The sequence below is a fragment of the Cynocephalus volans genome, chromosome X, assembly GCF_027409185.1.
Source record: "Cynocephalus volans isolate mCynVol1 chromosome X, mCynVol1.pri, whole genome shotgun sequence".
Classification (NCBI taxonomy): domain Eukaryota; kingdom Metazoa; phylum Chordata; class Mammalia; order Dermoptera; family Cynocephalidae; genus Cynocephalus; species Cynocephalus volans.
Window position 1 is genome coordinate 77759574 of NC_084478.1, and position 70951 is coordinate 77830524.

A 70951-nucleotide genomic window follows, 5' to 3' on the forward strand; every position below is an offset into this window, starting at 1 on the left:
ATGATAATTTGACCTTCCCATAGAGTCGTGGTGATTAAAACACATACAGAAAATGCTTAGAATGTTGGCTCACATGATAAGCACTCCATAAACTTTAGCTATTCTCAGTGACTAAGCGCCTACCTTGTGCTGGGTGTCTGGCACCCCTGGGGTTCAAAGCATTGGCTTGGAGGCATATGAATCCACAGGATCAATGTGACCCATTGTAGTGGACTGAATTATGTCCCCCCAAAACTCACTGGAATTTGAATTGTGTCCCCCCAAGTTTTATGTATTAGAAACTTGCCTCCCACCGTGACTGTTAAGAGTGTGGGAAATCCTATTATGGTATTTGATAGGTGCAGCCTTGAAGAGGTGATTGGATTGTAGGACCATGCTGTAGTGAATGGATTAAAAATGGTGGTCAGGGGCATGGTCCTGAGGGCTTTAAAAGAAGAGGAGAGTCTGTCTTGCTTTCTCCCTGCTCTCTCTGCTTCCACCATCTTGCAATGTGAGACCCCTGGGTCCCTGTCGCCACCACCAGATGGACTTTGGACTTCCCAGCCTCAGACACAGTAAGCAATAAATTTAATTTTCTTTGTAAATCCCCCAGTTCAAAGTATTTTGTTATATATACAGAAATGGACTAATACACCCATCTTCCTGAAGTGTTAACTTTGCTCAAAGACTTAAAGAAGAAAAACACCAGTTTTTATATGAAAACAACAGGGATATATACTGAAGTTAACTGAAAAATTCAAGTAGATGTTTAAGATAAGAGCAAGCACTTCAAAGACATTCCCTGCTTGGAGCCAAAGCTTCAGGTTACATTGTCAGTCCCCCACGGTTTCTTCACATTACTCCCCCTCAGCCCTTAGGGGTACTTGAGTACAAAAGTTTCACCAACATAGAGACATATGAGCTCATGGAACCCTCACCCTCTTTCTTTTTTAACTTTTGGGAATTTGTTTTTATTGGGGTATAGAACATGCGTTGAGAAACGTAACTGGGGGTGTGCCCTCCCCCCAGGCAATGTCCACTGTAATCTTCCTGGGATGGTTTTTGGAGCTCTTTCTTTTTCTTGGAGCTGCTCTTGCCGCCTGCAGCCTCTTCAGGTCCACTGCTGACTGGCTCCTCCTTGGAAGAGAAATTCCTCTTTTTCTTGGGACACTCCTGCTGCCTGCCTCTTTCGGATCACTAACTGTTTCCTCCTTGGTGAAGGTCCTTTCCTCTTGGGAACACTTGTGCTGTCAGCTGTCTCTTCAAGATCACTACTAACCAGCTCCTTCTCGGAAAAAAATTTCTTTTTCTTGGGTTTGGAGAAAGGGATAGGTGGGTCTTCCATTCCATTCTCCTGAGGAGCCTCCTGGAGAGACCATCCTCTGGGGTAAGGATGATCATCACCATTCTATGGGTGAAAATGGAGGTTCAGGGCTCAAATTCTGCCATTGCCACTTAGGAAATGTGTGAACTTAGCAAGTTACATTACCTTTGTCATCCCTCAGTTTCTTCCTCTGTAAAATGGGGGTGGTGATGATGACAATGATATACCTACTTCAGAGGGCTGTGGTAAGAGTTAAGTAAGTTAATACCCGAAAAGCACTTAGAACAATGCTGGGCATGTAGCTAGTGCCCAATGCACATTAGCTTTTATTAAGTCCCCTCTTGTATCTCCTCCCACAGCAACACTGTCAGCTAGGTGTCATCCTGTCCATTTTATGGAGGAGGAACTTGAAGCTGTGAGAGGTTAGGTAAGATGCCCCCCTCTTTGCTAACAGGAGGTGCTCCTGCAGCAGGGCGACGGTAGGAATAAATGACCTGTAAAGTCCTTTCCAGCTCCAAGGTTCTGTGATTCAAGTTAATATTTGGAGTCCTTTCTGGCTGGGGCAAGCAGCAGAACACAGGAAATAGGAGAGGGACTAGCCAGGGAGAGAGATGCCTTAGCAGGGTAGGAAATGGCTGCCGCCGCCCTTCCTTCTAGGCTGCTGCTGCTGAGGGGCTGTGTCCTGTACTCCCACCCAACCAGACAGCAAAAGGGAAACTCCTGTGTTCAGAGGAAGCTCACTGGGGCCGCCATTTCCTCAGGGGGGACCTTGCCCTTGTGGCAGGGCAGTGTCAAAGGGTTGGCAGCACCAAGTTGGCAAGGAGAGGGCCATCCCAAAGGCTGTTTGTCCTGGCTGGAATAGTCCAGGATGGGTGTTGGGAGAGAGGAATGGGCTCCCCACTGATTTATGATCATTTGAGAGAAAAACAAAAAGAATTCCATGAAGTAGAATGGCTAGAGGAAGGAGAGAGGCAGATCTGACTCACTGTGTGACCTTGGGCAAGTCCTCTTCCCCATATGAAGAATACATTAATTCAGTCAATAAATATTTTGTCAACACTTACTATCTGCCAGCACTGCCCTGGGGAAAAGGGGTGAAAGGTATGGTGATCAACACGTTACCCTTTAATTCCCTTCCAGCTGTGACACTGAGTCTATGAAAAGTGGGTACAAATCTCATGCAAATTTAAGCACACATCAACGGCAAACTCCTCTTCCTTTTCCTAGCCTATCCCTCACAAATGGGGTTGCTTAGCCCTAGATTCAAGGCACAAGGTGTAGAGTTGGTAGAGGAGAGAGGCTGTGACCTTGACCTGTGTACCCCCTTATTGCTTATAAAATATGTTCATTATCCCCTTTGTGTCATAGGATTATTATTCTCATTTTACAGATGAGGAAACTGAGGCTCAGAGAAGCTAAACAGGCCCAGGTTATGCCACAGTTAGTGTAGAGCCAGTATAGAATCTTGGTCCCTTTTCTGGCCACCAACAGTAGTGGAGTGGAAATGACTGGGTCTGAGAGCTGGCAACTTTGGGCCTTCCCTCCATTGTAAACAAACCTAGCCAGGACCCCCCACCATCCCCAAATCAGGTAATGCAAGTTTGCTTGCTACAGGTGGGGGTTAAGGGTAAGAGAAAAGGTTATGTACCTTAGAGTCCTAGGTCCACACATTTTTGGTGGTAGATCCCCAGTGCTGAGCTCTTTAAGAACAAAAGCTAATCTTTCTTTATGGAGCCTGTCCTCTGTGCTGGGTACTACATTCAGCCCTTCAGATCCTCACAAGAGTCCTGCAACATAGACATAATTGTCCCAGCTTAGATGATGGCCAAGTTCTTTGCATCCTTGGGCCTCAGCTTTCCATCTTTAACGTAAGAAAACCTACAAGAACTGCTCCCACTCCAGGAGATTCTTGGTACTAGAAGGAGATTAAGGTGTCCTCGTTGGAACTCTGCTGGTCCTTTTGCTCTGGCCAGCCAGTTGGAAAATGGGGAGGGGGGTGGAGTGAAAAGCAGCAGGGTGGAGAAGGCTGAGCGGTGGATGAGTCAGTCTGCCAAGATGGCGAGAGCCACTGTTCCCCTCTCAGTCTGGCTATTGCACGAGGTCTTCCTCTTCGTCATGTGGTTGGTGAGATCTGGGTCAGACAGGAGGAGGAGGTGCTCACCTGGTGACTAAGAAGACACCCCACTGTCTCGCATTGGGGTATGAGAGCAGAAAGGAGGAGGATCAGTGGTGAGACACCTCTCAAATAGGGGGGCCGGGTGGAAACAGCGAGAGGCTGACTTCAACCCTGGAGAGGAGGCCCAATGGCGATGGGGAGGAAGACAGAAGTTGACGACTTGAGGCCAGTGTAGCTAGAGAAACGGGGGTTCCTGCCCAAGGTGGGGGCGTGGAACTTTCTAGTAGCTACTGAGGGGGCGGGGCAACCACGGCCGTCCTTCGCCCGGCCCCTCCCTCCTTCCCTGTCCGCTTCCCTGGCGGGCGCGCTCAGTCCCGGTGCAACCACCCGAGGCGCCAGCGCTCTGGCTCGGCTGGCTGGTTTGTGGGCTCGGCAGCCGCCAGACGCGGCGCGGCGCCACCGACTCATGGCCGAGGCGCGGGGCTGGGGGCCGGCCTTGCGGCTCCCGAAGCCCAGGACGTGGACGCCGTGGGGTATGAAGGGCGCCCGGTGGGATCCGCCGCGCTGGAAACCAGGTGAACAGAGCAGGCAGACCCAGGCGGGGAGGGCAGGGCTGGGCTGCACTTCGCCGACAGCCTCCCGCGCCCGCCTTCCCCGCGCCGGCTCCGCGACGCTCCCGAACCCCTCGCCTCCTCGTCTTTGGTTCCAGTCCCGTTTTCATCGATTAGTCCTATGTCCGTTTGTCTAAAACTCCACCCCTGGCTGGCAGACCGCCGTTTTCAGGCCTTCCACCCCGCATGCCTGCTTGCTTCTAATTCTTAGCCAGCTCTTGCTCTGTCCCATAGGTGCCCCGTCCTCTTATCGCAGCTGTCCATCTGGCTTGGTCCCTACCCACTTCTGCCTTCATCCTTCGCTCAAAAAAGAACACCACTTTGGTTAGTAAACAGTATATCCCTTACCCCCTATTTCTCCAGCACCTTCTTTGTCTCTGCCTCTGGTATCTACATGTCCATACTCCTGTCATGTCTTCCTGTCCCACTATTTGTCTGACCCTCGGCACAGATTTTCCCCTCGACATTCCCTTGCCTGTCTGCCCTTCTATCCCCTTTTTTGGTCTCCGCCTCGTTGGGTCTTATCACTTAGAGGGTAGCTCCATGTGTACTGCTCTCCCTCCAAGGGTCCCTTACCCCCTCATTGTGTACCAGTTGTAAAACACAGCCCAGCCATCCCGGCAGCACCTTTTTAGTCAGCTGTCATTGTCTGAAAGCTCCCTCCCTAGGCCTTTTTGGACTCCAAGGGATCTCTCAAAGTGCTTCGCATTTTGCTTTTTAAAAGTTGAAAAAATATTGCTTTCGGCACTTAATTTCCAGGCTCTGTCTGCCACTTTTCCCAGTAATTCTCTTCTGATTTCACCCAAATGGCAGGGAGGAAATAGCAAACCAGGTCGGGGTTCTCACCATAGATTTGTCCTGGAACTTGACAGACAGGGCCCTTGAAGATCCTTGGATCAGACGCTGTACATGTGAGGACACTGAGTCCCAGAGAGGACAAGACTCTCATCCAGGTCACAAGTTCCTCCATGACAGAAGCAGGGTAGAAGCCTGAGCTATATAGCCTCCTGGGCCCTGACCCAGGAGTCTTGGTAGAGATGGGGCACGGGATCTACTTGTGTGGCACACACAAGTTCTGGGTACCCATGTTATGTGACTAGTTGATTCGTGTATGTGGGGAAGTCCCAGCCCTGGCTGAGGGTCAGATCAGAACTCTTACTTAGTGAGAACGTGTATGTATGGGGCTGGGGGCTATGCTTCAGGAAGGTACCACTGAGAGGGAGCAGGGCATCCAAGGTCAAGCAGACCTCAGGCCACTTTGGTGAGTGGCTCTCGACCCTCACCATACATCCCATGCCCTCTCTCTCTGATGTCATCGTGGAGTTTTTGAGGGCTGCCCTTTGGGGACAGGGAATGGTTGGCCAGGGGACAGGCTCAGTCGACCTGAATTGAGATTGCCAAACCCTAGAGACCCACAGTCATGAGGGTCGGATGAGCCAGACTCAGGGCAGGGCCTGTCAAAATTACATCCTGTCCCCAAGCTGCCCTCTGACTCTCTGGGCCTCCCGGGGTCAGGCTGTGGTGGCTGACGGTAGAGCCTGGGGGGTGGGGAGGGTAGGAAGAGCACCTCATTCTTCCTCCTCCTCCTCCTCCCAGGTTTTGTCTTGGGAGCTGCAGCCCAGAGGGACACAGAGAAGGATCCCAGGCCAAGGGGCAGGATCCAGAGGTCTGTTCAGGGACTTTGGGTGCCTGTGACCCAGGGTGAGCTGGATGCAATGCCAGGGGCACAGACCAGATCTCCAGCCTTCTGGGCCGGCTTGGCCTCGGCCCCCTCCCTGTCCCTGCCTTTCCCTCAGCCCCCACCTTTTCTTTTTCTCACTTTCCTCTGCTCTTTCTGGCCCAGCCCCTAGCTAGGACCCATGCTCAGGGAACTCTCACACCACCCCCAATCCTTTCCTTTGCAGGAGCCCCATGGATGTTGGGCTTCTAGGAGCACCCCCCACCCCACCCCGAGAACACACAGAGAAGCTCATAGAAGCAGAGAATGTTCTGGAAAGAAGGGACTCTAGAAACCAGGGCCTAGCCCCTATTTTTTCAGATGAGGAAACTGGGCCTAGCCAGGGAGGAGCAAGCTCAAGGGCTGAGACTAAATCAGGCAGAGAGGAGGATTGGGGGAGGACACAAGGAAGGCCCCTCTGGCCTCAGCGGCTGGTGTGTGGCTGGGGGGAGGAGTGCGGGGCAAGGTGGGGGCTGTGTTAGTAGTGGGCTTGCTTTGCTCATCCCCACCCCCACTGCAGGGTGACCTTGCTCTGAAGAGCAGGGATGGGGTGGGGTGGCAGAGGTGGACATCCTGCCTGGAAGTCTGTGCCATGGTCACCAAGTGCTGTGTCCAGGGTGACCCCACCTATTTGGGCCGGATAGGCAGCCCTCCCTGAGGGAATGGAGGGGGTGTGTGCTCTATCCGCCTGCAGCAGAAAACCTCTGGTGCCTTTGAGACCATCAGTGAAGCCAGGCCAAGAGCCCATTTTGGGTGTGCAATGGGGCCTGTTGCACTGTATGGCCTGGTGGGTCTGCTGTGTGGATGCTGGGGTCTGGCCTTCCATCCCACTGACACCTTGCCTAGTGTTTGCTGGGAGGAGATGACAGGCCCTTGGGTGTCTGGGAAAGAGCCAGGGCCAGCTGCCCAGTCCAGGTGCCTGGAGGCAGGCATGAGCAGGTAGGAGATGGTGAGCACCTTGTACCCTAGCTTAGGGAGAGGGAGCGCAGAGAGGTTAAGTGACCCCTGGCCTGGGCCTGGCGTGTTCAGCGCCCCAGCTCCCCTCACTGCCAGCCCAGGGCTCTTAGCTCAGCATGGAGTCCTCGTTCCAGAGTGCTCTGGGGTGGCAGGTGGGTGCAGCCATGGCATCCCCCTGAGCTGTGGGCTGAGAGGGGGTCTTTGTGCCACTGTCAGGATATAGCTGTCTGTCCCCCCTCCCCACTTGGCATCACACAGTGAGGTGCCTGTGTGCTCCTCACTGTGCAAGCCCTTCCCCCCACCGCATCCCTCTCCCCATAGCTGCCTCTGCTCTGGCTGCCCCTCGTAGTGCAAATTCCTCTGCCATGGCCATGGCTCCTCAGGAATATATATATTTTATGAGCCATGACTATCCTCCCATGCTGTGGGAACCTGATCAGTAGTCCCTTTTCTTGAGGCTGGGTGGGGCCCAAGCCACCCAGGTGCAGGCCTTTACCCTCCCATGCCTGCTTGGTGGGCTTCGCTGAGGCATGCAGGAATGTGTGTACAAGTGTGAAAGCCTGCATGTGAGGGCACCCTTGTCATGTGCTGGGTGGGGCAGGTCTGAGTGTAATTCTTTTTCTCCTCACAGCTGCTACTCCCCTTTTTCAAACTTCCCAGCTGAGTTCCCCGGCATGATTTGCTGCTGCTAGTGGAAAGGTCTGTTTGATTTCCTCAGCCATTACAGAGTGGGGCTATGGATCTGAATGCAGTAACTTGAGGAACTTCCATTCCCAGGCAGGGAGGGGTGTAGGGACTGTTGTGAGTGCTCAGATGGGCCCTTATGGGGACCCACAGGTCTCTGGGTGAGTGAGGCTCAGGGTAATTGTATATGGAGTTCTCTGCTGCAGCCAGAAAGAAAAGAGCTGATTGACCCTGCAATACGGCTTAGCTCTACAGCACCTTCAGTGCCATCCTACTACCTGCCCAGCCTTTACAGCACACTCTCACATCCGTGGTTTCCACTTTGCCCACTGGCTCTTATGCTCTACTCCCATTTTATAAGTGAAAAAACTGATGGTTGCGTGGCACAATGACTTGTCCTGAGAGATGTAGACAGAAACTAGTAGAATTAGGACTAGTACCCAACTCTCCTACTTCCTAATCCAGGGCTTTTCCACCATTGCACAGCACTTCTGTCACCATATCTGACATTTACGAGTACTTACTATGTGCCAGCTACCATTCTGAGTGTTTATTTAGCCCAGTGGATCTGCTCAACAGCCATGTAAGGTCAGTACTGTGATTATCCTTTGCACTTTACGGATGAGGAAACTGAGACAGAAACAGTCACACAGCTAGTAAGTAGCAGAGTTGGGATTTGTACCTAGGCTGTCTGGCTCCAGGGTCCATTATACTCCCTCGTGTATGACACAACTGGCCTGTGGTGGTGGCAGAATGAGGGAATATGTCTTGGGTGTAGAAACACACACACAGAGGCTATTTTTACTGGCCCTCAGCATGCTTCACACACTCTACATTTTCCTGCCTGATGACTGAGCTGGTATCTAGAGTAGCAGCAGTGGTGGCACTATAGGACACACAGGTAAGAGTGGGGGCTTGTGGAAAAAGAGAAGCCAAGGACCTAAAAGCTCCAGTTATCTCCAGAACCACTCAGGCTACAGACCAGAAAGGAGCCTGTGGAAAGGTACCATTTCCTCATCCTTTCCAGACACTATTACTGAATATTTTTTCCCGGACTCTGGCTTAGACTGGGAGCAGGGAGGAGGGGCTGGCAGTGGTATTGAAGGGGATGAGCTATCTTTGCCCTTCTGAACAGGCTGAGTTCTCTTTGCCTTTCTGAAGCTTATGGGATAAGGGCGGGGGATCAAAAAAGACCCAAAGAAATAGCCCTGACATTGCATGGGCTATTTCAAAATGTCACAATGTGCATGGCAAATATTATCTTTCCCTGACTATTGTGTTCAGTCATTCAACAAAAGTTTTTATTGAGTACCTACTCTGTGCCAGGCACTGTGAAGCTCTCTTTCTAGTTATTTATAGCAATTGCCTTTTTTTTTGTAGTTTTTGTACTTTCAGTACTTTTCCCTTTTGTAGTTTTTGTTTTAAAACTTGTGTGTCAGAACCCATTGTATCTGATTCAGTTAAATGTGTCTACTAAAAGGTAAGTTGGATTTGCTTATTATTCATATGATTGTAATTTCTTCATGGTTGTCTCTTGAATGCCTTTCAAAATTCATTTACCCATTAGCAAACATTACTGAGAAACTACAATAGGCACTGTGCTTGGTACCATATGGTGGATGGAATCGGTTATGACATGGTTTCTTGCCCTTAGGGAAGTGATAGTATTATTGCAGGACCCCCGCTTTTATGTCCTTTCTAGCACTGTGCACAAGTAAGAGACATTTGGCTTTAACTCAGAGCCTTGGGGATGCTGACAATTATTACAGCCCAGCCTCAGAAAGGAGGTCATATTCCTTCCCTCACATAATAAGGATTCCTGAGTCTGGGTAGGATTTTTTTTTGTAAGAGTGAGTTCTGATGTGCAGTCCTCATTCAGGTCCAAGACCCACAGGCATATGGCTCACCTTGAACAAATTGCCAGAGAATACCAGCTGCAGACCTGCCATTGAAAGGAAAGGAGGCGTACACACTTGTGGTAACCTTGCGTCATAGTCGGTCCTCTGATTCTCATCAGGGCCAGCAGGAAAGGAAGGTGGGAGAATTTCAGTTTGGCTAAGTAGACTGAAGAGAAGACAGGAGGTAGGCAACTGGGACTAGGCTAGGTCTGGCTCTGTCTTTGCCTCAGTGACCTTGAGAAAGTTGCTGTCCTAAGAAACATATTTTTGCTCTCATCTGTGTTGAATACTCTAGCAAGAAGGTTAGATGTAAGCAGTTCCTGCCTTCTAGGAACCTCAGCTTCATTTCTCCCATCTGTTAGGTATGTGGAAAATAACCATTGTGCATGTGTTGTCCCTGCCATGGGTTTGCTGGATAGCCTTGAATGAGTCACCTCTCCTTGGTTTCTGAATTTGGAAATATGGGGGATAGTGGTTGGACTGCATGAGGTCTTCGATACTCCCAGCCTTGGCTAATAGGAGTCTTCAATTCAGCCATGAAATCAAGGTTGTGAACTTGTGTGGCATTCTTGCTAGAAAAGGCAAGAGAGAAATCAAATTCTAATACTCTTTTACTGACTTTAAACGGGCTTTTTGGTGGTACTTGCTGTCAGAACTCCTGGAAGCCCTCTCTTGCCATGATTAATGCTGGCACCCCAAGTTTTCCATGCATTTCTCTGTGGGGGTAGAGTTTGAATTTGGGGGATACTGGGGAAGAGGGCTAGGGATACTAGGGAAGTTACAGAATGCTGGGCCTGAGTAAAGTGGAGATGTCACTTTCCTGCTCAAATATTGAATTATCCAGTTCTCTTGGTTCTCTCTTGGAGATCTTCGGGGTCTTCGGGACTCCCTGTAAATTATTTTGAGCAAGTCACTGAACCCTTCTGTGCACATGGCATATGTACTTCAACCCCCACACGGTACCTGACACATGCAGAACTCAATACATTTTAGTCTATGTGCCTGGCCAACTCGCTCCTTCACCCTCGGTGGTTGGCTCTGGGCTGGCGCCTCCTCCCTCCCAGCTGTGTGACTTGAGGGAAAGGCAGTGGCGCGGGGATTGGAGAGCCAGCAGGCAGAGCCTCGCCCACCCGGATTTGGGAGACTTTCTGGGGAGGCCAGTGGGCCGGACTGCGTCCTCATTGGCCGAGGGTCCTGTAGGTGGGCGGGACCTCCCTACAGGCCGACTCGCCCCTGCTCCCTCCCCACCTGCGCGGTGAGTGGACTCGGGTTGACAACGCTAAGCATCGGTGCCTGCTTCTCCGCTGGCTGGCACCGTTACTCCCGGCCCGACCCCAGGCTCCCCGGACGGAGCAGTCGCGCCTGCGCTCGCCTCCCGCCCGCTCGCTGTTGTCTAGGGGCTGGAACCCAAAGGGGTGAACGCGGCCTCCAGGTAGGAGTTGGGGCGACGGCAGGGCGAGATCCAGACGGACGGTGGCGCGCGGCTCTCTCGCCCCGCCTGGACTCTCCGGTGCGCTCCGGCCCGGCCCCTCTCCTAGCGATTCCGCTGGGCGGCGTACGCAGGAGACGGGGAGGAAGCAAGCCCAGCCACTTGCATTCCTGGGATTTGGGGTCGTAGTCGCCGAAATTGGGGGACCCCTGGGCGTGCCAGATGCGCTTCTTCTAGCGAAGACCCGCAAGTGGGGCAGTGGAAGGCGGCTGTCCTCCCGTTACTCCCGGGCCTGGCTGGATCCCAGAGCCGTCGCTGGAGCTAAAGAGAGGGGTTACAGCGGGGCGGGGATGGCAGGGCTTCGGGCTCTGTGGCCGGGACACGCCGCTTCTCCTACCTTCTCCTCTTTTCTCTGCGTTCGAGGGCATTTCCAGGAAGCCCCCATCGGGCTCTTTGGGCTTTCCCGTCGGTAACTGCCTCACTGCCTTCCTTTCTGAGTAACGCCTGGGACTTCCCGGTTTTAAGGCAGCTGCGGGGACCAAGCGAAAACCTTTGGATAAGTCGCATCTTTGTAGGGCTCACTTTCCCCGTGAAGTCCAAGATGGGTTTGGATAAGAGAACCTCTGAGAAAAAGCCTTTTAGTGGAAGTTTCGGGGATTTCCAAATTAGGTAGTCTCGGGTTCTCTCCATGTGTCTTTTCCCACCACTTCTTGTAGATGAACACGGAATTAGGACTCAGAAAACCACATTAGGCGAGTCATACCACTTCTGTGGGCCACAGCGTTTTCAGCTGCACCTCGGGGGTGGCTTCACTTCGATATCTAAAGGGCCCAGTCTTTTCAGCCTTGACATCTGGTTATTTGGTGATCAGGGCCAGGCTTCTAACTGGCGGGTAAAGAGTTGTCTGTCTCTGAGACCCTTGGGGCCACAGGAGCTATGCAGTTGGACAGCTTTGTGGTGATTATGCAGTTAAGCCAGACAGAAAACTAGTGTGTGTGTGTGGGGGGGGGGGAGGTTGGGAGGGGGGGAGACAGGAGTCAGACTGAAGGTGGGGAGTTGTGGGAGTTTTCTTCTAGAGCCCAGGGCCCAAGAAGTTGGACACCCCGAAGATTGGGCTGGCCTGGAACCTATGCTCTCCCCAAGTCCCGGGACCTTGGCTTGTCTGGGTCCCACTCCAAGCACCCGGTGCTGACGGGGAAGAAAGGATGATGAATCACACCCCAGACTATTTTCAAACCCTGACTCCTCCTATGGGATCTACTCCTGCCCCCTGCCCCCACTTCAGTAGTTGCCTTGCTCCCTTCCCCAAACCAGATCCTTGCTCTCTGAGTTTCCCCCTCACTTTCATCTTCCTGCAATGAAGGAGGGGCAAATCTTGTCTGGGGCAGAGAAGAAGGCTGCAGGTGTTTTCTGGGTGGCTGGTGGGGTGGGAAGAGTGTGATGTGAAGGGTGGTGTTTGGCTGTGGCAGAGGGAGTAAAATTCTTTCGTACTAAAGTTACAGCTGCCATATAGATGAACATTCTGGGCTGTTCCTCATTTCAGTGATTTGGCCTTTTGTCTGTGTTTTGGATTTTGGATTTGGAATTTCTGCTCCCTGGACTTCTATAGTTAGAGCTAGGAAACACCACACTGGACAGAGTCCAGTCTCCCCTGTTCTCTTGCCTTCTTTCCACACCTTAAGCAACTCTTGGAGAAGTAAGCTAAACCTCTCTGTATCTGTGGCTCCCCTCACCCATCTGGAGAGGCTGACTGTGTTTAGAACAAGAAGAGGGGTAGAAGGTGCGAATGTTGGGGGAGGTCAGTGAGTTGTGCAAGGAGGATGGCAGGGCCTTCCTTATTCAAACACACACTTCCTGAGTTCAAGTGGAGGAGCAAAGAAAGTGGCACCAAGAAGGCCCAAACTTTGACCCTCTATGTCTTCTTGAAGTTTTAAAATTTCATTCTTGGCACTAGGGATTGGAGAGGGAGCAGAGGACCCCTGGGTCCAGATATAAGGGTAGCAGCAGGGACAAAAAGCAAGAAAGTCCCAAAGGTAGGAGGGGATGGAGTCTCTAATTGTCTAATTGGAATGCTGGTGCTTTTCTGCTGGGAGACTCCTGGAACTCCCTCGTTCCTGCCATTCCAGCCCTGGGAAAGTTCAGGTTCAACAGATGGCAGATTTAACAAAGGCAGGTGGTGGGGCAAAGGGTCTCAGGCTGGAAGAAGGAGTGGCTTGAATAGAATAGAGAGAACTTTTTCCTGCGACTCCCAATTTTGGTAGGATCAAGTGTCATGGCCCCAGGCCTTGGGGAGGTGGTTCTGAAGATAAATAGGGATAGGGAATTTCAAAGATGCAAGGGTTTTGGGATGGGAAGTGTGAGCTCCTCAATGTCTAGGTGAGATTTATGTTCTCCCTCACTCTCCATTCCCCAAATGGGGTAGTTGAACACTGGGCTGGGCACACAGTTGTTGGTGTCAAGTGTTTATTAAGGTTGTATTCATCTGTGACTTGGGGTCTTGGTTTGTGTGTGTGCCCATGTGTTAGGGAAGGGTCCTGGTAGATATGAATGAGTGGACTGGAGGCCACAGTCTGGGTCCTTGTCACAAGTCTGAAGTGCTGTGTTTGTGTGTTCAGTTTCCTCTTGCCCAACCCTCCACATTGGGAACTGGCATGCCAAACAGTTGCTGTTCCTGTTTACTTCCACCACAGACAGGAATTTTAGAGCTGACTGTGAAGTTCCTTAGGGTGGCATGGAGCAAAGAACAGGGAGTGGGAGTTGGATACATGGACGTTTAAATCCAGCCTCTGCTGCTCTCCTCAGCCTCTCAGACCCTCAGTTTCTCCCTGCTTTTTCCACTTCTCTGGGTTAATAGAGGAGATCCATGGCTAAGTATTCTGTAAACCTGCAAGTACTGTAAAATGATTAGTCATTAGCTTGGTGCTAGGTCTTGTGGAGGACACAGAGTTATAACCCCTACCATTGGGGAATCAACCATGTAGTTTGGAGGTTAGTGACATAAATAATACATGACATATTAAGACTCTTTACCTCAGTGAGGGCTTTTTTAAAAAAAATATTATGAAGAATTTTGAACATATATAAAAATAGGGGTAATTAGTCTAATAAGGCCCCATGAACCCATCATCCAACTTTAACAGCCATTAGCCCATGGCCAGTTTTGCCCTATCCACACCCCACCTACTTTACCCCCTTTCTTGTTATTTTGAAACAAATCTCAGACACCTTATTAATTCATTTATAAATATTTCAATATATATCTCTAAAAGATAGGGACTCAAAAAAAATAACTACACTGCCATTGTCACACCTAAAACAGGTAATTAACATCATCAAATATCTGGTCAGTATTCATACTTCCCATTGTGGAAGAGGACGTTTTTCCATGGGAGTCTATTACAGAGAGCAATTGCTGTTGACTGAGGGGCAGGCGACTGACAGAGGCAGCGATATTTGAGCTGAACCTTGTAGTAGAGGCCCACGAGAGGTCTGAGCTAGAGGGATTATGCAGCCCTAGTGCCTCGTTTTATAGTTGCCCTGTTACTAGTGCCAGCCCCATGGCAGCAGATGTTAGCTGCCTCTGGGGCTGGGATCCTAGGCTGACTTGTGGAGGCTTCTTGTGCAAATTCCCTGCCTCTATTTCTCTAGTGGTAAAATAGAGTTCTACCTCACCCACTTGCCTCCTCCCCAGCTCCAGGGCCACCCAGGAGCTTGAGGTCAGCTGGCCTGGGAGAATTCCTGGGAGGCAGCTTTCCACCCAGGCCTCTCCCCTGCCCCTGGCCCCTGAGGCCAGTTCGGAGCAAAACAGGATGCGTTCAGGATGAACGTCTTTCCCAGCTTGCCATCTAATCGCCAAGGCCCAGCTTGGAGCTTCCTCTCTCATTCACGATAAAAGCCCTCACTGTCTTTCTTTTCCCTTCCAGTCCAGTATGGGTGTGCTGACTTCCTCCATATCCGGGCCAGTGCTCCTCCACCGCATGTGGGGCTGAAAGAAAACTGCCCTAAGTGTAGGCCTCTACCCCCACCCACCCCACTGCAGCCTATTGGAGAGGGAGAGAAAGACCCTGGAAATGCTCTCCCTGGCTGGTCTCCTGCTCTTGGGCTGTCCTTGGGAAAGTAGTGGCCCCTTTCCAACTGGCCTGGGGTCCTGCCATTGCTTGGTTAATGATTGAGCCACACAATAATCACCTTGGAAAGTCACCTCTAGGGGATGGCCATTAAGTAACTCCCTGTCCACCCCAGGCCTTAAAGGGACCCCATGCTGAACCTCACCTTCCCCCAAGGGGACATCTACAAACTTTCAGTCAGGAACTTCTAGGGCCAGTTAAAATCCTGTCCCTCTGTCCTTTGCTTGGGCAAACAGTAGTTATTTACATTTTTTGGATGGGCAGTGGGGTAAGGGTTTTTTTTGTTTGTTTGTTTGTTTGTTTTTTAGGCATCACAGTCAGAAGGAAGTGGTGGGGCTGTTTCCAGGAGCAGTTGGTCCCCTGATCTCAATTTGAAAGTCTAAAAGAGCAAGAAATGCCCACCCAAAGGGTCTGCCATTGCTGGGGATGGGGTGAGGCTGAGAGTGTGTGTGTGTGTGTGTGGGGGGGTGTCTGTTTTCAGTGCAGCTGTGGGTCCCTCCATACCAGTCTGGCATGAGGGTGAACTGCCAGCCACACTGCTGCTGCTGACAGGAGGAGGATGCCTGCCTCAGAGAGCCTGTTTTGAGACAAGCAGTGGGGGTTGAGAAGCGTCAGGCCAGGACCCAGACCCAGACCCAATTTAGAAAGCTCTAGACCACAAGCCAAGAGGTAGAGAAGGAACCCAGCATTTAGTGAACCCTGTGGGCCTATGACAGAGTCAGGAAACTTGGCTATGGTTCTGCCTCTCTATAGCTGACCCTCCGTGAGTGACTTTAGGGAAGACATTTGCTTTTTCTGGGCCTCAATTTCCATGTCTATAAAGTGGGCAGGGCAGGTGGCATGGACTCAGTGGTCTGTCCAGCTTTCTTCCAGCTGTGCAAGTGTGTGTTCCCACTCAAGACCTTTTTCTTATCCACAGGGCACTGGTGAGCTAGCTTCAAATTCAACCAGGCCCGGTTGCTAAATAGTCTCAGCTGGCTGCGGCAGTTTGGGCTAGCCAGGCCCTGAACTCCTGCAGCTCAGGTTCTCCTTGGGCTTGAGCTTTTGTGCAGCTTGCTCTCTAGCCCCTCCCCACATTTGCATCTGTCCCAGGTGGCCACCCTCTGACCCATTCAGCCACAAGTTAATGAGTGACTTGCTCCCCCTAGGTAGTACCAGCCCAAGGTACTCCTGGGATCCCAGGCTTCTGTGGAAAGCACCTGAGGGCCTAGCCAGCTCTGGTCACCTTTATGCTTTCTCCCACAATCTCCCCAGAGGTAGGTATGCAGACAGAGCTCGGGGAGGACTTCTAGAGGGTACTAGGTCCGACTCTCCCTCTGAAGCTTGGGTCTTCCTGCCATGTACTTCTGCAGTTCCTGCTTACCCATCTTCAATACCTGGGAGTGCGGTATGTTTAAAGCAATTGCTTTCATCTGCAGAATGTCTGAAAGAATTTTCACGTGTGTGTGTCCCTGAGGTTTCTAACCCTGAGTCCCAGCTCTCCCCGCTAGGACCACCTAGGCCCTGTGTGCTCCCTCTGACCTTCAGAGGTCTAAGGACAGAACCCTGAGCACAGAACCCTGTGTCTTTTCCAGGCCAAATAGCCTTAGCTCCTCCTAGTATTCTTCCTCAGACCTGGGACAGCCCCTTCCTGGCCTCATCGCTTTCCTCTCTACACGCTGTTTGTGCCCCCTGCCCCCCCTCCTTTAATGTGTAGGGGCAGGAAATGGGGCTCTGGAAACCCCTGTTTATTTGTAGTCTGAACTTCTCCAGATGACTTCTCTATAATCTTTTTCTGGTAACCCCAATGAGTGGACTCTGAATCCCCAGAATCTTGGGTCCAAGAACCTCATACAACTCTCTCTGATTTGTTTGGTGTTCAGGTTTAGTTAGCTCCCACAATTGGGGAGTGCTTGGAAGGTAGGGCCTTCTTGCTGGTGCCCCCATGGCAGAGGACAGGCCTGGTGAGGGTAGGTGCTCACCTTTATGAGCTAAATACAGTGTAATATGTGGGGGCTTCCAGTGTACCCTGCTTTCCTGCCACTTGCTTTCATCTTTGGAGCTGGTGGGAGGTGGAGGGAAGTGAATATTTTAGGGAGCACTGAAGCCAGAAATGAGGATGAGCCACACCCACAATGGGGCCTAGAAGAGTGAATCAGATGGGGAGAAACACCAGCTCAGCCATTCCTTACGCTAGCAGTGGATGACGATGACAAGTCCTCCTGTTTCTTTAGTTTCCAAGGCACTTTCACTTCCATGATCCCATTCTGTTCTCAGAGCAACCCAGTAAAGAAGACAGTGTGATCCCCCCAATAAGATCCTTGGTGATCCCCAGCTGAGGCCCAGGGAAGGGAAGGGAACAGTCTCCAGCGAGGGAGGACTGGGAACCCAGGTCTCCTGACCCTCTGCCCTCCCTGTTTTCCCCAAACCACACCCAGTAGCCAAGGCAGCTAGGGCTGACTCGGCAGCTTCCCCACCACAGAGGAATCTCTGCCCAGGCTGCAACTCTGTTCCCATGGTACAGGGAGCAACCTCCAGGGGAGGTGGCCTAGTGGCCTAGGATTTCCTGCCCTCTATCTGGGCTGGCCAAAGGCTGGCCTGTCTGAGGTGTGAGATAGATACCCGCAGCCAGCCTTTCTACTCCAGGCTGAGGTCAAGTCAGGCTGGAGTCGGGGCAGGGAGCTTGGATGAAGAGCTTGGCCCAAAACATCTGGCCTGAGGAGCCCCCACCCCAGCAGGGCTTTCTAAATGGGGGGGGGGGGAGGGAAAGGAATGTGGGAAAGGGGCCAGAGTGGAACAGAAGTAAAACACATCCTGAGCTGTACACAGGGTGCCTGGGGCAGGAGGTTGTCATCATGAAGGACATGAGCTCTGGCTTACACAGCACTGGGTGACTTTGGGCAAATTACTTAACTTCTCTGAGCCTTCATTTTGCAGCTATAAAACAGAGGTATATACCGAGTATTAAATCCAACAATATAAGTACAGTTCTTGCCACTATTGTTGCTCAGTATTACCTTCTGCAGCCTTGTCACTTTGCTGTTTTTCACTGACCCGTGGATGCTCAAACCTGCCATCTCCTGGGCATTAGGTCTGGACTTTTCTGTCACTTCAGAATCCACCTCATCCAGAAAAGCTCTCCCTGGCCATGCCTATGTACAGGGCTCTCTTCCTCTGGCCTTCTTTCGTGACATTTATGACACTGTAAACAGGCTGTAGTAATGATTATAATAATAATAATGATAATGAACTCTTTCATGTTCTTGACATTTTAACTTACATGGCCCCCTGGCAGTTCTGTCAGGTAGATACTGCTATCATTGTCCCCATTTTACACATGAAGAAACTGAGGTAAGAAGAGGTTAAATGAAGAACTTACCCAAGGTCACACAGCCATGGAGTGTTGGAGTCAGGATCAGGGCCCAGGCAGTCTGATTCCATTGCCTGCATCTTTAATGACTGGGCCATGCCTCTCTCTCTTTAGATGCCTGGCCAGGAGGCAAGAGCTGAGGTTTGGGTCTCCCTTCTCCCCCTGAGTGCTCATCACATCCACCAGTGATCAATTACTCCTGGACAGACAGTTCCCAGATCTTGCCTGCCTGCCTGCCTGCTTTGTCCCCCCTCCACTGCCCCCATAACCAAGGTGGACAGATGAATAGGAGGGAAAGCATGAAGGAGTAGGAACTGATGCTCTAAAGCAGAGCTGTGTTGGTTTAGGGGGAGGCTGCAGGAGGGAGTTGGGGGTGAGGGAAGTTCTGACATCAGCACCAGGCCTGCCTGATGAGCCCTTTCCAGCACTGGGGGTGGAGAGCAGGATGCTGAATGGTGTAAGGGAAGAAGAGAGATTTTAATGCGGTCTTGACAACCAGGTTGTATTGTTTAGAAGGCACGGGTGGTTAGGGGCAGGCAGGAGACTGGCTGGATTTACTCTTGTGATCCCTCTAGCTGGTGCGGCCCATACTAGAATTGGGTGTGTGTGGGTTGGAGGAGGGGGGTTGTCCAGAAGATCTAGCCCTCCCCCTAGTGTTCCTATCCCAGGGTCCTTGGGGGCTGTGAGCGTCCTTCCCTCAGGCCGCACCAGCTGCCAGCTCCAATGCTTTGGAGCTCGTTCCTTGTTATCTAGCCTCCACAACAAGCTCTGGTAGGCTTTGGTGGACAGCCCATCTTAGCCCCTCCTTCCCTGAGAAAGATGGGTCTGGCAGCAGCTCCTGCCAAGTACTTCAGGGGAGTTCAGCTTTTTTTCTGTTTTCAGACCTTGGTGCCCAGCATAGGGCCTGGTGCGAGTAGGTGTTCAGATACTATTAGTTGAATGAATACAGGCACAGCTAGAGGGGAATGGATTCGGAGGCGAGAGTGGAGGGAGACTTAAGTGAGAACAGATCAGCTGGAGGGCTATGGGCATTTAGGCAGGCTTCTAGCCCCATCTGTAGTCCAACAGAAGACACTTGACCTTCCATAGCCTCAGTTTCCCATCTGTGCAATAGGCATTGCCTGCTTTGGATAGGGTTGTTGCAGAGACCAAATGAGAAGTGGGATGATCATGTGTTTTCCCCACCCATGGGAAAAACAGTTACTTCTGGCTTAGGATTCATACTGCAAAAATCCTTTTTTTTTTTTTTTTAGGGTGGAAAAGGTAAGGCATGTGCATTTTATTTTATTTTATTTATTTATTTATTTATTTTTATTTTTTTATTGAAACATAGTTGATTGTACATATCTGTGGGGTACAGAGTTGAATATCAATACCTGTGTGCAATATGTGATGCTCAAATCAGGATAATTATTATATTCTACATTGTACAATGTAATCAATTTTTGTGGCCCTTTACCAATTTCTCACTAACCCCCTCCTTTCTCACCTCTGCGAACCTCAGTTCTGTTTTCTCCTTTTAAAGTCCAATGTATGATTGTGCTTGTTGTGTCTTTATTTGTTTAATTTTTAGCTCCACTTATGAGTGAGGATATGCGGTATTTCTCTTTCTGTGTTTGGCTTATTTCACTTACCATAATTTTCTCTAAGTTCATCCATGTTTCTGCAAATGGCCGAATTTCATTCTTTTTATGGCAGGGTAGTATTCCATTGTGTAAAAAACCCTGATAGATGTCTGCTGTGTGCCAGGTGATTTCTCTTATTTAATGAGGATTCTAACTTGGTAGCTCTGACTCGGGAGCCAGACTGCCTGGATTTGCATTTTGGCTCACTGCTTCTTAGCTGTTGACCTTGGGCCAGTTGCTCCATATCTCTGGACCTCAGTTTTATCATTTGTAAAATAGAGATATTATTGGAACACTTACTTCACAAGGTTGTTGTGAAGATTCAATGATATAATCTGTATAAAAAGTACCTAAAGAAATGCCTGGGACATAGTAATGGCTCGATACAATTGGGCTATTATTATTATCTCATTTTATCCTCACCAAAACCTCATGTTGTTTGTACTATGATTATATCCCTGTTTTACAGATGAGGACACTGAGGCAAAGAGAAGTTAAATACCTTGCCCAATATGATCTATGTAAAGTTCTTGGCCCAGAGCCTGGCACATTGTAAGTACTCAGTAACTATTAGTGTCTGTTACTAATTAATAATAATTACATTTCGTATCATAAAGATTGTCTTTAATGAGCATAGCTACAGTAAGAAGTAGCAGACCAGGACTAAAGCCACATTAGCCTGTTACTCTTTCCACTGTATCCCATAACTTCTATGCCTGTTAGGTCACCATTTTGGGTTCTCCTTCCCTCCTTACCCCCCAATGGCCTGAGTGTGCTCATCGTCACCCCTCCCCCAAAGGCCCTAGACCCCTGCCCACTGCTATGTGCTCAGCATCATGGCCCTCCCTCTGGCTTGCTGCAGGGCTCAGGGGAGTGGTGGTTTCTTCTCACTCTCGGAGGAGACCACTTCTCTCGGGCCCATTTCCTGTCTGTCAGGGACAATTTTCTCTGGATTTCAGGGTGGGGCCATGCTCTTTCAAGGCACTTCCTGCTTGGAAGTTTATATTTGGCCTCAGCAAAAGGAAGGGGAAGGAGGCAAGGGAGTGGGATGCAGAGGTGGTGGGCATAGGGCCAAAGCAGGCGAGTGCCAAGATCTTACAGGCAAGAGAAGGAAGCAGGAGGTGGTGCATGACCTGTCTCTCATGTGAACTTGGATGTCCTCACGTGAGCTTGGGGTGGCAGAGCTAAGTGCTCCGTCAGGTCAGAATGCCTCTACTCTCCAGCAGAGTTCATTTTCTGTTCTCACACCTCTGGGCCTTGGTTCTTGGCCCTATGGTGTCTGCCAGTCAGTGAGTGGCTTTGAGCTGAAGGTGTGTTCTCAGTTCTATGTCTTGTGCTGTGGTGATACCAGTGAGGGGGTGGAGTCAGAGGCTTACACACTGTTTAGTTGGGAAGCAGGGCTTCCTGTCTGTGTGCTGTCAGAATGTTCAGTAACCCTTACCACACTGCAGTGGGGACACCAAGACCAATAGGACCCAGTGCAGTGGAGCTCCCAGTTGAATTAGGGGAGACAGACTCACATGTTGCTGAGAAGGTCATGGAAATGTGTAGGGAGCCACTTAATTGAACTGAACCATGGGGTAATAGGGGGTTGGTGAGAGGTCAGGGGAGGCTTCATGGAAGGGGATGTTTTACCTGTATCTTGATGAATAAGTAGCTTCAAGTCAGACTGGGTCTAGAATGTGCAGAGTCTTGAGTGCCTGGTAGAAAGCAGTCTGATATCTGTCCCAAGCTGTGGGCAGCAGGGAGCCTGTTAGGTTGCAGAGTAGGACAGTAGCCAGGTTAGAGGGATCTTGGAAGAAGAAGCTGGCAGGATGACGCATTGAAAGGAGAGACTGGAGGCTGGGAACTGGGAGCGCTGAAGTAATCTAAGCATTAGAACCTAGAGCACAGTTGGGCATGGGGGACCTTGACCATTTGATGGAAAAGTTGATAGAACTTGGTGACTAAGTACATGTGGGGAGAGAGGAAGACAGAATGACTGCAGGTTTAAGCCTAGGTATTTGGTGCCTTTGGAGGCAGTAACACCAGGAGACCTGGTTTGTGGGGAAAGGTGGGTTTGGTCTTGGTCTCCACTGAGGACCCTCACTTAGGTCTCCCAGAAGAGAATGTGAAGGAGGAGGACAGATCCCTGTACTGAACCAGCCACTGCTGATCACACATACCTCTGCTCTGGCTCCAGGTTTTGGGGAATGGCCATTATATGATGGGGAAACTGAGGCTCAGACAGAGGTAGTAGCTTGCCTAAGGTTACATAACAAATTGCTAGTGGAGCTAAGGCTAGAAGGTAGTTCACCTGACCTTCAGTCCGATACTTTCTACTCATACTGCAGTGGAGAGCAGTTACTGCTGGTTTAATATCTGCCCCAGACCGGTTTGGCTGGCATCTCTTGCCTCCAGGCAGGGAACTGAAGGTAGTGGAGTAGTGTGTGACTTACTAAAACACCTGTCTTTCTTTGTCACCATGACCTTGTCAGAGCACCTGGGACAGGGTTGGGGGCAGGAGCCCCTAGGGCAGGAAAGCTAATGGAGCAACTGTGGAAGAGCAGATGGTTGCTTTGACCTTCACTGTCACCAGGAAGCCCTGGGCCCAGCAGGAATGTCAGCTGTCCACTTTGGCCCTGTTGTATCAAGCAGTAGTTTAGGAAACCACAGGCTGGGCCACCTCTGGACCTAAATTCTCAAGCAGCTCTAGTGGGCCAGAAGTCTGGTTTAACCTCAGGGCCCTTGTGACTCTCTCATTTATAGGAGCTCAAGCCACAGCTTCGTGAAGGGGGGTGGGGAACCACAGTGAGGGGTTTCTTGTGTAATTTCCTGCCTTAGTCCATTCTGTGCTGCTATAACACAATACTACAGACTGGATAATATATAAAGAACAGAGGTTTATTTGGCTCATGGTTCTGGAGGCCAGGAAGTCCAAGAGCATAGCACTGCATCTGGTGAGGGCCTCCGTGCTGCATCATAACATGGCAGAAGGGCAAGTAAGCACGTGAAATGGAGAAGATGGGGGCTGAACTTGTCCTTTTATCAGAAGCCCACTCTGGGGCTAACTAACCCACTCCCTTGATAATGGCATCAATCCATTCATGAGGGCAGTGTCCTTATGGTCTAGTTACCTCTTAAAGAAAGGCCCCAACTCTTAATAGTGTTACAGTGGCAGTTAAATTTCAACATGAGTTTTGGAGGGGACATTCAAACCATAAGACTTTTATGTTTATAAAAACCCCAAAACAGAACTGCCTCCTCTCCATGGCTGGCCCTGCAAGGTGTTCACAATGTGCAAAGGGAAGGGACCTCCATTGAATGTTGCATTCATTCTTCACCTTACCCCCCAGGACATCCCCCAGGTGGGGTGGAGCTGCCTAGAGTTGCCAGAGGCCCCAGGCAAGGCAGAGGGTGACTCTCATCATCTTATACTTCAGATCTTGAGTCAACCTTTCTTTGTTGTGGGGGCTGTACTGTGCCTGTAGTATGTTTAGCAGCATCCCTGGCCTCAGTAGATGCTAGTAGCACAACCCCCCCAGTTGTGATGACCAAAAATGTCTCCAGACATTGCCAAATGTTCCCTGATGGGGGGTAGGGATTGTCTCTGGGTTGAAAATTCCTGTGGTAGAGACTAGAAGTTTTGCCCTTTGCCCATGGTGTGGATGTGGAGTGTTAAGGAGAGAGAGATGTTAGAGGGTAGAGCCACACATGTGAACCTACCGCTGGCCAGCAAAAAAATTCAGTGGCTTGATTTTGCTGCCACCCAGTCCCACTGGACCCTCCTGAGCTCTTTGCTTTGGTGGTGCTTCATTTGTGATAGGGAGACTCCCAAAGTGTTGCTTACATGGGCCTAGGAGTTTGGCATCCAGCTGTAGCTCTGGTTGAGGCTGAGGCTGGCATCCGAACAGGTGCAGCATGGCCCCAAGTTCTTCCCCGGTGACCTAACAAGGCAGAGGCCAGCCAGTGTCTAGCACTGCCAAGCTAGGCTGGTTGAAATATAGTGGCCCTTGCTGGGGTGCCCCTCCTGCAAGGTTTGGAATGTGGGATGAGAGTTATTTTGGTCTTGTCTCACTTCCTCCCTGTACCTCCCTCCCCTGCAGGAACCAAGTTAGAATTGCAGTTCTAGCTAAGGGCAGCAAGAGCAGAGAGAGGGAATGAGTGTGCTGGCCCTCCCAGTGGACAGGGTACTCCAGCCCTGCTGAATGTCTGCTCCAAAGTAGGGAAGGGGAAATCTTGATGGCCCTGGAATCCCTGACAGCTCTTAGTATGGGCTCTTGTGAAGGCTCCTCTCCCTTTGTCCCTCAGAGAGAGAGGTGGCATAGCCAGTCAGTCACCTGTCACAGCATCTCTGCCAGGGTCACTGCCAACCTAGAGGGTACCTTTGTGCAAACTAGAATGAAGTACTGTCTCCGAGGGATGTAGTCCTGTGCCAGGGCCCAAGGCTGGGTGGGCAAGCTTCTTTTGGCTTAAGTAGGCTTCTTAGTGTGTCCTTACAGAGGGGTGGAAGGAGAAGTTGGGGCCAAGTGCTGAGGATGGTAGCTTCTGAGATATAAGCCCTCTGCCAAAAACCAGCATCTCCTCCTTGAGAGGGGTCCCTCTCTAAGGGTGGGGAGTGGGCAAAGGAAGTGAGCTTCGTATAAACCAAGAGAAATGATCTGAGAAGCCATCTGCCAGGGCCTAGCATTTCCTAGCTGTAGTAGCAGGGCCTGCTGTTGGAGGCAGCCCTTCTCCCTGCTTCCCAACTCTACCTTGGCCTCACAGAGCCCGCCCTGGGAACTTGGGTTGTCACATAGACAGTGGCATCCCAGGTCTTTCTCTACCTCTCAGGACACTGACTTCCTCCTGTGCTCACTGAAGGTGGGAGAGACCATCGCTGATACCAGACCCTATTTTGGAGGCACCCATCCAGTGGGGAGGGCCATGGGGAAAATGCCTTTACAAACAGGAAGCTAAGTAAGGTAAAGGAGACCAACACATTTGTTGAAAGTTGCCTTATGGCAGGGAAGCTGGCTTGATTGGAAAAAGCTTTGTTTTTCCAACTTGGTTATGATCTTCGGACATTATGAAACGTTGCTGCCTTTTTCCTGGGTGCATATACCCATGTTCATATAGCTTTTCTCAGGAACAGAAGCCCTGCTTTTCCCCTAGTTCTGTCCTTCTCTGTATAGAGAAATGGTTTGTGCTAAGAGGATCCCTGCTGGTGCAGGTATTGTCATTTACCTCTGAAACCATGTGCTGCTATTCAGCCCTTCCTTTGACGCTCCCTCCAGGAGACCTGTGGATGTGGCCCTGAGGCCTGATTTGACTCTGGAGCTTTCTAGTTTGCCCTCTCCCCTGACTCATATGGCTTTGATCAGCTGGGCCCCTCCCCAGGGACAGAGTCTGGGCTTAAATCTCAGTGAAATCCAGTTTGTGCCAGCTGACTGCTGTTACTGACCTGTCCTGGCACATCACCCTTTGGCCGTAGCACAGCCTGCAGAATATAGCTGTTGAAATTGCTAGCAGCCATGCCCTGGAATCTGCACATCTGGACACAGAGGTATGGCCAGGGGCCACAGACATTCCTGCCTTACTCGCCTCAGCCTGCCCGATGTCACTCTCCCCTCTGGGCACATAAACCAATCTTCAGTCTGGGCCGCCCAGGCTCCAACCCCAGGTGAACTGAGTATACTGGAGGTGGGATTGGGGCCACTTCTGGCCCCAGCCTGAGCGGGCTGGGATGGGTGAGAAGGACAAAGGCAAAGCATCGTAGTTGGGCCCTTAATCACCAAGACATATGTCCCTGACTGCTGCATCTGGGAAGGAGCCTCAGGGACCCCCAACCGTCCATGAGATGGTGTATTGTTGGGAGCCAATGTCCCTGACATCCTGTTTGGTAATAAGTCATTTACATTCTCTAGATTCCTACTAGGGAGGGCTGCTGGGTAATTCAATCTGTAGCCCTGCTCTAAACTCCTTTGCTCTTTTGTCCTCTGGAGCAATTGCAGCCTCTTTGAAACTACTGCCTCCTAACCTCACTTCCCTGAGCCATTTGGCTTCAATTCTGACAGTGGTATGGGCACAGCCATTGTACAGACCCAGAAGGGAACACTAGCTGGGCTTCTTCCTCCAGTTTTCTCTTTTTCTGTGGGACCCTTCAGAGTCAGAGTTGGGAGGGGGCACGTTTATTGAATACGTGGTACTATGTGCCAGCCAGGGGCCTTTATTTTCTCCAGTATTGGTATTTAATGCTCTCGGTAGCTATAGAAGTGGATGCTATGACCCCCCCGCCCCCTTTTTACAGAGGAGGAAACTGATGCACAGAGGGCTTATACAACTTGCCCGAAGTCAAAGAGCTAGTGACTGAACCCAGGCCTGTAACTCCACTAGACCAGAAGGAGTAGAGAAAAGTTCAGGTGCCTGGAGTTGGTTCCTTTGAGTCTAAGCCCCTTGCTTAGTGGCATCCAAGGGCAGGTGGCATAATGCAATGGAAAAGAGCACTGAACATGGAATTAAAGGATTGGGGTGTAGTCTCAACTATAACACTTAACTTTGTGTGACCTTGAAAAAGTCCCTTGGGCCTCAGTATGCCCCATACTGCAGCTTTAAAAAAAAAAAAACTGATGTGGAGAGTCCCATCACAGACCAATTAAGTCAGCCTTCTGCGGATGGGGCCCTGGGCACTGCTATTTTTTAAAGTTTCCTTGCTGATATTCTAATGTACATCCAGGGGTGAGAATCACTGAGCTGTGTGATTTAAGCTAGTACTTCTCAAACTTTAATGTGTGTGCAAATTGCCTGTATCTTGTTAAATGTAGATTCTGATTCAGTAGGTCTGGGGCATGGCCTGGGACTCTGCATTCCTAAGAAGCTCCTAGGTGATGTTGAGGCTGCTAGTCTGGGACTGCACTTCGAGTAGCAAGGGACTAGAGTGTTCAAGGTAGGAATGAGAGAACTTGGCACCCATGTGAGTGAGCTGGTCCCCCCGCCGCCAGTCTCTGCTAGCCTAGCATCAAGGGAGCAGGCAGCCTGCCACTCTCCCATGGGCTCTGTGGCTCGGGTGGATAGTGCGGATGTGTAAGCTGTAGGACTTCAGTACTGCCTCCCTTGTCTCCTTACCTCTCCTCCTCTTTGTTTGGCCTCCGGCCATGAGGGACCAAGGGCTGCAGTGGGATTTCAAGGGTGTGTTCCTGGCATGCAGGGATATGCCTGGGGATTGGCTCCCCTGCCTGGAGTGGCCATTTCAGACTTGTGACCCCTTAAGGGTCACTGTCTTCTCCTGTGCCCACCTCCCTGGAAATTCTGGCCAGGTCTGTCTTTTGGCAACTCCTTTTGCCCTAATGACAGGAAAGCAGAGCTGGCTGCCAGGAGGGCCACTAAGATCAGGGGTCTTTTCCAGGGGGTGTGGCAGGAACAGGAGACAGGAAAGTAGTGGTGGCAACCAGCTGACCTGTCCTAGCAGCAAAACCATGTCCTCAAATGCTCACTGGGGCCAGCGTGCAGTCACTTTGGCCTTAACCACATCACCCAGACTACCACTGGCCTAGCGAATTTGATCCTTTCACAGGCCTGCATTGCCCCCTGCCAGACAGGCTGAGGTACTGCTACCTGGGCTCTGTCAGACACTCCCTAGGGCCTCTCAGAGGTCCTGGTGATTAGGAAGCTTCAGTAACATCACACACACACGCACACGCACACGCACACGCACACGCATACGCATGCACAGACCGAGGTGCCTATGGGTATATACAAGTGCACGACCCCACATTGATGGATCGTGCACACGAGCAAAGTTGTGTCCAGCTATATGCAGAGACAGATGTGAGGTGGGCACTGACCTGCTGCGTGCACTCACAGAAATGCACAGATGTTCATCCCTGCCCTACCTTTGTTTGCCCCCAAAGCTTTCAGGGGCTCCGGGGGCTACAGAGCCTTCTCTTTTCCCCCTCAAATCCTCATCAGCATGGGACCTTTGAGGGGTCTATTATTTTTTCCGACTGACTTCCATCTTCCCCTACTCTTCCCTCCCTTTACTTACCCTGTATCTCTGAAATACTGTTTTTTCTTTTATTTTCTCAGTCCCTGCTGCCAGGATCTCATCCTGGATTTCCTTGTAGGTAAACACTGGGAAGAGAGAGTGCTTCCTGTCTTGGAAAAACCCCACCAGTGCCCTTGGAGTCCTCTAGTCAGTGGGGCCAGGTGAGACTCTGGCCACAGGTGCTAAGGAAATGAGGAAATGTTGGCCAGAGCAGCCCTGCTGAAGCCAGCAGCCTTCTGCCACCAGCCCTGCTATGCCAGGTCCCATAGTCCTAGCCCCACTGGTCTTTGGCACCACCTGAATCGGGGACAGTCCAAGGGCTCTGCTACTGGTATTCAGCTTCCCCTGACCAGGAAGGCCTCTATAGCTTCAGTCCAGCTGCACATCCCCACTAAGGCTGGGGGCGGATGCCAGCTCTGTGCCAGACACTCCCAGGGCAGAGGCGGGAGGTTGGCCCAGCCATAACTCCCACAGGCCAGCACTATGTCAGCATGACATTCAGCACTGAGTATGCCACAGATAGGCTAAGGAAACTGGAACAGTCGTGGGAGGCCCCCTGGGGAGGGAGGACAGGAACTTGGTGAGTGGTTGGGGAAGGAGTGCACTGGGGAGGCTGCTGTCAGAGGGTGGGAACCCTGAACTGGAGTTGGATTGAGCTTGGCCCCCAACCCCAGCACTGCTACTTTGTCAGCTGCAAGACTGTAGACAAGTCACTTCTTTTCTGAGTCTGTTTGTACATCCGTAACATGGGGCTAGTGAAACTTTCTTCACAGGTATTCATGTGTATTAAATGAGATTTGGCTGTCAAAGTGCTGGAGGATATTAGATATGATGATGAGAAGGAGAATAATAATTATTGTTGAACATTTCATATCTTGGGAGAGGATGGCTCCTTGAGGAAGGCAAGGGGTGGAGGACACAGCTGTGGTTTCCTTTCCCAGCAGGACTCCGTGACCCCAGACAATACTGGGAGTTGCTGATGGTGGTGGGTTCTGTTCTTGGGCAGGAGGCGGGAGAATGGGAGGGGTTTGGGGCAGGTGGGGAATGAAGTTCAAGAAAGTGGTGGCCAGGACAAACAGGGAGTAGGGCTTGGGGAGCAGATGAAATCCTAGCTGGTTATGACCTGGAGTAACTGTGCCAGCCCCTCTGTGCTTCTCTTGCCATTTCTGGATTGCCAGAACTAGCCGGGCCTGCCTGCTGGAGGTGAGGCAATGTACACTGGGGGGTTTAGTACCAGCACCCTGTTAACCCCATTTCTCTGCTTGTTTTCCCCTGCTCTGTTTTAGAAGCTGAGGCCAAAAAAGCTTGTGAGTGGCTCCGTGCAACAGGATTCCCTCAGTATGCTCGGCTGTTTGAAGGTAAGGCCACTCAGTTGCTCACCCTCCCCTGTTCCAAAACTCTTCTTATTCCTCAGGTTTTCATTTGTAAAATGGAGCAAAGCAGATCCTCTCTCCAACCACACAAGAGGCTGTATGTACTGGCCCTGCCCAAAGTTTTTCAGGGACTTTGCTCCTGCAGTTACAAACTCTGTCTCCTACATTATCATCTCTCTACTGGATCACTCCTGTCAGCTTCTACAAGCTCTGGTGTTGCCCATATTTTCAAGTCCCTGGTGGCCCAGTCTTCTCACCTTCCCCACGGTGACCTCATTTCTCTGTTTTCCTTCATTGCTGTTCATTTTTGTTTTTCTTTAGAGTTCTTCATACTTGCTGTTTCCACTTCCTCTCTTCTTCCCACACCACCACTGCTCCCTGACTTCACCACCACCTCGCCTCATCAAGCTCACCAGTGACCTCCATGTGGTCAGATTCAGTGATCACTTCCCAGTCCTCATCTTACTTCATCTCTCAACAGCACTCGGTGCAGTTGACCACTCCTTCCTTTGGCTTCTGGGACACCCCCTTCTCCTCGCTGCCTCTCTGGCTGCTGCTCTCAGTCTCCTTAGCTGATGCTGCTTCCTCTAATATCTAAAAGTTAGGGCATCTCAGGGCCCTCTTCTCTCTCGATGTTTCTTTCCTGTGAGATCCTCATCCAAGTCCCATCTATATTCTGATGACTCCCAAATGTCTCTGTCCAGACCTCATTCCCAAGATTCATCTGTTCAACTGCTGATTCAATATCTCTGCTCAGGTGTCTGATAGGCAGCTCAGATTTAATGGGTCTAAAATCCAACTCCTGATAGTGCACTACCATCCATCCACTTGCCCATATCGAGGAATCATCTTTAATTCCTTTTTTTCCCTCTTCCCCCATATCCAACCCTTCAGCAAATCCCTTCTCCCTCCAGAATATATCTTGACTCAATCTACTTCTTACCACCTCCACTGCCACATCCCGGCATGACCCACCATCACCGCTCACCTGGACTAGCATACCAGCCCCCTTCCTGACCTCCATGCTTCCACTTTTGTCCTCCAGTATTCTGGTCTCCACACTGAAGCTAGAGGGATCCTGTTGGCCATAGGTCTGACTATGTCACTCCTCTGCTCCACACCCTCCAATGCTTCCCAGCACACTCAGTGTGAAATAAACCCGAAGGCTTTACTTTGGCTTCCAAGACAGCATTATCCAACTTCCAGTTTTACACCCCCTTTTGCTCACAGGGCCACTTTCTACTACTTGCTCACACCAAGCTCATTCCCTCCTTGGAGCCTTGATGTTGACATGACTCCCACCTGGAACTCTTCTCTGTTTCTCTGCATGGCTGGCTTCTTCTCATCCTCTAGGACTCAACTCAGAAGTCACCACCTCAGAACAGCCTTTGCTGACCACTTCTGTACAAGTAGCCCCTACCCCACCAGCCTCTCTTTACCCCATTATTCTGGCTGATATCTTCCATGGCATTTGTAACTGCATTATCTTGGTTTCATGTATTGTGTATTTTCTGTTTCCTATGAGAGTGTAAACTCCATGAAGACAGGGACCATTTTTGTCTTGTTCACTGTCCTAGGCCCAGCATCTTGCACAATGCCTAGCACAAAGTAGGTGTTCAAATAGTATTAGATGAATGAACAATTGGGCTTGTTTTTGCCAGCACAGAGAGCTGTGAGACTTCTCAGATTCTCTCTCCCCTTTTCCCCACTCCTTCATTTCTCCTCTCCTCCCCCTGGTCCCAGAGAGTGGACTCCCACTGCCCTGGGCAATAAGGGCAAGTGTCCCTTCTGTCCTCACTCCCTCCCTACTCCCTGCAGTTCACCTTGGGCCTGGGAGGAGGGTCCCTGTCTCAGCAGCCCAGGATTCCAAGGGGACTGGGGGAACCCAGGTTCGCTCTTTGCAGCCACCCAGGGTCTTGGGCCTGCTGTCCCTCATGGACCTGCCTCACTGACTGATGGGATCCTTTGGTCCAGCTGCACCCTCCTAGCCTCTCCCTGACGTTTCCCCTGACTGCCAGCCCTGAGCTCCCTGGGTTCCCTTCATTCACCCTGGATTCTTTCCTTCTGCTTTGGTTCTTGCCATCCTGTTTCCCTTCCTCCTTGGCCTCTCCCTTCCAGCTCAAGGGCTGCTGAGGCTGAGTTTCTGATCTACCACTGAACTCATCTTTGCTTCTCTCTGCCATACAGAAGGTTCATTTCCCCTGGATATTGGCTCTGTGAAGAAGGACCACGGTTTTCTGGACGAGGACTCTTTGGGGGCCCTGTGCAGGTAGGGGGGCTGAGGGCCAGGCTTAGGAAGTCAAGGGCCCAGCTTGGGGCTTCCTCATGGAAGAGATGATCCCTGTACCCTCTAACAGAGGAGGAGCCCAGCTTATTAATGCAACTCATCTTCTGCAGTCACATTGCTTATTATGTTTTCTGTGTCTGTGACCCCTCACCCACCCACTCAGTCTAGCTAGAAAGCCAAGATCTGTCTGTGAATCTTTTCTCTTAAGTTATATCCCCCAGACATTCCTGTGATTCAGCCCCTCCCTACTTACGCCAGTTTGACCCTTGTTTGAGGCCAAACCATGACTTCTCCTTGGATCTGTTAGTTACAGGAGCCTCCTAACTGGCTTCAGTTCCTGTGTTCCACCCTCCACCCCAAGTCCATCCTGTCTACTGCTTCCAGAGTCAGCTGTTTTAAGCTCCAAGTGGGTGCTGCTCTGCCTAAAATTTGTCACTGCCTACAGGCAAAAATGCAAAGCTTTTTTACCATGTCCCCTGAGGCCCTTTGCAATCTGGCTTTTGACCTACCTTATCAGCCTTGGTCTCACCCTCTCATACCCACACTGTTCTGTTTACTGACCACTTCTCTCTCTGCCTTGTCACAGACTGCTGTGGAATCCTGCGATAGAAGGCCCTGTTCTACTCAACCTCAGAATCCCATTGCTGCCTTCCAGGAAGCCTTTTCTGACTGCACCCCCTCCCTTCATGGAAGTTCCTTGTCTTACCCTCTGTGTTCTTCTCTGCCTTCTGCCTACTCTGTCCTTGAACCTGTGCGATTTCTGTAGTGGTTTATTTCCACATCTGTAAGCTCCTGGAGGACAGAGGCCATAATATTCCCAGCATTGTATCTAGTGCTTAAACCTTCATGAACACTGGGGCTTGGGAGACATTTTGATAGCTTGGGCATGTAAAGTGATGGATGGCCTCTTGGGAATGTCTTGGTAGGCTATGCCAGGCATTGGGGTTTGAGACCCTTGGATGAACACTTTCATTTTGTTGCAGGAGGCTGATGACCTTGAACAATTGTGCCTCGATGAAACTGGAGGTTCATTTTCAATGCAAGCAGGTGAGTCATGGCAAGGGGTGTGGTCTATGGTCTTGTGGCACCATGGGAAAACCCAGAACATTCTTAAACCACTTGTGAGACCAGCTCCAGTATCTCAAGAGTCTTGGGTGTCCAGAGCAGAGCCTTGCTTCAGCTCGAGGGTGAAAATGTAGGAGGCTCTATGAGGCCACTGGGTTTTGGCAAGCCTGGTCTATAGGTTGGAGTATGAGAGCAAGTATCCTGGCCCATGGTCTCACCTTCACCTCAGCTTACTTCTCCTCCTGGGTTTCCCAATAACTTGACCTAGTATTGGACCCTCCTCAGAGAAGTCCATCTGCCTCCATTACTTGCTTTGTGATGGCTAAAATTCCTTGAACGGGTGCAGAGACAGAATAATGTGGCATAAAGATCATGGCCTATATGGCCTTAGAAGTCAAGATCCCCAGCCTCACCCCCATGAGGTCTTACCCCTATGAGCATTTCCTCATCTCTACAATGAAGTTACGACTCTGCCAATCTGGGATTGCTGAAACCAAGAAGATTCTTGGTCTGTACTTAGGCCTGGAATGCAGACCTAGTAACCTATCCTTTCCTGGGGACAAGCTTTTTTGCTTTCTTCTGGGACTTTCTCCATGAGAGGCCTGCAGTCAGGTAGGGCAGCCAAGTTGACAAAGTCCTGGCATGTAAATCAGGAGACCCATGGGGCCTGGTCCCAGCACTGCCACTGATTGACCTCAGACAAACCTCTCCCTGTCTGGGCCTCAGTTTCCCCACCTTTCAAAGGAAGAGACAAATTAGAAAATCTAAAATCCCCTTGAGTTCTGGCATTCTGTGATTCTAATCTAAGACTATAGTCTCTAGAGACTTGAGAGGCTCTGTCACTGACTTACTGCATGACGTTGTATGACCTTGGGCAAATGGCCTCTCATCTGTAGGTCTCAGTTTCCCTGTCTATAAAATGGGGGAGAGGTGTAGATTAGATGATTGCTACCATACATCTAGGCTCCATCTATGACTCCTGGCTTCCCCTGGCACTACCAGGGCCAGCTCTCCCCCTGATCCCAGGCCATGTCTTCCACCATAAAGCAGGACTCTTCATCTCAAAGCCCCCTAAGAATTTGGAGGCAGAGAGTGAAGCACAAGCAAGGGCTTGTGAGCTGGAATTCTCTGACCTGACCCTGTGGCACCCTCCCCAGAATGAAGACCCAGAAGAGGAAGAGCAGTGTACCATCAGCAGCCACTGGGCCTTCCAGCGGGAAAGTAAACGCTGGTCTCGCATGGGCTCCTCTGACTTGCTGGCCCCACCGAGCCCTGGCCTGCCAGTGACTTCAAGCTGTGAGAGTGTCCTCACTGAGCTTAGTGCCACCTCCCTGCCAGCCATCACCGTGAGCCTACCGCCTGAGCCAGTGGACCTGCCCTTGCTAGGCTGTGCCCCCAGCCCGAGTGACCAGTCCCTTCTCAGCCCCCCTCAGGGCCAGGAGGGTCCCCAGGACAAAGCCAAGAAGCACCGTTCCCATAGCTTCCTCAAGCACCTTGAGTCTCTGAGGCGGAGGGAAAAGGGTGGCAGGCAGCAAGCAGAGCCTGAGCGTATCCCAGCCACCTCAGAGAAGGTCACAAAAGCCTCATCTGTCCGCAGTTGCCGTGGCTTCCTCTTATCTGGATTTTACAGAGGCAAGAACCGGGCAGCCACCTTAGCCAGTGGTGGTGGTGCTGAGACTCAGAGGGCCGGGGAAGCCTGGCCTGTGGCCACGTTCTGGCATCCTCTGCGGGAACACCGGGGTGACTGCCTGGTGCATGTGCCCGGGGACCACAAACCAGGCACATTCCCACGTTCCCTGTCCATTGAGAGCCTATGTCCTGAGGACGGACATCGCCTGGCAGATTGGCAGCCAGGAAGGTGCTGGGGCTATGACAGGCGCCGGGGCTCCTGTGGCTCAACGGGCAGCCTTGCCAGCACCTATGACAACTTGCCCGAGCTATACCCAGCTGAGCCTATACTGGCTGGGGCCGAGGCCGAAGATGAGGAGGAGGGTAGGGGCAGCTACACCCACCTAGACAACATCCTCCATCATGTGTGGGGACTGCAGCAACAGGTAGAGCTCTGGTCTCAGGCCATGTACCCAGACCTGGGGCCTGGAGCTAAGGAAGAGGAAGAAGATGAGACAGAAGAGGAAGAGGCCACTTCTTTGGTAGAAATAGCCACAGTTGAGGTTGAAGACCAGGCAGAGGCTCTGGCCTGTGGAGAGTCCCCAGCCCAGGCCAAAGTGCAGCCAGTAGCCCCAGCTCAGGCTCAGGCTCCAGCCAAAGCTGAGCTATTGGCACAGGTAGAGACCCTGGACTCGGCCCAGGACATTGAGCAGGAGGCACATTCAGGTGGGGAACCCACCTCTGCCTCTAGCCTGTCTGTGGATGGAGGACACTCCATTTCTGACACTGTGGCCTCCTCCAGTGAACTTGACACTAGTGGGAACTCCATGAATGAGGCTGAGGCTGCAGGGTCCATGGCTGGACTACAGGCATCACTGACCCTTGAACGGCGTGATTCAGGAGTTGGGGCCTCACTTACCAGGCCCTGCAGGTAGGAGTTTGGCGTAGGGATGGTAGCAGTAGGAGGGGCGCTGTCTCTCTCTCTCTCTCTCTCTCTCTCTCTCTCTCTCTCTCTCTCCTCTCTCTCTCTCTCTCTCTCTCTCTCTCTCTCTCTCTCTCTCCCCTCTCTCTCTCTCTCTCCTCTCTCTCTCTCTCTCTCTCTCTCTCTCTCTCTCTCTCTCTCTCCTCTCTCTCTCTCTCTCTCTCTCCTCTCTCTCTCTCTCCGATTTCTTAGTCCCAAGGCCCACGGGCAGCTTCTTGGGGGCTGGGAGATTACCTCCAGGCAACTACTCCCAGGAGAGAAATAGAAAGAGACTTGGGAATCCAGAATGTTAGATTCAGGACCTGCCTTTGTTATGGCCTCCAGGAAATTATAGCTCCTCTTTGGGTCTCAGTTTCTACCTCTGTAAAGTGAGGTGGTGGTCACTGACCCCCAGCTTTGCCATTCAGGGTATCTTGCAGCAGCCCCTCCTCAGTGGTCTTGGAATGGATAGGGGTCTGGTAATACTTCTTGGTACTAGATGGGCCTGAGCTCTGTGCCATCCTCTTTGAGGGCTTCTTGGCCCCTGGGAAAACCTAGAAGCGGAGATTAAGCTCTTTCCACCCTGGGGCCCAGCAGCAGCACTGAATGTGGTCCCATCTCCCTGCACTTTTTTTCTTTTGGGAGAAGAAAAGGACCAGAACACAACTTTTTAAGGTTTAGCCAAACCTGCTCCTCTGGCCTTCTCCACCCCTCTCATCCCCTCCAGGAAGCTCCATTGGCACAGCTTCCAGAACTCCCACAGGCCCAGCCTCAACTCGGAGTCACTGGAGATCAACCGGCAATTTGCAGGCCAGATCAGCCTCCTGCACAAGGGCTCTCTGCTGCGGCTCACCGCCTTCATGGAGAAGTACACTGTGCCCCACAAACAGGGCTGGGTTTGGTGAGTGGCTCCTGGACCACAGTGGGCGGGCAGCTGCTGGCCCAGGTCTGGGGCCCTGGGGAGGGTCAGCCTATAAGGTGGGTGTGGGTATGCCAGGAGGCTGGCAGGGCTTTGTGGCTGTGGGTGTTGGGGTGTGGGACCCTAGGTCCTCCAGTTATACCTTCTCTATCCTGACCTCTATGTTGCCACCAGCGAGATTGTCCTAAAATCCAGCTTTGGTTATCACCTTCCCAGTAAATAAACAAGCTGCTATAGCTGCCCCTTGTCTGGATTCCTTCCCGTCACAATCCTTTCATGTCTGGTCCTTGCTGCTGTATTTCTGGCTCTTTAGTGCCACTCCCAAGCAATACCACCTTATATGCCAGTAGGACGAGTCACTCTTCCCTGAATGTGCCATGCTTCATTGCCTTTGTTCATGCTGTTCTCTGCCTAGAAGGCCTTTTCCCTGTTTCTCCTCTGGCACAATGCCTACCTATCCCTCAAGAACCTGCTGAATTACCACCTCCTCTCTGAAGTCCTCCCTGACCCACTAAGTACAGTTCCCCTCCCTCGTGGGTCTTCCCCTAAGTTCTTGGCCTCCTATTGGCCACATGAATTGTCACTACCTGTTAACACAGTTACCTCTTTAACTGGACTGAGAGCTCCATGTGTTCCTCTGTGACTTCCTAGGGCTGGGCCCAAAGCAGGTGCTCAATGTGTTGATTCTGGGGATATATGGTGTGTTCTTTACCTGCCTTACCACCACCTGAGCCCCCGAGACTATAGTCTCCAAACTGTGCTCCCCCTCCCTGATTGCTTTTCACTTCCCTAAACAGGTCAGTGCCCAAGTTCATGAAAAGGAACAAGACCCCAGACTACCGGGGACAGCACGTATTTGGGGTGCCACCCCTCATCCATGTGCAGCGCACTGGCCAACCACTGCCACAGAGCATTCAGCAAGCCATGCGCTACCTGCGCAGCCAGTGCTTGGACCAGGTGAGCCTTCCTGGAGGAGCCTGCAGAGAGATAGTGCCGAGCCCAGAGTGGGGGGAGACACAAGGCTGAGGAGCTGGGGAGGAGAACTGCTCTGGCCTTCCCCCTGGGCTGGGCTGGTCCACCAGCGACCTTTCCTGTTCTCAGCAAGGCCCAGCAAGGCTGGAGCCAAAGCTCCCTTCCACTGCCTCAGGCTGGACCCTTTTGCCCAGCTCTGTGCCAGCTTCCTTCTGGCCCAGGCTCTGTAGTCCCCATCTTTTAGCAGCCTGCCTTAGCTAGGTCCACCTTTTCCTACTCATCTCCAAGAAAGCCATTTTTATCTTTAGCCCAGAGGCTGTAGACATTCTCTTTGGTTTTGCCAGTTATCTCCTACCCTGCTGAGCAGGAAGGCTGCCAAGCTTCTAAGTCTGTGGGGTGGCCGGTGCTCTAGACATCTAGTCCAAGACTGGCCTCACAGTCTTCCTCCTATCACCATATTTCTCCCTCCCACCCTCCCCTGCATGGGCCAGGTGGGCATCTTCCGCAAGTCTGGGGTCAAGTCCCGGATCCAGAACCTGCGCCAAATGAATGAGGCCTCCCCTGACAATGTCTGCTATGAGGGCCAGTCGGCCTATGATGTGGCTGACCTGCTAAAGCAGTATTTCCGGGACCTACCTGAGCCCATCTTCACCAGCAAGCTCACCACTACTTTCCTGCAGATCTACCAGTGTGAGTCTTCTACACCTATCCCCAATAACCTGCCCATTCTCAGCCTCCCTGAATCCTAGGGCTTGTGGAAGATAAATCTGGTGCAGGCAGATGTATCCAGACCCTCAAGCTCATTGGAACATTTACTGTCTGGAGTTGGAAAAGCCCTTGGAGAGAGAACACATTCTACTTCCCCAAACCCATTAATATGGAAGGGTAGACTGAGACCCTGAGGAAAAGAAGGGACTTTATTAAGGGTATACCGCATGTTAGCAGCAGAGCTAGATCTAGCACCCACAGACCTTTCAGAGCCGACCTTTTCTTTTTCCTCTCACTGGCTCCTCTTTGAACTGTTGTGCCTTCTGCACTCTTAGAAGTAGGGGGCTTGCTGCTGGAGCCTCTGGGAGGTAAGGAAGGCCCTTCTGCCATTCCTTCCTCACAGTCCTCCCCAAAGATCAGTGGTTGGCAGCCACACAAGCTGCTACCTTGCTGCTTCCTGATGAGAACCGAGAGGTGCTACAGACCCTGCTCTACTTCCTAAGTGACATTGCCTCTGCTGAGGAAAACCAGATGACAGCTGGCAACCTGGCAGTGTGTTTGGCACCCTCCATCTTCCATCTCAATGTCTCCAAGAAGGATAGCCCCTCACCCAGGTGAAATGGGGCTGAGCATGTCAGATCCAGGGCGGAAGGGTTTGGGCCCAATTGGAGTTTTGGCCTTTGATGGCTGGCACTGCCATTCCCTGTCCTCACCAGAAGGGGTCAGCTTGACTTCTCAGGGTCCTGGAGCTGCCTCGCTGCAGTGGCACATGGCCTTCCAAAAGGCAGCATGTTGTTTCGTGGTCAGGACTGACAAACTGGCTTCTTGGGAGCTGGAAGTCAGCCCGTCAGCCATCTTGCCTTGTGCCCTTGTGCCATCCTCTTCTCTTGCCCTCTCCATTCAGGGTCAGGAGCAAACACAGCCTGGTTGGCCGGCCAGGCCCTAGGGACCTGAGTGAGAACATGGCTGCCACCCAGGGCCTATCACACATGATCAGTGACTGCAAGAAACTTTTCCAGGTGAGTAGCCCTAGGCCATGGTGCCTACTTACCACACCAGGGGGAACCAGAAGGGCTTACCTTTGCACTCCAAGTCAGGGGAAGGGCCCGACTTGATGCATACCCCTCAACCTCCTACTTGCAACCCTTCCCCTGCAAGGGTCTCGCTGCAGTAGCCATGTCTCTCCACCGCCCTTAACATGAACCTGATAGACCCCATGGGGTCTCCTGCTTCCTAAGACCCCAGACCGGTTTGTGTGTGCCGCCTCAGGTGCCCCAGGACATGGTGTTGCAACTTTGTGGCTCCTACAGTGCAGCTGAGCTCAGCCCTCCCGGTCCAGCCCTGGCTGAGCTGCGGCGAGCCCAAGCGGCTGGGATGAGCCTGAGCCTCTACATGGAGGAGAGCATCCAGGAGCTGCTGCGTGATGCTGCTGAGCGTTTCAAGGGCTGGATGAGTGTGCCAGGGCCCCAGCATACAGAGCTGGCTTGCAGGAAGGTGGGCACTGCACTACCCATGGTTACCATGGGGCTGGGAGAGGGTATGGCGCAGGCGAGGGGGGCCAAGGAACACAGAGGAAGGAGCCAGGAGGAGCCACCCTGTCAATCTCACTGTGCCTCAATCTGATTCTTGGAGAATGTCAGCCAGTTGAGCAAGTACCTTAAGGAATCAGGAACAAAATGAGACCAAGAGATCTTTCTCAGGGGCCACCTACCAGAATTTCCTTCTAACAGCTCCATTCCAGTGACATTGCTACGTTTACAGCTTCAGCTCTCATCTCTCCCTGCACCGCAGTCAAGCTGAACTCCCTGCCTTTCTGCCTTTATGCTTCCACTCATGCTGGCCTGCTGCCTGGACTGCCCTGCCTCCATTCAGCGCCTTCTGTCATGCTCCAGGCTGGAGGTGATTCCTCTCTGTCCCCTTCTTGGCACTGACTCTTTCTTGGATGCCGCTTCTGAATAAGATTACAAGCTTGAAGTTTCCCTTGTATGAAATGGTCACAACAAAACCTCCCGTAGAGGATTGGGGTGAGAACCTTGCACAGTGCCTGGCACATACAGAATGCTCTGTAAATGGCAGCTTTTGTTGTCATGCACCTGTTTTACTGCCCACGCTAGACAGTGAGTTCCTTGAGGATGACCATCAGCTCTTCCTGCTTACTTCCAGAAATGACGAGCACTGCGCCCATTTCATGGTAGGACCTAATAGGCCTCAGAGAATGTGTGTCTCATCATCTCTTTGGGCTCTCAAGTAGGCTGAGAAAGGAGAGAAGGACAGGAAGCACTGGCATGGTCCTGTGTGGGTCTGGGTAGGCTTAGCACAGGAGCCCTGCAGCCTTCCCTTGTGGGTGCATTGAGGGGTGCCCTAAGCCCTACAGTTTGAGTCCTGGACGGGGTAGAGTCGGAATTCTTCAGTCCTGACTGCTGCCCCGTCCCCACCCCTGTGGCTCACAGGCACTGGATGGGCACCCCCTGCATATGTGGAAGGCGTCCACAGAGGTGGCAGCCCCTCCAGCCGTGGTGCTACATCGTGTTCTACGGGAGCGGGCCCTTTGGGATGAGGACCTGCTGCGGGCCCAGGTGCTGGAAGCCCTGATGCCGGGTGTGGAGCTGTACCACTATGTTACCGACAGCATGGCACCCCACCCCTGCCGCGACTTCGTGGTGCTCCGGTGAGGGGCTCCAGCTGCACCCTGCTGTGCTTGGACCAGGGAGGTGGGGCAGGAACCAGCACCAGGACTCTGAGTGTGTGTGTCCCCTTCCCACAGGATGTGGCGCTCAGATCTGCCTCGGGGGGGTTGCCTGCTTGTCTCCCAGTCCCTGGACCCTGAGCAACCTGTGCCGGAGTTGGGGGTACGGGCCCTCATGCTCACTTCCCAGTATCTCATGGAGCCTTGTGGCCTGGGCCGCTCTCGGCTCACTCACATCTGCCGTGCTGATCTCAGGTACCAGGACTGGGATGGCCTGCTCCACCGCCTTGTCCCTGACCACATCCCCTGCCTCTGCCCCTACTTTTCTGCCTCATGCCAGTAATCCTTGGGGCTGAAGGCAAGTCCTTTCTTCCTTCCTCCTGGTGAGAGATCCAGGGAAAAACCCATTGCTTATTCCTGGCTTCTTCTACCTCTCCAGGGGCCGTTCTCCTGACTGGTACAACAAAGTCTTTGGGCACCTGTGTGCCATGGAAGTGGCAAAGATCCGGGACTCCTTCCCCACACTGAAGGCAACTGGTCCTGAGACAAAGCTGTGAGCCTTGGGCTTGTCCCAGGGTGGCACCACCCAGGCTCCCTGGCTCCAAGGGAGTGAGGGGGAATAGGAGTAGAGCAGCCCCCTGGATGCTGCTGCCAGGGACAGAGCCAGGCCCAGTTGTCTCCGGCTGCCTGTCCCCCTTAATTCTTAAAGCTCCCCCCCACTTACAGGGGAGGAAAAGAGAACTGAGGTGTCCCATCTCCATTCCACCTTCATCCCCAACACTGTATTCTACTCTCCCAGGAGAGGAGAGTCATGTTGGTAGCAAGAAGACGGTTGCCGCCTCCACCTGCCCATGAAGCCACCACTCAGTCTGAAGCCTCAAAAACTCCCTCGCCTGCAGGAGGTAGAGAGCAGCGTGTGGGCCCCGATTTCTGCCAGGCTGGGAGGCCAGGCCATCCTGTTTGATGCTAGGGCCCTTTTGAGGTTAGGCAGGAGGTTCTGGTCCTGCCTTTGTAGCCAACAATGGCCTTCAACTGGCTGTTCCGGAGAAATCAGACTGGAGTGGATGGGCACAGGGTCAGAGAAGAGGGCAGCCCCGACCACCACGATCTGTTTTGTCTGTGTAAATACGAGATTGATTTTTATGAGGCTGATTTAGAGTGGGCACTGACGGGCCCCTCGTAGGCAACCTGATGATTTGGGATAACTTGGGATGTAAGAGTGAGGAACCTTCCTTTCTCAAGTCTCAAGAGACCAATGAGCCAGTCTCCCCTGGCTTGGACTTCACACTTTATCTGCAACTCCCTGGAGTCCTGTGTAGCCTCTTGTCAGGGACTGCCACATCTGGAGAGTAAACGGGCTCACTCCACTGCACAGGCCAAGCAAAAGCAGAAAGTGGTAAGGAGACAAGTATCTGTGTCCTCATCCATTTTGCCTATAGTAGTAGGCTAATATAGCACCTTCTTCTAGCAGAGACCTGGCCCCTGGGCCAGCCACATGGAAGGTCCCATCTTAGCTAGCCCGGGCTTGATCGACACCCAGTCTATCCCAGCCACCAGCTCATAAGGAAATTCAAATGCCATTCAAAGGCCAGCTGGTGCTTTATTTTTCTTTCTGCTAAATGAACTGGAGTGGGATAGGTCCTAGCCACCATTGTAACTTTTAAGCCTATTTTATTTGCACTTATAAATACTGTACAGTCAGAATATATATGTGTAATTGTATGTGTCTCTCTCTCTCTCTCTCTATATATATATATACACACAAGGATACTTCAAAAAGTTCATGGAAGAATAGAATGAAAAGATAATGTGAATCTTTCCATGAATTTTTTGAAGTACCTTGTATACACACACACACACACACACACACACACACACACACACACACACACACACACACACACACACACACACACACACACACACACACACACACACACACACACACACACACACACACACACACACACACACACACACACACACAAGCGCGCGTGCGCATATATAGTCTCTCATGAGTACATTATAATTTAAGTGGAAGCCGAGGTCTGGAAGGCCTTGGGGGAAGGGCACTTCAGATGAGATGGGAGAGGTGGAGAACAGATGCAGCAGGATCCCTCAGCAGAACAATAAAGCATTACTAGAGGTACACTCTGGCTGTGTGGCTTTTCGCTGAGACGACAGACTAGGCACTGGGGACCGGGGTTTCAGTCAGCCTTAGTGTTCGGGGTCAGAGGTTGTGAGCATTCACCTCACCTTCTCCTGAGTCCCAGCTTACTGGCATCTGGACTTGGGGTTGAGGCCACAGGAAGAATGGGGAGGATCTCAGCTTTTTGGGAGGTGATCGTGGGAGGTGGAGGGAGGCAGAATTAGGAGAAACCAGGGCAACCCCATGCCATGACCTGGTCAGGGTCCCAGATCTGAGCAGCAGCCCATAAGCATGACCTCAGGTGTCCTTAACAGTAGCCCTGGGGAAAGATGAGCATGGCTAAATTCTTCCTCCCCTTTCTGCTCAGCCCACATGAGGGATGAAGAGTGGAGACCCAGCCCCAGGAGACTTGGGGTCCCTGGCACACCCAGATGTGTCCCAGGATGTCATGATGATGAGGCTGCCCAGGCCTCTCACGGCTACACACATTGAAGGCACTGCCCGTGGCCATGTCTAACCCTCAGTTTTGTACTTCCACCCACCCGAGTAGGCTGCTTTGTTTCCCTGGTGCCAGAGAATTCACACCCTCAAATTCCCAGCCCTACTGCCCACTCTCACCTCTCATGCTTCCCGTGACTCAAAGAAACCAGGCTGTGCGGGAGTCCCACATAGAAATTGGACAATATTATCTGTGAACTTCGACTATTGTGTTCTAATCTCCAGTGCCCTGTTGCCATAGTGGCTGAGGGTCAGACCCGGGTTCAAATGTAGCTACATCATTTCCTGGCTCTGTGACCTTCAGTGACAAATTTAACCTCTCTGATTTCTTTTCCTCTCAGAAAATAAGAATCATTTTATCCCGTAAGGTTGTTGTCAGGGTTAAATGATCCAATACTGGTGAATATGGCTGCATGGAACAGATGTCAATTAATGGTACTCTCCCCTGCCCTGCCTCTTCCCTGACAGTCAGACTCCATGGAGAGGGCTTGGGCCCCTCATTTGGGATTTCCACCTCCAAGAAGGAGAGGAGCTGATGGGCACCTACCTGCCTGTTGTCAGTGCAGACAATGAAGAAGAGGAGCTTTGCAATGGAGACTTCATAGGAGAGGGCACCGTGTAAGGGGGCCCCAGTGGTGCAGATGGAGTAGAACCTACTGGTGTAGACAGAGATGACAGCCAGGAGGTTTACACCTGTAGGTAACAAAGCTTCTGAGCTTCTTCCTCAAGGTTTGGGGTGTGGAGACAGGCTGGAGAAAGCCCAAGGCAGTCTGGCATTGAGGTCCACATGGACTGGTTAGGGATATGGAGATCTGAGAAACCTCAAAAGCACATGCCCCTCACCCAGTCCTGGGGAGGAGTCAGCAGTCAGGGCCCTCCACAGGGCAAGGAAGCAAGTGGAAGTTACAGATGGGCTTGGGGACTCCAACTCATGAAACTGTAGCCCATGGAACAAAACATCTCAGAAAGTGGCATGGCACTGGCAGCCAATGTGATGCTTTCTGGGCAGAGAGTCACTTGCCTTGTGAGCCACTCAGCAGCAGGGTCTAAATATTAGCCACCCACCAGGTGTGGAGGAGGGAACCAGAGCGACACCTTCATCAAGGGCCAGATCAGCTGGTCAGGAAGCTGGTAGCCTGGCCCCTGCCCACCATGTGCCATCCTCACCCAAGAGGGTGGCAGAGTGGAGCATCCCTGGGCAGTGAACTTGCATGTGCATCAAACAGAGAGGAAAGCAGGTTCCATTTCTGCCATAGCAGTTGCCCAAAGGGCCACAACACCAGAAGGTGTTGCCCCATGATGATGGTGAAACCCAGCAGCCAGATCACTACCAGTGTGGCCGAGGTCTGCAGGTGGCCCACATGGTAGGCACTGAATGGGGAGATGGTGCTCAGGCACTTCTTCATGGTTGTGTAGGTGTGCAGCAAGATGGAGACCATGGCCAGTCTGCCCGTGACCAGCCAGCTTCGGGCATGCTTATATGCAGGTTGTAAACCTCAGTGAAGAAGTTGATGCCCATAAGGAAGTCAGCACCTGGGGCAACAGGGAGACAATGGCAACCAGAGTCCCCCCACCCCCACCCAGGGCCTTCCTCTTCTGGCTTCCTCCCAGCTCAGGGCTCAGAGGGAGATACCTTGGAGTGTGTGTGCGCGCATGTGTGTATGCGCATGCACAGTGCATGCTGACAGCTGCCCAGGCCCTTTCCTAGCCTTCCAGGGATGCAGCATGCTGGAACACAGAAAGTATCAGCCTGTGAGTCAGGTTGAACTGGGTTATGTGAATGTAGGAAGCTACTTCACTTCAATGAGCCTCAGTTTCTCTATTTGGAAAAGGAGGGTCTTGGCCTGGATTGATTCTAATGGTTGGTTCCATGTCTCTCCAGCATTTATAAAATTTGCAAAAAAAATAACAATTGCTTAATGAATGTTCTTTTTGTTTGTTTTATTGATGGGATCGTTTAAAACATGGGGTCCATTGGGAGAGGGTAAAATTCTAAGGGGCCCAAGGGAATTCATTACATGAAGCAGCCAGAATTTGTTATATGGGGCAGTTAAAGCCATTGGAGACAAAAACCTGCTTTCCTTTAGGCTTTTGAGAAATTAAAAAAAAAAAAGCTCTGATATAACTGTTGGGATAAAGAGAGCCAGTGTGAGAGTGGGGCTGGGGGCAGAGGGGGAGTTCAATCCTAAGACAGCTAGGCCCTGGGAGAGTTCACAAGAGGGCACTGCTGCTCTGTGTGGGAGCAGAAGGCAAGAAGCTGCTGGAACTCTTGACCCCAGCCTCTGCCCCCATCCCCAAGTCTTCTCAGTGTCCCCTGGTGTTGGCCCCTTTCCCTTCACAGAGTCCACCAGACCTTGTCCCTTCCCCTGTTCCGTCAGCTCTCCCCCAGCCCTTGCCCCTCTCCATCACAGAACCCTTGAACTTCTGCCCCCTTCCCTCATCCCACTGGTTCCTTGGGTTGGGAGAACTCTCCGAGTTGAGATTCACTGTCCAGTTCATTTCCCAATTGCACAAATGAAGACATGGAATAACAGACAGATAAAGAGACTTGCCCAAGGTCACTAGGAGGGAAGAGGCAGTGCTGGGATGGAACCCATGTCTGTTGGGATTCAAGGGTGCCCCTTCCAATGGGCCAGTTATTGATTCAACAAATATTTATTGTGTAGTGTATTATGGGCCAGGCACTGTTGTAGGTATCAGGGATACCTACAATGATATAGTGGGCTTGAAGGTGATAATTGCTTTGGAAGAAAATAAAGCAGGGAAGGGGGATCAGGAGTGCTGGGGCAGAGAGTGGTAGCTGTCATTTTAATAGGGCGATTATAGAGAAGGTGACATTTAACAAAGGTGAAGTAGGTGAAGACATGAGCCACACAAAGACAGAGCATGTTGAGCCTTGGAAGGACAGATGGAAAGAAGACCACCACAGGGGATGGCAACTGAGAGGCAGTGCTCAACTGCCAGGAAAAAGTCAGTCGATAAAGCTGGCAGTTTGTACAGTCTCACAACATGAACAAAAGCTCCGGGTCCTTCCAACATATCCCGTGCGAGGCATGTGAAGCGAACTGCAAATGGATTGGCATATCTGGCTCTAAAGTTTCCTCTTCAACACAGCCCTTGGCTCTCTGGGTCTGGCTTCTAGGAAGTGTGATCAGGTCCCATGGATGGGGTAGAAATAGGGAAGGCAGGTTTGGAGACAGAAGACTGGGTATCAGACAAAAGCAGGGCATGGGGCATGCACTTCCCCCTTGGGTGGGTGTAATACATATTATTTCCTGCTTGGCATCCAAGGCCCTATCTATCCTCTTGGCTGCCAGACCCCCACAGCCTCAGCTTCCACCATTCTGGACACACCTACCTCTCCACCAGCCTCGAGACATCCCAGTGACCTCTTTACATCCTGACTACTGATTGCTTTTCACTCCACTTACTCCTTGAGAATTTGGTCCCATGACCAGATCTTTCTTCTTGAACCCCTCCTGCCTCCACACATCAAGATTCTTCCCAATACTTTGACCACAGATTCTTGGCCCTCTTTCCTTACCTCCCCCCATCCCCCACACCCCTCATTTCTCTTCTCTTTCTGCCCCACCTCCACCTCAGGCATTCCTCAAAGTTCTTATCATTCACCTCCCTGATTCACCTTGCTCATTAGGGACCTTGCTGACATCCATTGTTTCAGTTTACACCTCTGTGCGGATGCCCCCGCATCACTTCCTTGAGCCTAGGCCAGTATTTCCCACTGCATGAGTGGACAGTTCCACCTGGAGGTACCACCTACATATCATATTTATCAGGCCTAAGCCAAGATCATCATCCTCCCTCACACAATATGCTCCCCCTGCTGCCTTCTCTGTCTCTGCACTATTATCTTCCTGGCTGCTCAGCTCAGATCCCCAAACCAACCATGACCTCTCCCTCCCTGTCGCCTTCCCCCATACCCAAAGCATTCATCTGTCCAGTCACTCATCCACTCAAACATTCATCCATTCTTTCATACAACAAATTGAATGCCTGCCATATGCTGGAGTCTGTTGAGGCACTGAGAATACAGCAGTGACCAAGACAGTCAAGGCTTCTACCTTCCTTGAGCACACATTCTAGTAGATGGGTGAGTGGAGAGAGGTAGACAATAAACAAATGAATATGCAGGGCTAGGAATGCAATAAAGCAGGGTGATATGGAGTGACTGGGTGGTTACTTCAATAGGATGGTCAGGGAGGGCCTTGCTGGGGAGGTAACATTTGAGCTAAAACCTGAAAAAGGAGAAGAAATTTCCTATACAAACATCTAGGGGGAAGAGCTCTGGGCAGAGGAAATAGTGAGCAAGTGCAAGTGTTTCCTGGAGTGGAAACAAGGTTGGTGTTTTCAACAATGAACTGTTGGCGTGGGTGGAGTTCAGGAAGCAAGGGAATAGTGGGGGGACATGGGGTCAGAAAGGTAGGCAGGGGCCAGATCATGCCCTAGTGAGAAACTTGCCAGATCCTGTCTATTCCACTTCCACAGCATCTCCTGTATCCAGCCTCTGTCACCAGTGTTTGAGGACCCCAGTACATATTTTATTTCTTCCCACCTGGATGTTAGGGTGAGTCCTTCAACTCCTTTCACTCCTCTTCTGCCCATTTTCACCTATAGTGGTGCCAAGTGAATCTTTCGAAAGTCCAGTGTCACCATATGTCTTTCTGGTTCAAAAACCATCAATGCCTCCACCTCCTCCCAATTGACTACCAAACTGTGGCATTCAGGACCCTACAATGGGGCCTCGACCTGTCCACCAAGTTTTTCCTCCCCTCACATCCCTTCTCCAGCCATGTCCTGGGCATGATTCTTTACTTCCCTCTGCCAAGAGTGGAGGTAGGACTGCGTTTGGACTCAGAAGACCCAGGTTCAAGTCCTAGCTCTGCCCGTTCTTAGCTGTCGGGCTGTGGGCAAATTATTTAACCTTTCAAGTTCTCAGTTTTCCCATACATAAAATGAGGCTCAGAGAGATGTGTGGACTACCTGGCAATGTAGGTTGCTTACTGCAAAGTGCTGTCACCCTACCCAAGGGTCACTATTTTCTAACGCTTCCTCAAACCTCACCGTCTGGCAACACTCGACTCAAATTTGTTTCCACCACGAAGTTCCTGAAGCTTGCAGCAAAATATGATATCTCCCTCCTCTCAGTTGTCATCGTCCTTTTTATCTCTTTCAAGGCCTTCATATTACTTATGCCTTCTCTTAGGGTTCTTTGTGTACCAGTCACATTACTAGTCTTCCCACTAGCCTGGTAGTACCTGGGGTCAGGATCCTTATAGGGTTCATCTTTGGGTCCTTCATAGTTCCCTGCTCAGGGAGGTAGGGAGGCCCAGTGAAAAGCACCTAAAGCCACACAGAGGTGGGTTCAAATCCTGGCTTTGCCACTTCTTAGCAGTGTGATTTTGAGCAAGCCACTTCATTCTCAGAGCCTCAGTTTTTTCATCTGTAAAATGGGTCTAGGAGAGCCTACCTTGCTAGGGTGTTGAGAAGATCCCATAAAATGTGTGTGTGATGCACCTAGCACAGTGCCTAGTATAGTCATTGGCATAAAGTGAGTGTTTAATCATGTTTACTGTGTTGACTCATTCACTCCAGGCTCTTGCTCTTGGTATGCTTTCCTTTACCCTGTCTAGGGTTCATACCCTTCAAGCCTCAGCCATCCTTTCCTAAGCAACCCATTTCTGAAGACCCGAAGCATTTTTCAGGTGGACTTCTGTCACATAAAGCGAACCTCAAATGTACAAGCCAGCCTCTTGGCTTAGGCTGTGACATGAAGAATAGAAAAAGGTGAGAGTCATCTCTTTGGCCTCAGTGTCCAGCACATGGTCTGGTCTAGAAGAGTCAGTGCTCAAGGAGTGTGTGCTGAATGTAGTTAGATATTTTGTGTGTAGGAGCAGAGAGACATGAGAGGACATGAAGCAGGGAATGTGGGGATAGAAGGGGACACTGGAGCATGAAGGAACCTGGGGAAGGATGGGTGAGGATGGCATCAAACCCTTCCCCTGCCCAGGAGGGAACACATGGATACTGAGTGCCTACTGTAAATACCAGGTACCATGCCATGTACTTTCTCACACAGTATGTCCTTTCAACCTCAAAAGTCCCCTGTGAAGTGTTAGCACCCCTTTTTCCAGATGGAGATCTGAGAGTCCAAGAGGCAAGGAACTGGGATGTTATCCCAGACTCTCAAGCCTGTCTTCTTTTTTTGTAGCTGGCTGGTATGGGAATCTGAACCCTTGACCTTGGTATTACAACACTGTACGCTAACCAACTGAGATAACCGCCCAGCCCTCACACCTATCTTTCCATTGCAGCCCAGTTCAAAGAGGAGACTCTTACCTCCTGCTGGGAGTTTCAAAAGCGGGTGAGAGTGGAGAGAGCAGCAGGAGTGGTGGGTGTGAGAGCTGTTAACAAAGGAGGAAATGCATTGGAATGAAGCTGTTTGGAGAAAGCGGGCTGATGAGGAGCCTGGGAAGGAGGGCAGTAGGGCAGGGCTGCTATAATGCACAGTAGTCCATAGGGGCTGCCCTGCTCCACCCCCGCTGTCACCCCTCCAGCCTGCTGGGAGTTGGCCTTCTCAGCTCTGCCTCTAGGATTCTGGCCGTGGTCAGGAAGGGCCCTAGGTTGGGCTGCCGCAGCTCCTCTACAATAGGAAAATGGTGATGGGCCGGGGATTGAGCAGGGACCAGGGACACATATGAACTTTCATGGGCCCTAGATACTTTTGCCTTTGTGGGCCCCTTCCTCCATAAACAATATTAAAATTTTTATTTTATGTCTGCATTGGTATAAAGACAAATATTATCCAGGCTGCATTAATCATTATATATTGATTATTACTATATTCATTTTTTTCTGATGTTAAAATAAATTCAAATTACAACATTTTTGTGTACCCTAGGTGCTGTGCCTACTATGCCTAACAATAAGTCAGCCCTGGCAGAGGCCAACACAGTGAATGTAAAAGAGTAAAAATGCTGCTGCTCAGGCGAGAGAGGTACTGAGGCTTGGGCAGCTGGAATTCTATCTCTATTCTTTGCATGCCGTTTAGCACGTGTGACTGCAGCAATACTTCCTGCCTCTCTTGTTGGAGTGTGGACACCCATTCTCATTCCTCAACTCTATTGCAGCCATACTTTCTAGTTCAGAGAGGCAAGAAGGTCCCTGTCAGGGCCTCTAACTGGCTCATATAACCTTGGGCAAGCTCCTTGTTGTCAAATGAAAGCAATTTATGGCACAAGGCTCCTGATGGGGAAGGGATGAAGCAAGGCCTGAAGAAGCTCTAGCAAGAGCCCCAGGGCTCCCAGCCTCCTCTCTTCTGAGGGAAGCGGGGAGGGCTGGGCCCAACCTGAGACTAGCCTCCTTCCAACCAGCACCCCTGGGGGGTTGCAGACAGCTGAATCAGTCATTCCAGCTTGTCCATGGAGTGGACACATTCTCAAGGTCACACACACACACACACACAAAAAGGAAAAACACTAGCATAAACAAATACTGCTTGTGTAGGCACAGGAAATGGCCATGTACTGGGCTGTGACAGCTTTATGAGGAAGGGACAAAGAGGAGATAAAGGGGGGAGTAAGATAGGGGGTAAGAGTGTGAGATGCTAAGAAGGGAAGTAGGTCCCAGAGCCCAGGACAGAAGTAACAACCAAGCCCTCTCCACTGTGGTTGGCATAGCTCTCTCACCTGTTCTCTCATTAGGTTCTCACAAAACCTTGCATAATGGTATACTTTTTGATCCCTATTTTGCAGGTGCAGAAATAGGCTCAGAGAGGTGAATAAAGGAACTGGCCCAATGTTATACTCAGTTAGTGGTGAAACTAGATTTCAACACATCAGATTTGTGTGGGGTGGGTGAGAAAAGATCAGTCAGTGAGGTAGTGGTGGTGAGGTAGGGGCGAGTAAGGCAGGAGTGCCTTTTCTCATGGTTTCAGTCATCTTGAGAGCCAGGCCAGACTGCACTGTCTCCCAAAAAGTACACTTGATTTGTTTCCAAAAGACCCTGAGGTAGGTGTCAGCATAGTAGCTAAAATTTATTTAATGCCTACAATATGCTAAGCACTGCTCACACACCTTACTTGCCTTTTCTCCTCTAATGCTTATCATACACTTATGATGCAAGGCACTGTATTGAGTGCCATATATGCATGAGCTCATTTACTTTTCACAACAATGCTATTATGAGTAGCTCCATTATATGGGTGAGAAAAACTGAAACCCAGAAAGGTGAAAAGATCTACCTGAGGTCACAGAGCCAGCAAATGAGAGAGCCTGGATTTGAAACTTGGTCTGTCAGACTTCAAAGGCCAAAGGAAGGTTGGAATTATGCAGGGTGGTGGAGGACTGAGGGACAACCACACACCGCTACAGCATCACAGAGTTGGAAACCTTACCAGCTGAAGACTTTAGCTACTGGAGATGATGAGATAAGAAAGGAGAGCAGGTGACCACTGCCAAACATGTTTATGTTACACAGGCTTCTTTGATCTAAATCTCACAGCAGTCCCATGTGTTGATGGATTATATGCCAGAAAAACTGAGACTCAAAGAAGCCTAAAATATGAGAGGAAACATAGGAGATGTGCCAAGGGGCAGAGAGGTTTAGAGAACAAGATTTCATCCAGATCAGCTGGTACAGAGGAAGCATCAATTCAAGGTAGCATTTGAGAGAGTGGATACAGCTGCAAAAGACAGGGACAGTATTGGGGGAGATAGTTGGAGATGCCATGAAGAAGAGTATGAGTTAGGGTTGGGAGTTGGGAGAGTGCAAGTTCCACCTGGTGAACTTGAGAAACTGCATTGGCAGTAAAACACAGTGGGAGCAGAAAAAGAAGGGGAATGGGTCTGGGGCAGAGGCTTGATCCTATGTGCCCAGAGTGAGACTTTAAATTTAATTCCCTAGAGCCTAGGCTACTGAAGTATTTTGAGGAGGGGAGGGGCATGAGAATTTAACCTTGCTAAACAAACAAAATAAATCTCCAATAACTGACCCTAAAGAAGTGGAAATCTATGAATGGCCTGACAAAACAATTTAAAGCAATCATCTTAACGAAGCTCAGTGAGCTACAAGAGAACACAGAAAAGCAACTAAACTAAATCAGGAAAATGATACATGAATAAAATAAGAATATCAACAAAGAAAAACCATTAAAAAGAACCAAACAGAAATTGTGGAGCTGAAGATACAACAACTGAACCAAAAATTTATGTAGAGAATGCCAACAGCAGATTTGATCAAGCAGAAGAAAGAATCAGAAAATTTGAAGAAAGTTCATTCGAAATTATCCAGAAGAGCAAAAAGAAAAAAAAAAGAGTGAAAAAGAGTGAAGAAAGCCTGCAGGACTCAGGAGACACCATCAATTGAACTGACATGCACAACATGAGACTCTAAAAAGGAGAAGAGAGGGAGGGAGAGAGAGAGAGAGAGAGAGAGAGAGAACACAGAAAGCTTATGTAAAGATATAATGGCCCAAAACTTTCCAAATCTGGGGAGCAAAGTGGGCTTCCAGATTTATGAAGCCCAAATGATCCCAAATAGGATAAAACCAAAGAACTCTACACCAAGTTTACATTATAATCCAATTGTCAAATTCAAAGAACAGAGAAAGAATTTTAAAAACAGCAAGAGAAAGTGACTCATCAGGTACAAGAGAGCCTCCATAAGACTATCAGTGGATTTGTAAGCAGAAACCTTATAGGCCAGAAAAGAGTGGAATGATACAAAGTGCTGAAAGGAAAAACTCACCTAAGTATATTATAACCAGCAAAACTTCCTTTAGAAATGAAGGAGTGATAAATACTTTCCCAGACAAACAAAAACTGAGGGAGATTGTCTCTACTAGACTGGCCTTGTAAGAAATGCTAAAAGGGAGTTGCCGAAGTTGAAACAAAATGACACAAAACAGCAATATAAAAGCATATGAAGTATAAAACTCACTATATAAAGGTAAATATATAGACAAATGCAGAATACTGTAATACTATAATGGTAGTGTGTAAATCACCCTTAATTTTAGTATAAAAGTTAAAAGAAGAAAGTATTAAGAAAAACTATAACTACAAAAATTGTTAATGGATACACAGGACAAAATTATGTAAACTCTGACATCAATAACATAAAGTGTGAGAAGGAGAGAAAAAAGTATAGATGTGATTAATGTTGTTTCCAGCTTAATATAGACTATTGCAACTGTAAGATGTTTTATATAAGCCTTGTGGTAACCACAAAAATATACATAAAAGACACACAAGAAAAAGAGAAATCAAATAACATCACTACAAAATATCAATAAAAACACAAAGAAAAACAGAAAGAGAAGAGGAGAAAAAGAACTACAAGAGGGACAGAAAACAATTAACAAAATGGCAATACCAAATCCTTTACTATCAATAATTACATTAAATATAAACGGATTATACTCTCCAATCAAAAGGCATAGAATGGCTTAATGAATAAAAAAAAAATCAGGACCCAACTATATATTGTTTACAAGAAACTCACTTTAGTTTTAAGGACACACATGCTGAAAGTGAAGGGATGGAAAAAGTTATTCCATGCAAATGGTAAACAAGAGAGTAGGTGTGTGGCTATACTTACATGGGACAAAATAGACATTAAGTAAAAAATGGCCAAAAGAGACAAAGAAGGACATTATATAAGAATTAAATGGTCACTTCCCTAGGGAGATATAACAATTCTATATTCACCCAACATCAGAACACCTAAGTATATGAAATAAACATTGACAGAACTAAAAGGAGAAATAGAAAGCAACACTTAATGGTAGATTTCAATAATGGGTAGAACATCCAGATAAAAGATCAATAAGGAAACATTGAACTTAAACAACACTATAGAACAAATGGACCTAACAGACACATATAGAACATTACACTCACCAGCAGAATATACATTCTTCTCCAATGCACACGGAACATTCTCCCCAACAGACCACATGTTCGGTCACAAAAAACAGTTTTAACAAATTTAAGAAGATTGAAGTCATACCAAATATCTTTTTTGACCACAGTGGAATAAAACTATGAATTAATAGCAGAAGAAAAACAGGAAAATTCACAACTATGTGGAAATTAAACAACATGCTCTTGAACAACCACTGGGTCAAAGAAGAAATCAAAAGGGAAATTACAAAATATCTTGAGCCAAATGAAAATGAAAATACAATATGCCAAAATTTATAAGATACAGCCAAAGCATTCCTAAGATGGCAGTTTATAGCTGTAAATGCCTACATTAAAAAAGATGAAAGGGCTGGCCAGTTAGTTCAGTTGGTTATAGTGTGGTGGTGTTGATAACACCAAGGTCAAGAGTTTGGATCCCTGTACCCACCAGCTGCCTGCCCCCAAAAGAAGAAAAATCACAAGTAAAAAGCCTAAATATAACTCAAGGAAAAAGAAGAAAAAACTAAGCCCAAAGTTAGCAGAAGGAAAGAAATAATAAAGATCACAGTAGAAATAAACAAAATGGAGACTACAAAAATAATTTTAAAAATCAATGAAATTGGGTTGGTTTTTGGAAAAGATAAACAAAGTTGACAAACCTTTAGCTAGACTAAGAAAAAAGGAGAGAAGACTCAAATAAATAAAATTAGAAATAAAAAAGACATTACAATTGATGCTACAGGGGGAAAAAAAGACCATAAGAGACTACCATGAACAATTATATGCCCCAAACTGTATTATCTTAGAAGAAATGGGATAAATTCCTAGAAACATACAACCTGTCAAAACTGAACCATGAGAAAATCAAAAAATTGAACAGGCCAACAATAAGTAGAAAGATTGAGTCAGTAATCAAAAATATCCCCCACCACCAAAACCCCAGGACCAGATGGCTTCACTGAAGAATTCCACCAAACATGTAAGGAAGAATCAACACCAGCCCTTCTCAAATTCTTCCAAAAACTGAAGATAAGGGAAAACTTCCATACTAATATTATGAGGCCAGAATTACCCTCACACTAAAGCCAGACAAAAACAATACAGGAAAAGGAATTACAGGCTAATATCTATGACAAAGAGAGATGTAAAAATTCTCAACAAAAAACTATCAGACATAATTCAACAGCACATTAAAGGATCATACACCATGATCAAGTGGGATTTACACAAGAGATGCAAGGATGGTTCAATATATGCAAGTCAATGAAAATAGTATACCACATTAACAAGAATGAAGGATAAAAATCATATAGTCATCTCAACAGATGATAAAAAGAATTTAACAAATATAACACCTTTTTATGATTAAAACTCTCAGCAGTTTAGGCATAGAATGAATGAACCTCAACATAATAAAGGCCGTATATGACCAGTCCACAGCTATTATCATACTCAACAGTGAAAAACTGAAAGCTTTTCCTCTAAGATCAGGAGCAAGACAAGGATACCCCCTCTTACCCCTTCTATTCAATATACTACTGGAAGTTCTAGTCAGAGCAAGTAGTCAAGAAAAAGAAATAAAAGTCATCCAAATCAGAAAGGAAGAGGTAAAATTATCTCTGTTTGCACATGACATAATCTTATATATAGAAAACCTGAAAGATGCCACCAAAAAAACCTGTTAGAACTAATAAACAAATTAATTAAAGTTGCAGAATATAAAATCAACATCCAAAATGTTTCTATACACTAACAATGAATTATCTCAAAAGAAAATTAAGAAAACAATCCCATTTACAATAGTATCAAAAGGAAAAAACTATTTGGGAATACACTTGAGGTGGAAGATTGAAACTCCAAAGCATTGATAAAAAAATTAAAGATGACACAAATAAATGGAAAGACACTCCATGTTCAGGGACTGAAAACTTAATATTGTTAAAATGTCCATACTACCTAAAGTGTTCTACAGATTCAATGCTACCCCTATTAAAATCCTAATGGCATTTCTTCACAGAAATAGGAAAAGCAATTCTAAAATTCATATGGAACCACAAAAGACCCAGAATAACCAAAGCAATCTTGAGAAAGAACAAAGCTGGAGGCATCACGCATCCTGATTTCAAAATATATCAGAAAACTACAGTAATTAAAACAGTATAGTACTGACATAAAGGCAGACACATAGACCAATGGAACAGAATAGAGAACCTGGGAATAAACTCATGCATATATTGTCAACTTATCTTTGACAAGGGTGCCAAGAATACACTATGGGGAAAGGACAGTCTTCTCAATAAATGGTGTTGAAAAAACTGGATTTCCATCTGCACACAAATGAAACTGTATTCTATTTTATACTATAACAAAAATAAACTCAAAATGGATTAAAGACATAAATATAAGACCCAAAACTGTAAAACTAGAAGAAAACATAAGGGAAGAGCTTTTTGACACGAATCTTGGCAATCATTTCTTGGATATGACAACAAAAGCACAGGCAACACAAGCAAAAATAGCAAGTGGGACTGCATCAAACTAAAAAGCCTCTGCACAGCAAAGGAAACAATCATAAGAATGAAAATGAAATGAAGAGAAAATATTTACAAACCATTTATCTGTTAAGGAGTTAATACCTAAAATATATAACTCGTACACCTCAACAGCAAAAAGCTCAAATATCCTGATTTTAAAATGGTCAAAGGATTTGAACATTTTTCCAAAGAAGATATACAAATGTTCACCATGTGTATGAAAAGGTGTTCAACATTACTAATCATCAGGGATATGCAAATCAAAACAACAATGAGATATTACTTCACACCTGTTAGAATGGCTATTATTAAAAACAAAAAAGGTAAGTGTTGGTGAGAATCTGGTGAAAATCCTTGTACACTGTTAGTGGAAATATAAAATGCTGCAGCCATTACGGAAAACAGTATGGGGGTTTCTCAAAAAATTAAAACTAGAATTACCACATGATCCAGCAATCCCATTTCTTGGTATATATCCAAAAGAATTGACATCATGATCTCGAAGAGATATCTGCACACCCCTGTTTATTGCAGCACTATTCACAGTAGCCAAGATATGGAAAGCAAATTTCCCTAGACAGATAAATGAATAAAGAAAAAGTGGTGTAGACATACAATAGAATATTATTCAGTTTTAAAAGAGAAGAAAGCCCTACCATTTTGACAGCATGGATGCACCTGGAGAATACTTTGCTAAGTGAAATAAGCCAGTCTGAGAAAGATAAAACTGCATGATTACACTTATATGAGGTATATAAAATAGTCAAAGCCATAGAAGCAGAGAATAGAGTGGTGGTATCCAGGGGCTGGGGGAAGGGGAAAATGAGGAATTGCTGTTCAAGGGGTATAAAGTTTCAGTTATGCAACATGAATAAGTTCTAGAGATCTGCTATAAACATGGTGCCTATAGTTAATGATGTGGTATTGTGCACTTAAAAACTTAAGAGGGTAGATCTTATGTTAAGTGTCCATAGCACAAAAAAGGGAGGGGGGCACAAGGAAATTTTGGAGGTGATAGATATATTTATTATTTTGATTGTGTTGATAGCATCACAGGTGTATGCATATGTTCATATCATCAAATTGTATACATTAAACATGTTCAGGTTTTTTTTTAATACCAATTATACCTTGATAAATCTCTTTAGGAAATAAAACAACAACCACAAAAAACCTTGGCTAGTCTTGCCACATGAAAAAGGTGAGTGTGCCTGAGGGGTAAAAAAACAGGTGGCAATGGGCAGGTTAGGCAAGGGTGTAGACAGCAGGGTTACTTACAGCACAGAGAAGGCCCAGCAGTCCTAGCTATGGAGACCACTGGTGGTGTTGCACTTCAGGTCCCTGTGGGCAGGGGAGTTGGAGGGTGGAGCCCAGAGACAAGCCTAAGCTCAACATCCCCAGGGGCATTTGGCTTTGCCTAGCATCCCACAGTGATGGCAAAAAGCCTTGAGAGGAGAAAACCAGGTGCTGCAAGGCTCAGCCTTGGTGTGAGCACCTAGCAGGACAGACAAGGTCTTAAAAGAGACCCAGCTGAGGCTTTAAAAGGAAAGAGGTGAATTGACCTGTGACTCGGCATTTCAAACACATACAGCTTCACTACTCATATACTGGCAAGTCCCAGTCTCCTCCCCCAGCCTCTGTCCCATTCCCTCCCTACCAGCTCTCCCCCGGCCCACCTCCTAGGTCCTCAAAACTTGTATGGATGGGTGTGCCCAGGCCTAGCCACCAAGTATGAGCCCCTGGAATTTCAGGTCTTAGTGCCACACAGGCAAAGGACCTGGCAGGGAAAGGGACACAGATTTACTGGGAATTTTTGAGCTGGATTGGCCCACCACCCACACTTTAGCCTTCTCAAGAAAGGGAGGCAGAACCAAAGTATTTGTCTTCAGTCTAATCCAGTTGTTCTCAACTGAAGGATAATTTGCTTCCAGAACAGGGAAATATACTCTCTCACCGGGTGCCACACCCAGCACAGGCTGTAAGGGCTCCTTACATATACTTATAGCAAGTATATGTTCCAGAACCAAGACCCATTCTGATGTGGCCGAGTTTGCATGCATGACACTTCCTTTCCCAACGCTCACTGCTATGGTTCAAATGATGGTGTTTCTTCCAAAATTCACGTTGAAACTTCATCTCTAATGTGACAGTATTAAGAGGTGTGCCCTTTGGGAGGTGATTGAGTCATGAAGACTCTGTCCTTATGAATAGGATTGGCACATTTACAACAGGGTTTGAGGTTGAAGGGAGTGTCCTCTTGCCCTTCCATCCCTTCCATCATGTGAGGACACAGCTTTTGTCCCCTCAGAGGATGTGGCAACAAGATGCCATCTTGGAAGCAGAGAGAAGCTCTCACCAGACACCAATTCTACCAGTGCCTTGATCTTGGATTTCCCAGCCTCCCAAACTGTGAGAAATAAATTTCTATTATTTATAAATTACCCAGTCAGTGGTATTTTGTGGTAGCAACATAAATGGACTTTGTAGGAACTTGATCAACCTTCACCCGGTCCTGCAGCTTGGGTCTGATTATCTGCAGTGATTAGCAGTAAATGGCAACTCCATCCTTCTGGTTGCTGAGGCCAAAAGCTTGGAGTCCTCCTTGACTCCCATCTTTCTCTCATCCCCACATCCAATCCAAGTTCTGTTGGTTCTCCCTTCAAAATACATCCAAAACTTCACCACTCCCTATTACTTTCACCGCTCCTATCCTAATCCTTGTTAATATCATCTCTCACCTGGCTGACTGCAATAGGCTCTTGACTGGCCTCCCTGCTTCCACCCTTGCCTCTTACAATCAACTCTGAACATAGAAGCCAGAAATATCCTCTGCTCAGAACTCTTCAATGGCTTCTGATTTCACTCAAGTCTTTATAACAGTCTACAAGGCCCTACCACCCTTCTCCCCTTGCCACCTCTCTAACTACATCTCCTACCACTTGCCCCCTCCCCCACTCCATCTGCTTTGGCCACACTGGCCTCCTAGCTATTCCTTGAACATGCCAGGCATATCCTGCCTCACCCCCTTCACGCTGGATATCTGCTTGGCTTGCTCCCTTGCCTTTGAGGTTCTTATTCAAATGTCAGTGAGGGCTTTCCTAACCACCTATTTGAAGCGGCACCTATTTGAAACTGGCATCCCTGACGCAATATTCCCTGTGTTATTTTCCTACTTTATCGGCATCTGACAAACTATGTAATTTATGTATTTGTATTTATTTTCTCTCTCTCCCCCACTACAGCAGAAGCCCTATGAGGGCAGGAGTTTTTGACAGGTTTGGACTTTGCTGTATCTCCAGCATCTAAAACACAGTGGCTGATACCTAGTAAACACTGAATGAATAAACGCTTAACGAAATCCTTCAAATCAAACTGGGAAGCTCCATCCCCTCTTCAGTTGGGCTAGTGCTGATTTGGGAGGATCTCCAACATGGGGCTGTGAGTCCAACAGGGCAAGGACTGTGCCCAACTGATACAGGTTCTGGAACTTTCTAGGTGTCAAAGAGCTACTCTTTTGGAACAAGTGGGGCTTTAGGATCCCCTTGAGTTGCACTCCAGCCCCCAAGCTCACACTCCCCACCCCAAGTTCATTTATTCAACAAGTACTTATTGGGTAATTTTTGCATGCCAGGTTCTGTGCTGAGTGCCAGAGTTTTGTCCTCAAGGAAGCCCATCCAAACCCGATCTTCGCCTTCATTTTTTCTTTTCCCTTTCTTTCTTTCTTTCTTTCTTTCTTTCTTTCTTTCTTTCTTTCTTTCTTTCTTTCTTTCTTTCTTTCTTTCTTTCTTTCTTTCTTTCTTTCTTTCTTTCTTTCTTTCTTTCTTTCTTTCTTTCTTTCTTTTGTGGTGGACTGGTCAGGGGGGTCTGATTGGCCTTTCTTTCTAGCATCTTTTCCTCCTATTTTCCAACTCTGTGCATCAAGGGAAGGAGAAGAAAACAGACCCAGAGAGACAAGAAGCGCATCATCCAGGTGGAGGTAGACCAGGAGCCTGGACACCCTAGTGCCTTCCTATGGAGGTGAGTGAGTCCTCAGGCCTTTATTCCCAGTTTAGCCCCAAGGAGGTACTGACGGCAGCTCATGGGTAGGGCCCAGTGGAGTAGAACCTGACCTTCCACATGCTTTCTGAAGGCCAAATGGGGGCCACCTGACCTGGGGGTTGAACCATCTGAGCTTTTCAGCACACATTGTTTTTATCAAATTAGTGAGCACTCCTGAATATCACAGGGCCCAGTGTGCCTGCCTCACTGTTGTGTGTGGGCTGTAGCCTCACTGGATGCTAATTAGCCAAGAGCGATCAGCCATTCCTACTGAAGCTGCATAGAGTATCCTATAAAATATACAGCTGTTCAATTTCAAGTTCATTCTCTTGACACACAGAACCTGGTACATTCTGAGGGATTTCTGACAAAAGCCTCCATATATTTGCTTTTCTCTCTCATTCCCTCTTTCTTCTATCCTTCTCTTTATTAAGCTCTCTTTCTCCTTCTTTCTTTCCTACTCTTTCTTTCCCATCTCTCCATCCAGCATTCACTGAGAGCTGGCAGGCCCTGATTGAATAAGGCCCAGATCCTGCCTACAGGGAACTCAAAATCCCAAGCAGGAGACAAATGTGGAAATAGTTTCAATACATGGTGGTAACTGACATGTCAGACATAGGCACAGGGTGTGAAGGGAACACACACCTAAGCCCAACCTGAAGAGTGAGGAGGGACTCGTGGGTGGGGGAAGTTGGAGGAGGCTTCCTAGAAGAGGCACAGTCTAATAGTCTTGAAAGGTAAGTCGGCCTCCATCCTGAAACCTTGAAAGGCTGGGGTCCCATGAAGCCCATAGTCCTCTATTCATTTCTACCTCCTTAGGATTCACAGCTGGGGCAGGCCTAGCCCCAGGCTCCCTTCTCTTTTATGAAGCATTTTATGACTTCCTGGCTAGAGGGATGTTATTGGAAAGGAAAGGCTAACTGGACTGATGGCAGCAATGAAACGAAGTGGGGAGAGGTCTGGGCTAGAGGGAGGTACAAATAGCAGCTGGCCTCTCCGTGGTTCAGCCTCACTTCCTCACTCCAGTAAAGTGTGGAGTCAAGATCACAGGCAGATACCCGCTGCCAGGCCATTTCTATGGGTACCTTTCCCCACATAGACACAACACAGTGTAGGCTGAACAAGGCACCCAGACCTGTAGAGACCTGGGCTGGCCCAAACGCTCATAAAAGGGAGCATGTAACCAATGACCTTCTTATACTCACTCAGAGGCATGCCTGCACACACACACAGGTACAAGACATTTTGACCTGACTGCTTTGATGCATCCATTTGGACACCTGGAACATTTTGTTCTGACTGCTTTAATGGGGTGGTTTTGACACAGAGATCTTTACAAGGCCTGAAATTAAACCATTAAACTTTCAGCTTTAGAAAAAATGAGTATTATTATCCAGTGCTATTTGAAAAGGACATCTTTACCTCACCACTTAACCTCACTCTATTGGTGACCCTAGCTCTGACGGGGGTTGGTGGAGGAGTTCAGAAGTGAGGAGGTTGTTCAGGGCTGTAGGAGGAGCCCATCACCTGACAATAAAAACATGATGATTTTACATTGGAACACAGCCATCTGGGCACAGTGTGTGCAAGCTCTAGCAGAATGGTCCTCAAAATGTTCTCAGTGTTAGGATGTGTCACGTTATGGTCATGCATGGAGACACAGTGGCACAGAAAACAAGCCCAGGCACAAAGACACACAGATGTGCATGCATGCAGGGGTTTTTAGCATGCATCCCTTCCCATCTCACTTACTGGCTGTGTAACCCCTGCTTGTGGGGTATCCCAGTGGCCCAGCCTCTGCTGGAATCAGGCTGTGTGGTGGGCACACATGGGGCAAGGGCAAAGGCATGCAGGCACTTACAGAATATCAAAATGTGGGGATGGGGCAAACTGCTCGTCTGGGAGCTGGTGGGGTGATTTGCTGGAGGCTCCTAGAGATGAACAGGAAGGAGTGCTGGAGACCTGGGCCTGGGCCCAGCCACTGACCACCCTGTAGTCCTCACCCTGGGATCAGTCACACATGTGGTCAGCCCTGTAAACAGGGCAGCCGGGCATATGTAGGGTTAGTGGGTAGGCTGGCACTAATCTCCATGCCTTTTGCAGGGCACTGGGAATGTCTTTGTCCTCAGGCACTTGCACTCTGAGGGAAGGGAGGGGGCCTGGTCCTCCAGGCTCTGTAGGATGCCATCTGCTGGGGGCTATGGACAGGAAAGATACAGGAGGGCAGTGGTCTCCAGGCTGAATGAAATGAGGTGTTGGTGCAGACAGCTCCCCAGGCTGGGCCTTCTAAACAGACCGCCTTGGCAGGGCACAGGGCTACGGGTGTGTGTTCTTTCCTCATTCAGGTCAGGCCTGGCCAGGTCATGTGGTGAAAGAACCTCTTGCTGGAGCTCAAAAGTCTTTATGCAAGACCCTTCCACAGCCCCTCTCCTTCTTCATGGGTGATGGGCATCCACAGGCCAAGCAGGCTCTGCAGCTGGAGGGGATTGACCTGGTACAGGGCACAGTCTCTCACCTCCACCCTCCACTACCCCAAGCACGCACGCGCGCGCGCACACACACACACACACACACACACACACACACACACACAGTTTCAACCAGAACCTTCGCCTGTTCTCAGAGGAGTTTCTCACTAACCCCGGACCTCCTGTGCTTCTGGGAACTCTGTTCAGATTTAGGCTGACCACTGGCTTCTTCAGTCCTATTTTCCCAGAGGCTTTGGTAGCTCCTTCTACCCAGCCATCTGCCACTGCCCACGAGCTCCTGCAGGGCCTGGTACTCACAGAACTGTCACACTGGCTGCCTAAGACCTGAGGGACTGTTCTGAGGCTCTGGGTGAAAAAGTCAAGGGTCTGTCCCTACTGCTGCAGCCAGGGTGGGAGAGGCACATCCCTTGTGAGGTTGCAGGAGAACACAGACCCTGATGCAGAGAGGGAGGCTCCCAGATTCTGTTCCTCACTTTCACTGCCAATGACCAGTGAGCCACCTCTGGGGGCCATTCGGTATCTCCTCTGATTATTGGGCTCAAAAACAACCCCAAACTTCCCTCTGTCTCCAGGCAGATGGGCTCCCTCCATTTGTCTTTCACAACTCTCACTGCCAGAAAGTTCTCTTACCCGAATTGTTCATGTGATCAATTGAACATTTATGAAGTACTGCTCAGCACTGAATCTGCCCCCACTCCAATGCGAATCATGTCTAACTCTTCTTGGGATGCCCTGAAGGAAGATGGTACTTCAGGTTGTTAGGTAAGCACAGAACTGAAAATGTATATCTCTATGGAGGTCCCTAGATGGGACTGGGGGTGTCTTTAAGGTGAGAGCTTGAGGGTCTGGCAGTGACTTATACTAAGATGCTGCAAGGGAGAATAGTAATAATGATAATAATGATGATGCCAGGTTGTATAGTCTAGTGGATATGGGCACAGCATCTAGAGGCCAACTCCTTGAGTTTGAATCCTGGCTCTGTCACTTAGTGCATGATTTGGGGCAACTTACTTAACCTCTCTGTGCCTCAATTTCCTCATCTGTAAAATGGGGATGACAATAATACTATTCACATCATAGGGTCATTGTGAGGATTAAATGAGTTAATATTTAGTTAATAATTAGAACAGTGCCTGGCACACAGTGAGAGTTGTATGTGTTTCATAAATAAAAATAATAGCTTGTCTGTATCAAGTACTTACTAGGCACCTGGTACTTTGCATTATTTCATTTAATGCTCACAACTGCCCTCTGAGTTTGTTACTGTACTTATCCCTACTTTATAGATAAAGAAACTGAGGCCTAGAGGGGTTCAGAAACTTGTCCAGGGTCACTTTTATATTAAGTGGCAGAACAGGGTTTCCAGTCCAGTCAGGCTGCAGAGCCCCGATGTTTAATCTCTAGGTCACAATGCCACACACAATGAGCTGGGTGTGCAACTCTCAAGGGCCACTCCCCACCTCTGCCTTGGGACCAAAGTCAGAGTTGGCCCTTCAAAGGCTCCCTTAGGCCTTTGGGATAAAATCTCACACTCCTGGCATGACGTGCCAAGCTCTCCACACCTGTCCCTACCCTTGTGCCTCATTGTCCATCACTACACTCCCTTACATTCTTTGCTCCAGCCATATTCAACTTCTTGTAGTTCCTGGAATAAGTCATATTTTCATTTTCTTCCTAGACTCTGAACATGCAGGTCTCTCTGCCAGGAATGCCCTTCCCCTCCTTTTTGCCTGGTTTACTCTTATTTCTCCTTTAGATCTCAAGTCACACTTCACTTCCTCCCGGAAACTTTCCTTGATCTTCTCCTCAGTCTCAGGCTGGTGTCAGTGCCCCTGTGCTCTCCTCACATGGTACTGAGGCCACTGCATTTTCATCATCTATTTTTTGCCCGTCTTTTCAAGTAACTATGGATCACTTGAATGCAGAAACTAACCACTTTCTCCCAGAGTCCCCAGCGCCCAGTCAGAGTCTGGCCCAAGAGGGCTCGGCCAGTGCTTGTTGAGTAAATGATTGGGAATATCGGCTGAACAGGGCAGAGATGTGACCCTATAGGAAGGAGTGCAAGCACCCATCCTACCTGCGCCACCTATTAAAGGTAGGAGAGGACATTCGGGAAAGTTTTGCCACCCCATCATTGGGAAAGCCATCATTAAACAGAAGCAGAAAAGATCCTGTGCTTGTGGGTAGGAGGAGAGAAGGAAGGTGCTGTGGTTGGAATGTTTGTCTCCTCTGAAACTCATGTTGAAACTTAATCCCCAATGTAACATTATTAAGAGGTGGGGCCTTTGAGAGGTGATTAGATCATGAAGGCTCTGCCCTCAAAAATAGGTTAATCTATTCACAAATTACTAAATTAATGGATTAATGGTTGTCACAGAAGTGGATTACTTATCTTGAGAGTGGGTCTGTCATAAAAGCCCATTTGGCAGGCTCTTGCTCTCTCACCATGTGATGCCCTCTGCCAGGTTATGATGCAGGAAGAAGGCTCTCACCAAATGCAGCCCCTTGACCTTAGACTTCCTAGCCTGCAGAACTGTAAGAAACAAATTTCTTTTCTTTATAAATTACCCAGTCTCAGAAAATGGACTAAGACAGAAGGAAAGGATTGGAGAAAGAGGCTGCAGTAAGGAGAGGAACAAAGAAGAGAAAGAAAGGAAAGAAGTATGAAGACATCTCTGTGCTACTGAATGCATCCTCTGTGGGTATGAATGGTGAGATTATTGGGTTCTACCCAGGCACTCTTTGTGTGGCTGTGCCCTTCCCTAGGAAAGAGGCACATCCCCACACAGAAACCCCAACTGAGAAGCGGTCTTTTGGTAGGAAATAACCTATTTAGCTCGGTTGGAGCCCTGTGCTCTTGGAGTCTGGACTTGGCAAGGGCAGATATGTAGACATGAGTTTCTGGGTGGCAGCTCTATATGGAGGCAGGACAGGAGCTGGGATGGAACTGGCATGGGGCTCAAGAATAGCTTCTTTTGTAAGCCAGATGATGTAGTTTCATGTTATTCTATGTGTTTATTTCTCTGTTATTATCTATGTGCCTGCCTGTAAGAAAGTCTTTTACATTCCAGGCAGAGGGTAGGGAATTAAGGAAAAGTCCCTAGGTCCCGCCATAGTCCAAAGCATTAAATGGGTAGCTCCAGCATGTGTATGGAGTCTGGAGAGAGTGGAGGCAACAGAAATTAGTGAGAGATCTCCAAGGGAAGGTGAGTCTTGGAAAATAAAGTTTGGACACCTCTCTTCATGTAGGGAGTCTCTCTCCACTAATAACCCAGGGGAAACTGAGCTTTCTTTTTTTTTAAAGATACTGAGGATATGTTTTACAAGGGACAGAAAGAGGATCCATGAAAAAAGAGAAAAGGGGAGGAAGATGGAGGGGAAAAGAAGATTGGAGTGTTAGAAACACCTCTAAGTGTCCTGGGACACAGATCTTGCTGGGTGTTAAACAAATTATGTTTCTTTAATAAGAAATAGCCAGGAAAGAAATCTTGGCAATTAGAAAACCTTGCAGAAAGGGCTATTAGCAAATAGGTTGCCTGGAAATATCTTCCATTCACAGGTTTATGAGTCAAGAGGCTGGACTGCCTGGTCCATTCTGAACAACAGGGATAAACACACCTGCTCTCTGAAGAGGTAGTAAGAGAAAGAGGTAGATAGAAATAGAGATGAGAGAGAGAGAGAGAGAGAGAGAGAGAGGTTGAGATAGATATTGATGGACTGATTTGGAGAACAGGGTCAGAGCTGCCTGCTTGCTAAACCTAAAGCTGAACCATCTCCTGGTATCTGGAGCTTGAAGAGAGGTAGGCCCAAGTCCTTGGGAGATGGATCCATAAAGGGCATCTCTGAATTTACTGTGGAAATAGCTCTGCTCTTTCTGTAATTCAATGTCTCTTAGATTTCTAGAATGGTCCAGTTCTTGGTCAACCTTCTGACTGTATCCCTGGAACAACTGAAACCCTGATAGAGGAAGGCCCCAGTCCAAGGCCACCCAGTGAGATAGTAATAGAGGACGAGCCAGATGCCAGCATTCCAGACTCCTTCTTGCTTTGAGGCTCTTTTTTTTCCCCTCTCTGCCAGAAAAAAGATTTTTTTCTCTTGATTAAAAAGTAGAGGGGAGCCACAGCAGCCACCAAGGTGAACCAAGACCCACACGATGCTGGGGCTTAGTCTTAGGCCCCAGAGGGAAGCACCCACAGCCACAGCAGCCGCTGAGGTGAGCTGAGACCTGTGTGGCATCAGGGCTCAGTCTTAGGCCCTGGAGGGAAGTGCACAGAGCCACAGTAACCACTGAGGTCAGCTGAGACCTGTGCAGTGCTGGGGCTCAGTCTTAGGCCCCAGAGGAAAGCATCCACAGCTACAGCAGCCACTGAGGTGAGCAGAGACCCACGCAGCACTGGGGGATCAGTCTAAAGCCATGGATTCCAGAACAGGAGCCAAGGGAGTATAATACAGGCACTGCCACACCTACTGTCACAGCAAGGACAGTTCACCACGTCAGTAGCAGCCAGGGCCACTCCACAGGCAACCTGCCACTCGCTTGAGTACAGTGATATAAGAAGAGTCACCAGTAGAGCTTGCAAATAGAGGAAGAAATCTTTATCCTCATAGCCAACCCTGGAGAAATAGAAGAAATAAGTCCACTACCAGAAGACCAAACATCAACAAAAAAATTCTAGAACTACAAACAAACAAGAAGATATGACACCATTGCAGGAATACAGTAATTCTCAAATTTCAGACCCCATAGAACAAGGAATCCTTGAAATGTCTGAAAAGGAATTCCAAGCAATAATCTTAAGAAAACTTGAAGAGGGCCGAGGCCGTGGCGCACTCGGGAGAGTGCGGTGCTGGGAGCACAGCGACGCTCCCGCCACGGGTTCAGATCCTATATAGGAAAGGCCGGTGCACTCACTGGCTGAGTGCCCGTCACGAAAAGGACAAAAAAAAAAAAAAAAAAAAAAAAGAAAACTTGAAGAGATAAAAGAAAACTCAGTTAGAGAACACAATAAAACAAGAAAAAAAATACCAGAATATGAAGGAGGAAATTTACAAAAAGATTAATACCTTGAAAGAGAGTGTAGCAGAACTCCTAAAAATGACAGATTCACTCAATGAAATAAAAAACACAACAGAGAGCTTGAGCAGCTGGCTAGAGCAAGCAGAGGAAAGAATTTCAGATCTCAAAGATGGTCTTCTTGAAATAACCCAGGCAGACAAAAAAGAGGAAAAAATAATTAAAAATAATGAAGAAAATCTAACAGAGATAGCACATAACCTCAAGTGCTCTAACATCTGAATTGTGGGTATTCCAGAAGGAGAGGAGAAAGGAAAAGGTATTGAAAACCCATTCAAGGATATAATAACATAAAACTTGCCAAGTGTAGTGAGAGAGGCAGAACTTCAGATCCAGGAAGCTCAAAGGCGCCCAAACAGATTCAATCCAAAAAGATCCTCCCCAAGACACATTATAGTTAAATTTGTAAAGCTCAAAGACAAAGAGAGAATTCTAAAAGCAGCAAGAGAAAAGTATCAAGTCACTTATAAGGGAACCCCCATCAGACTAACAGCAGACTTTTCAACTGAAACCCTACAGGCCAGAAGAAAGTGGAATGATATATTCAAAATACTAGAAGAAAAAAATTGCCAGCCAAGAATTCTTTACCCAGCAAGGCTGTCTTTCAGAAATGAGAAAGAAATAGTGCATTTCCCAGAAAAACAAAAATTGTGGGAGTTTACCACCACATGACCAGCCCTGTAAGAAACTCTCAAGGGAGGCCTTTATCTGGAATCTGAATAATGATGATCACTATCACAAATACACAATAAAGAGCAAAACCCCCTGTTAAAACAAAAATGCCAGTGAGAAAGAAACTAAATCATGCCACCTTAAATTTCCAACTAACAATGAGAACAAGAAACCACTACTGAAAGAAATTAAAGAAGACACAAAAAGATGGAAAGACATTCCTTGCTCTTGGATTGAGAGAATTAACATTGTGAAAATGTCTATACTACCCAAAGTGATCTACAGATTCAATGCAATCTCCATCAAAATACTAATGACAATCTTTGCAGAAATGGAAAAAACAATCTTAACATTCATATGGAACAACAAAAGACCCCTAATAGACCAAGCAATCCTGAGCAAAAAAAATAAAGCCAGAGGCATAACACTACCTAACTTCAAATTATATTACAAAGCTATACTAACCAAAACAGCGTGGTACTGGCATAAAAATAGACACTCACACCAGTAGAGCAGAATTGAGAACCCTGAAATCACCCCTCAGGCTTACAACCATCTGATATTTGTCAAAGGCAAGAAAAACCTACATTGGGGAAAATACTGCTTCTTCAATAACTGGTGCTAGGAAAATTGGATATCCATATTCAGAAGAATGAAACTAGACATACATCTCTCACCATATACTAAAATCAACTCAAAATGGATTAAAGACTTAATTATAAGTCCCGAAACTGTAAAATTACTAAGGGAATATATGTGAAACACTTCAGGAACTAGGTCTGGGCACAGACTTTATGAACATGAGCCCGAAAGCACAGGCAACAAAAGAAAAAATAAGCAAATGTGACTATATCAAACTAAAAAGCTTCTGCACAGTAAAGGAAACAACAAAGTGAAATGACAATGTACAGAGTGGGAGAAAATATTTGCATAGTTAATGAATCTGACAAGGGATTAATATCCATAATGTATAAGGAACCCCAGCAATTACCCAGTAAAAAAACAAATAACCCAATTAAAAAATGGGCAAAGGAACCGAATAGACATTTTTCAAAGGAAGACATACAAATTGCAAACAGGTACATGAAAAACATGCTCAGCATCACTAGTCATCAGGGAAATGGAAATTAAAACCACATTGAGATACCACCTCACCCCAGTTAGACTGGCTATAATCAAAAAGATGGTGAATAACAAATGCTGGTTAGGGTGTGGAGAGAAGGGAACTCTCCTACAGTGTTGGTGGGACTGTAAATTAGTACAACCACTATGGGAAACAGCATGGAGGTTTCTCAAACAACTACAGTTAGATCTTCCATATGATCCAGCAATCCCACTACTGAGTATGTACCGAAAGGAATGGAAATCATCATGTAGAAGGGATACCTGCACTCCCATGTTCATCACAGCTCTGTTTACAATAGCCAAGGTACAGAACCAACCTAAATGTCCATTGATGGACAATTGGATAAGGGAAATGTGGTATATATACACCATGGAATACTACTCTGCCATAAAAAAGAATGAAGTTCTCCCACTTGCAACAATATGGATGAACTTGGAGAAACTTATGTTGAGTGAAATAAGCAAAGCACAAAGGGAAAAATACCACATGTACTCATAAGTGGGAGTTAAGAGCGAAAGAAGGAAGGAAAGACCACACTGGTGTGCTGGACTTGGAGAGGGAGGGAGCACACCTAGGGATACAAAGTGGAGTGTGGGAAAGGGGGATGAGGAGGGAAGTTGGGGATAATTGGGTGAGGGACACAGAGTATAATTGCAATTTGTGGTAATGGGAATGCTGCCAGTATGGATCTGGCCATCACATCTTGGGCACAGTGGTGACAATATCCAGTGGTGACAATCAGCTTTGTATCTCATGAGTATTCCTAACCAATTAGAATAAGTAAAAATAAAAAGTAGGGGGTAGAGAGGTGGAGAGTTTCATTTATGATGGGTCCACTATTGTCTTATGGTTGGCTGCATCAACAGCCCAGCAAGATGTCAGGGCAAGTATTCTTATTCCCATCTTTGCAGACCAATCTACTGAAGCCAGTGATGGACAGTAAATGACTTGCCCAAGTGACCACAGCAAGGTAGTAGCAGAGCCAGGATCTGAACCCAGGTCTCCTGACTCTAAATGCTGGGACTACAAATGTAGAAGGAATTCTATGCTAA

General features: G+C 48.7%; 1 protein-coding gene across 6 annotated transcripts; it reads left to right on the forward strand.

Moving 5' to 3' along the window:
- Window positions 1–3806: 3806 nt before the first annotated feature.
- Window positions 3807–44861, forward strand: STARD8 (StAR related lipid transfer domain containing 8). 6 transcript variants are annotated; one of them, XR_010022362.1, is made up of 16 exons: window positions 3807–3994; window positions 29105–29176; window positions 31379–31460; window positions 32065–32262; window positions 32462–32525; window positions 33701–35082; window positions 35840–36013; window positions 36829–36988; window positions 37495–37693; window positions 38115–38325; window positions 38616–38730; window positions 38981–39205; window positions 40162–40379; window positions 40476–40652; window positions 40837–41793; window positions 43513–44861. XR_010022362.1 is itself a non-coding variant. In XM_063083171.1 (15 exons), exons 1-15 carry the CDS (start codon window positions 3886–3888, stop codon window positions 40952–40954), a joined length of 3504 nt encoding a protein of 1167 aa, XP_062939241.1. In that variant the 5' UTR covers window positions 3807–3885; the 3' UTR covers window positions 40955–42119. The 6 variants fall into 6 exon arrangements, 5 of the variants coding, with proteins under 5 accessions (XP_062939241.1, XP_062939242.1, XP_062939245.1 ...); XM_063083171.1 differs by lacking the exon at window positions 43513–44861 and having other exon boundaries at window positions 40837–42119; XM_063083172.1 differs by lacking the exon at window positions 43513–44861 and having other exon boundaries at window positions 29108–29176; window positions 40837–42119.
- The last annotated feature ends 26090 nt before the right edge of the window (window positions 44862–70951 follow it).

Bases quoted from the DNA above. Each gene is read 5' to 3' on its own strand.
- STARD8 (XM_063083171.1), top strand. From the start codon at position 3,886: ATGGCCGAGGCGCGGGGCTGGGGGCCGGCCTTGCGGCTCCCGAAGCCC. The intron at 29,177-31,378 runs GTAAGGCCACTC...TCTGCCATACAG, and splicing joins GTATGCTCGGCTGTTTGAAG to AAGGTTCATTTCCCCTGGAT. The intron at 35,083-35,839 runs GTAGGAGTTTGG...CATCCCCTCCAG, and splicing joins TCACTTACCAGGCCCTGCAG to GAAGCTCCATTGGCACAGCT.